The following is a 72,089-nucleotide window of genomic DNA, read 5'->3' on the forward strand; positions in this document are numbered from 1 at the left end:
AAGGAGTGACCATGGCTATCAGAGCAGCTATGATCATATACATGGGACCTACATAAGATCAGGTTTATTAATATCCTTCATTGAAGGAAAAAAGAGGATCATAGGCTCACAAAACTCAGAAGAATCATATTACCCTTATCACAGTTATATAAAAAAACCAACAACTCCTGGAATAGAGATTTTACAGTTGGATGCTGCTTGTAAATTTTTGAGCCACTGTCCATTTGATGGTGAGTTTTTTGGATGATACTGTAGCCATAGTCTGGTGTGCTCCTATAAACAAACCTTTAATCGATGCTCTTTTAAGGATCCTCCACCCATGTTCTTCTAAGGTACCATAGTAGATGCGTTGGTTCATTAACTTGATTGGTGTGAATCTTTCTTTTGGTCTGCCATTATTCTTTAAGTCTTGTGAAATATAGTCTCCCCAAGAAAAACAATGCGACAAATAGCTTCCCATAGACCTTCCTTGAAATTGGCCCATGGTTTTTCTGAAGATCATTCAGTCCTTGAAAGGGTAGGTCAGCCATTCTCCTGTCCACAGGAAGGTATTTCTGCCAAACAGTTTACTATTTTCTCTCTCCAGCTTATTCTTATATAAAGTTTGCTTTTAAGATATTGTAACAGCTTTTTCTTTTCTATTAAAAATCACCTTTACTTAAATCTATCAGGATCTTCCAGAATCCCATTGTGAACTTAGGACATAATAACTCCTGTCAATCCTCTTGCACAGTGGTTAGAATTCATTTATATCCATTCTCACACATACACAAAATGGGTTCCTAAATTTACATTGTACATTTATCATTGTTTTTATTGTTGCTCTCTCATATTCATTCCAGAAGAAAATTATTATGTTTGAATCTTTATTTTAGTTTCTGTTGTATATGACATAATATTTTACAAATAGAGATAATTAAATGCGAGACCAGTTAATGAAAGAAACAAATATCACTTCTGACTTCAGTGTGTGTGGAGAATGTGATGAGACCTTTTTTCCTCTGTTTTGTGAAATTCCATTTCTTGATGGTATCAGTGTTGAGAAAAATCTGATTATCTTACTTGGACATAATTATAGACTGTATAAAACAATAGCAAAATCTATCATGGTGTTTGAATAGTTATGGTTCCTGTGCACTTACGTATTGGGAGGCTTGTTCCATACACAGTAGCACTATTAGGAGACGTGGCCTTCTTGGAGGAAGCAAGTCACTGTGGGTGTGGGCTTTGAGGTTGCATATATCAAACTATACCCAGTGTGGCTGAGAGTCTTTCTTTGCTGCTTGTGAACTCAGATGTAAAACTCTCAGCATCTTTCCTTGCACCATGTCTGCCCTCATTATCCTCACCGTGAGGATAATGGACTAAACCTCTGAAACTGTAAGCCAGCCCCAGTGGAATGTTTTTCTGTATAAGAGTTGTCACGGTCATGGTGTCTCTTCACAGCAATAAAACCCTAATTAAGACACCTATTAATGGATATTTATAAAAATATGAACCAACATACTTGTACCAAAAAGAAGTTGTAGCATTCAAAATTGCTCTTATTAAAAATACAGTGAAGTTTTAGGTGAATCTATCAGTCTTTTAAACCTTTGTTACTTCTTACATGGGTTTGTTTTTGGTTTTGTTTTTTATTGTGGAGACAAGTTCAACCAATACATTTATTGATGTTAAAAATACATTTTAATTAAAATAAAACTATATCACTTTTTCCTTCACTTTCATCCTTCCACCCTTCCAACCCCTCTCATTCCACCCTCTCAAATGGAAAGATTCTTTTTTCCTTTGATTTTTATTGTTACACACACACACACACACACACACACACACTCACCACACACTATGTATGTATACATTTATATATGTATTTTTATGCATAAATATACAAATATGGCATGACAGATCCACTTTTATTCTTGTTATCTATATGATTTCAGGCTTGGCCACTTTGTATTGGGTAATCGATAAGAAGACGCTCCCCTTGGAAAGGTTAATTAAGTTTTTATGGAAAGTAACTATCCATATGGAAGCTTTGTTAATATTTTACCTTATATTTTCCATTTTAGCAATGAGAACACATGTATTCTTTTTGTCGAACAACAACATAATTGCCCTTGATTGATTCTAATATAGAACTGAGTATTTTTGCCAAGTAAAAAAATTTGACCAATTTGTGATACTATCATTTTTTCAAACTTTTAGATGATTTTATTTTATGTGTTTGCATGTTCTCCTCCATATATGTATGAGCGCCACATGCATGCCTCTCTGATGCTGGTGGAAGTCAGAAGATGGTATCAGATCCTCTGAGATTATAGTTCAAATGCTATCAAAAAACAGACCACCACTACTTCTTTAATTTGATATTTTATGGAAATTCAGATTTCAATTTATCTTAGGGCAAAAAATTTCTTATTGCAGAGGAACATGAACTACTTGCCATTCATCCAGGGAGCAATCAGTCTTCTAAATAGTTTTTATGAAATCTAATATTATAATTTTTAGAATTAAGATAAACAATAACAAATGATCAGACAGGCAGAAAGGAAGAAAATAACTGTTTTCTGAACCAAAGATGTTTGGAAATCTAGAGTTGTGCTATTCACTAAAAGTCACTTGGTTGCCTTTTTGGTATTGTCTTCAAAAGTAATGCCAAGGTTTGGCTGAAAGGATTTAAGGCAGTGGTTCTCAACTTGTGATTGAAAATATCCTGCTTATCAGATATTTACATTATGATTCAGAGCAGCAGAAAAAGTAGTTATGAAGTAGCAATGAAATAATTTTATGGTTGGGTGGTCACCACACCATGAGGAGGTATATTAAAGGTTGCAGCATTAGGAACATTGAGAAGTACTGGTCTTAATTCCTACTAGCTATCATTTTATGAACATATTTGAACCTTTTTCTAATATTTAAAGGAAATTCAATGTTCTTCTCCAACTTCTGTGCTCCTTCTCTGGGCTCTACTACATTCACAGAACTAAATTCTATGATCTCACTTCTTAGGCTGTCTCTGTGTTGATCTGTGAGTCACTGTTCATTTTGCACCGGTACACAAAGGTTAACACATTGGCAATGTACACTGAGCATACTGAAAGGCTTGGAAATGCCTGGTGTGACTTCAGCCAAGATCCCCTCATCTCTAGCACAGGACACAGTGCCACTCAACTTCCCTTCTCTCTAAAAGTTCACGATTCCAAAATAAGCCCTTTCCCGATTTGCTGTGAATACAAATGTCAGAACCTTTCAGGATGAAGCAGGCTCCTTCAGTGACTGTCTAAGGTGTATACTCTTGTGTCAACAGTGATGACTTATCTTAGGGGAGAAGACTATATACTTGATAGTGTGTTTTCATATCTTAGGATGAATGCAGTTTCTCGGCAAAGTGTTTGCCATGTATTTCAAACCTAGTCATCTTCCCTTCTAGATATGATGGCTTATTTCACAAACATAGTTGTCAAGATTGTTTTTATTTTCTTTGAGTTCTGCTGAATTGACTTTTTTTATCACCTCCATAAGTCTCTGCTGACCCTCTCTGAAACCCTCCTTCTCAGCATTGTTCCCCTATTCTTTTGTGTGTGTGACTCACTGGATTTAATTAGAGTTGTTTTCTTGAGAATGGGTGAGGGGTTATTCATTGGAGTCTGGGCAACTCCTCACTACACCACTGAAGAAAATGACTCCCTCTTAGGATGCAGGAAGGGTGGGGATGGGATGGGAGGGGCCATAAGACACCCCACCTACCCATCTTAATTTCCTTCTTGCTTTCTTTATACAGTTTTAAAAATCATCACCCACAGTGTGAAGCACAGCCTCTGGACTTAGGGACACTTGGTGGGTGCTGTGGTTGTTCTGTCTATTGTCATAAATCATTTGAGATGAAGGCACTTCTCCCTTTGGTTTGAGGTAGCAAATTAATAGACTCACATTCATGTAAATTAAGATGATGGAAAGGGACATAATCCTTAGAGGAGGAATTCTGGTTCTTTTTAACTCTAGACAAGCCATGTATCTACAGCAGTATCAGGAGAGGCCTGTGCATTTTCTGTGCACCTCAATGTGCCTCATCTCAGACTGGCACATGATTTGGTCCTGTGGTTCTGTATCCCCAGACTCAACCAATCAGGGATTGAAACTATTTTTAAAGTATGCACCTGGGTTGAGAATATGCAGAACTTCTTCATATCACCCATCCCTGAGCTATGCGAGCTAAGAAAGATGAACTGATAGAGTATTTGCTACAACTAGGTCTATAATGCAATGACTCTAGAGATAATGCATACTATAGGAGAAGGTGTGCTCAGGGTTCATGGAGAAGTGACACCATTTTACAAAAGAAACCTGGCACCTGCAGCCTCTTGTTTCAATGGTGAGGTCATGACCAGTCTCCAAGGACATGGAGAACACCCGAATTTCAAAGAACTTGAGGGAGAAAAATCAAACTATCAACCTATGCTGGGAATAATGTGGGATAAACTTCCTTCTGTTGAAGCTTCATGTTAACCACTTGCTAACAAGTAGCAGGTGATATAAGATGTTAATAAACTACAGATCGCATAAGCAATGGCCGATCCCTGTCCTCTACTAGCTGGTGACCTTGGCCTGAACTTTTTATTTTCTGATGTATGAAACTGAGCTGTTAGCAGTGCTTTCTTCTTTCTTGTTGCTTTTATGGATTCAGTAAAATACTTATAAAATCATTCATATAGTACTACACCAAAGAGAAGTAAAGCACACAGCTGGGGGCAACTGTTACTACTGTTTTAATTACTCTTACTTATAGTGGTTTGAAAGGATGCTGGGGATAAGTTGGGCTTTTTTGGTCCTAATGGGGATTGAATCTAGTTCTTTATAGAAGCTATGCAAGTGTGCACAAGTCAGTCAAAGCCAACAGTTCATATGATAATCGGTATTAGGCATATTCAGATACTTTCATCTTAGTTCTTTTTTTTTTTGATATTTTCTTCATTTACATTTCAAATTCTATCCCCTTTCCTATCCTTTCTGAAAATCCCCTATATCCTGTCCCCCTTCCCCTGAGCCCAAACCCATCCACTCTGCTTCCTGGCCCTGGCATTCCCCTATACTGGGGTATAGAATCTTTTCAAGACCAAGGGCCTCTCCTCCCACTGATGGCCGACTAGGCCATGCTCTGCTACATATGCAACTAGAGACATGAGTTCCACCATGTGTTTTCTTTGATTGGTGGATTAGTCCCAAGGAGCTCTGGGGGTTCCTGGTTAGTTCATATTGTTGTTCCTCCTATAGGGCTGCAGACCCCTTCGGCTCCTTGGGTACTTTCTCTAGCTCCTTCATTGGAGAAGACTGAGTTTTAAATCCATGCTCTTGAATGGTATCTATTGAGGATATGATATTACCAACATCATATAAGAGTCAATGAAGTATTCTATCTTGGAAACAGCTAGATAGACTTTGATTGGACAAGTATTTGTGTAGATTATTTCTAAGGCTGATAATGGTATTATTTTAAAAAGTTATTTTGAATTCTAGAAAGCAAAAAAAGTAATTTAAAGATTAAAATTGTAATCTTGATTAATCTGAAGTGATAAATGCAGTGTGAGAAATATTTTTAATATTTGGGAATTAAAATTAATTTCAAAATTAAATTAAATTAATGAAATATAAATTGATTTCAAATTAAATATAAGCAAATTTATTTTAAGTGATCTAAGAATTTTGGTTATTTCTTTCTTAGGGAAACCATATCATTGATATGTTTGCTGTAATCTATAAAAACAATGGTGTGGCCGATTCAACCTACACATTATAATTTCTTGCCAGTTTTCATATATAATTCTTCCTCTTTTCCTCTTCTTCTGTTTCCTTCTTTTTCTTCTCTCTTCTTTTCTCCCCCTCTCCCTTTCTCATATTCTCCTTCCTCTATTCCTCCCTCTCTCTCTCCCTCTCCACATCCTCCTCCTCCTCTCTCTCTCTCTCTCTCTCTCTCTCTCTCTCCCACCCCCTGCAGTCTCACTATGCAGCCCAGGCTGGTCTTAAGCTCACTCCCTTCTGCCCGAATCTGCTGAGCACTGGGATTATAAGAATGTTTTTCCTGCTGAATTGTTTAGTGCATTTTCTATGTAAATTTAGTTTTCTTTTTCAGCATTATGATTAAAAATTACTATTTTTATACATTATCTAGAAAGAGATAAAATTAGTTTTCATTCTAGAAAAAAGATATTGCTCTGACTTTTCTCTTTAATTCCCCTACATTTAGAGTCTTGTGAAGACAAGGCAGATGTTTCAACCACTGAGTCTCAGGATTCTACAAGTTAGCTCTTTTCCCAGACCAAAAGGCTGTATTTGAGCGTTATATTCAATGGGGAAGCCAGGAAGCTTACCACAGTGCAATTTCTAGAATATTAATTTTGGGTGAGCTCAGTCAGTGAAGGTGTCTTCCACCAAGCCTGATGATCTGAGGTAGATAGATCCCAGGAGAGAATTGATATTTGTCAGGTGTAGTCTGACCTACATATGAGCATGAGTACATACAAACACATACAAACACAAAATAACCATCTAGACCATGTAACCATGGTCTACAAACAGTTGGATTACATATCATTTAAATTGATCTACAACATGACTCAGCAGTCAGGAGTGCTTCCTGTTCTTCCAGAGGACTAGGACTTAGTTCCTAGCATTTGTACAAGGTGCTCACAACCACCTTTAACTCAGCTCTCAGGAATCTGACACCTTCTTATGGACTCCATGGCTACCTATATATGCATGCCTAAGTACAGAAACATGCATACACAAAAATAAAAAATAAATCTTTTTTAAAAAAATCAATGGTTATCATTTTAAAGATTTATGTATTTGATCTTACCTTTGGTCTTACACGTACCTTTGATTTTTTTCTCACTTATATTCTAACCAATTACAAATTATTTTAAAGCCTTCATGTCAGTTTACCCATTGTATACATAGTTTTATACTTAGGTCTCTTTAGCTGAACTTGTCTGGCTCTGTTGATGACAAACAAAAACTTTACCAGGATAGGCCCAGATAAATGTCAACAGCATTATCCTATTTTTGCAGCTGTTCATCTTTATCAGATTTGACTGTGACTATTCGTCTCTGTGTATAATGATCTTAAGTTAAAGGAAGAAGGATGCTCTTTAAAGAAGACAGCTCTCTAAACCCTCACTGTCAATTAGACGCTATTCAGAATCAGTCTGAATTGTTGAAACTCTGGGATGTTCAGTGTTCTTATGCTTGGTGTTCAGAGCACTGTATAATTATCCCAGAGGGTGCTTCACTGCTGCTGATCTCTGAAGAGATCCAGGACCCAAAGGACCCAAATCAGCACAGATGTGCAGCACTGGTTTTGTTCTCGGCCTCAGCATGCGAACAGCCACCCTTTAATTCCAGGCTTCTTGCTTTTCTGTGGTTGAGATGTTCAGCTAGACAGATCAAGTGGTTGCTTGGTAAATAACAATTTCTCCAGAGAGTTGGAAGGCCAGGGTGCTGTTGGAGTCTCAAAAGCAAAATTCCCTTAAGGGCAATTGACGTGTGTCTTCCTTACCTAGCAATGAAAATGTGTGGTTCTCTTGTATCGTTCCTCTTACTCAGTAAGAGAAAAGCACTTGCCATAATGCTTTGCCGTCTCATGATGCATTGTTTGGATTTTGTGATGTATCATAAGATAATGAGGAAAAACAAGACAGCAACAAAAATCAAATGACTGGGGAAAGAAGAAGGGAGTCCAGCTTTTCCACGTTACACCCCTCCCTGAAGAAGCAAACTTTTGCTTAAAGTGGTGCAAGGTTCCAATGGAAGAAAAGAAAATGAGTCAAAATGCTTTCCTTAGGTGGTATTTCTTCTGTACCGTCCTTACTTTGTTCTGGGAGACAGTGAAGATTCTGAGTATTCGTAAGGAAACCTTCACTTGAGTTTATAAACTCTTCTCTCTCCCCATCATTTTGGGGCCCTTAAATCAGTCTTTGTTCCTAATTATTCCAAATGGTGGTGCCTACGAAACCACAGGGACAAGGCCGAGAAGTCAGAGGCACCAGTGACTATGTGACAAGCCTCTTCATAATGGGGACCTGCCTAAATGACACATTAATCATAATGGCATCGCTAACTAAATGTCACTGCAGGTGATTCATTTCTAGCATAGTCAGAGGGACTCTGGTGAGTGAGCCAGTGAGAGACCCCAATGCTCATTTTTCATCATTTGGTTTGACACCTTCTGCTTTAAACATAATAGCAATTTGGGCCATATGGCATTGGTTATCCATCTCCAAAGGTTATTCTTTTAAATGCAGCCTAGATCAATAAGACCAAAAAAATCATGGACACTCAGACATGGTTAAAAGGGCCTTGTTAGAAATGAGGCTCATTCCACCCTGAGCACATTTCTGAGTTACTTGCTGGGAACTGGAGCTAATAGGACAGTTCTCCACGGGCTAAATGAGTCCGAGTTTGAAGCAGTAGCCTAGATGAGCCAGGCAAACTGCCCACTTCTGCCTGGAGTGTCAGGGAAATTGCTCTAATTGCCCACTTCCCTTTGATAGTAAAGGCCTAGTCAGTTTTCCTCACCATTTTATCCGGCGCTAAGCTCCTCTTCCTGTTCTTTGGCTGGGGTAAAGAGCTTCCATCGAACTAGGTGGGACTGAGACAATGATTTTGATGAACTCCTAGGAGCTTTACAGCATGTCTCGGGTGCCTGGTGTTGTTTATATGTGAAGAGCAGATACCAACACACTCATCTCTCTCGTGTTCCTCTAGTTCGCCATTTTACAGCGATATTTCCTTAGCACCAAGGTTAGGGTGGACATTAATCATTGCTTTTGGCTATCAGGCTCCAAAATTGATTTCATGTGTTAGAAATTTCCCAAATTGTCTGTTTCGTCATCCTCCTTAGGCAACCCACTTTTGTTCCATGTATTATCTTGCTTTTTCTTCTTGAGACTGGGTCTTGCTACATCCACTCCAGTAGTGACAAACGCGACAGGCCCCGAAAACCTGGGCGCTGTCTCGAGGTGAAAAGTTCACGGAAACTTAGTCTCCTGGTACCGTGGCATCCTGTATAAAGAATGCTCCAATGTCCTTGCTTTAGTTGGTAAACGGATCTGTGTGCTTTCCCTTAATATTGCTTTATTACAAGTGCTCCTGCTCCTAACGATTGATATTCTGATATATAGTTAAGTTAGATTCTAGGCAGTCCTTGATCCGACTTTGGGCATGGATAGCTAAGTCACTGCCCTACACAGAAATTTGCCATTATCTAGGACGAAGGAAGTTTGTGACCTAAAGAGGAACCAGAGTAGATACTTAGAACTATAGGTAGCTGAATTACACCCATACACAAACAAGTATTTACAATGCAGCTAAAGTAAACTATTCCTACATCTATCTGTAATGCATATTTTAAGATGTGGAATCATTTAAAGAGGAAAATGACCTATCCTGATTGTTGTGTGTGTTATTCTTATAGTCTACTTATTTTCAACCTATTCTAAGAGAAGTTAGTATTTTTCTTAATTTTTATTAGATATGTTCCTAATTTACATTACAAATGTCATCCCCTTGTCTGGTTTCCCCTCTGAAGACTCCCTATCTCCTCTCCTCACTCACCAACTCAGCCACTCCTAATTCCTGGCCCTGGCATTCCCCTATACTGAGGCATAGAGCCTTACCAAGGGCCTCTCCTCCCATTGATGTCCCACAGGGCCTTCCTCTGCTACATATGTGGCTGGACCCATAGGTCCCTCCATGTGTACTCTCTGGTTGGTGGTTTAATCCCTGGGAGCTCTGGGAGTACTGGTTGGTTCATATTGTTCTTCCTCCTAGGCGCCTTCAAATCCCTTCAGGTCCTTGGGTCCTTTCTGTATTTTCTCCATTGGGGACCATGTGCTTAGTCCAATGGTTGGCTGACAGCATCCATCTCTGAATTTGTCAGGCACTGGTAGAGCGCCTCACAAGATAGTTATATCAGGCTCCTGTCAGCAAGCACTTGTTGGCATCCACAATAGTGTCTGGGTTTGGTGACTGTGTATGGGATGGATCCCCAGGTGGGGTAGTCTCTGGATAGCCTTTCCTTCAGTCTCTGCTCTACACTTTGTCTCTATAACTCCTCTCATGGGTATTTTGTTCCCCTTTCTAAGAAGGACTGAAGTATCCACACTTTGTTCTTCTTACTTCTTGAGGTTCATGTGGTCTGTGAATTGTATCTTGTGTATTCTGAACTTCTGGGCTAATATCCATTTATCAGTGAGTACATACCATGTGTGTTCTTTTGTGACTAGGTTGCCTCACTCAGGATGATATTTTCTAATTCCATCCACTTACCTAAGACTTTCATGAAACCATTGTTTTTAATAGCTGAGTAGGACTCCATTGTGTAAATATACCACATTTTTCTGTATCCATTCCTCTGTTGAGGAGCATCTAGGTTCTTACCAGCTTCTGGCTATTATAAATAAGGCTGCTATGAACATAGTGGAGCATCTTCTGGTTATATGCCCAGGAGTGGTATTGCTGGGTCCAGTTTTCTGAGGAACCACCAAACTGATTTCCAGTTTTTGATCCCACCAGCAATGGAGGACTGTTCCTCTTTCTCCACATCCTTCCCAGCATCTGCTGTCACTTGAGTTTTTGATCTTAGCCATTCTCACTGGTTTGAGGTGGAATCTCAGGGTTGTTTTGATTTGCATTTCCCTGATGACTATAGATATCTTTTAAATCCATTTGGTTCAAAACTTCTGTTACTTTCACAGTATCTCTGTTTAGTTTGTGTTTCCCTGATATGTCCATTGATGACAGTGGGGCGTTGAAGTCCCTCATAATTATTGTGTGAGATGCAATGTATACTTTTAGCTTTAGTAAAGTTTCTTTTATGAATGGGGGTGCCCTTGCATTTGAAGCATAGATGTTCAGAATTAAGAGTTCTTGGTATATTTTTCCTTTGATGAGTATAAAGTGTCTTGATGACTTTTGGTTGAAAGTCAATTTTATCCAATAATAGAATGGCTACTCCAGCTTGTTTATTGGGACCATTTGCTTGGAAAATTGTTTTGTAGCCCCTTACTCTGAGGTAGAGTTTGTCTTTGAATCTAAGGTGCATTTCCTGTATGCAGCAAAACGCTGGGTCCTGTTTATGTGTCCAATCTGTTAGTCTATGTCTCTTTATTGGGGAATTGAGTCCATTGATGTTAAGAGATATTAAGGAATAGTGATTGTTGCTCCCTGTTATTATTGATGTTATTTTTATGTTTGTATGATTATCTTCTTTTGGGTTTGTTGAAAGACGATTACTTTCTTGCTTTTCCTAGGGTGTAGTTTCACTCCTTGTGTTGCAGACTATTATCCTTGTAGGGCTGGATTTGTGGAAAGATATTGTGTAAATTTTGTTTTATCATGGAATATCTTGGTTTCTCCATCTATGGTAATTGAGAGTTTTGCTGGGTATAGTAGTCTGAGTTGGCATTTGTTTTCTCATAGGGTCTGGATCTGCCCAGGATCTTCTAGTTTTCATAGTCTCTGGTGTAATTCTGATAGCTCTGCCTTTATATGTTACTTAACCTTTCCCCCTTACTGCTTATAATAGTATTTCTTTGTTTAGTGTTTTGATTATTATATGCTGTGAAGAGTTTCTTTTTTGGTCCAATGTACTTGAAATTCTGTAGGCTTCTTGTATGTTCATGGACATTTGTTTCTTTAGGTTGGGTAAGCTTTCTTCTATAATCTTGTTGAAGATAATTTTTGGCCCTTTAGGATGGAAAGCTTCACTTTTTTCTATACCTATTATCCATAGGTTTGGTCTTCTTATTGTGTCCTGGATTTCCTGGATGTTTTGTGTTAGGAGCTTTTTGCATTTTGTACTTTCTTTGACTGTCGTGTCAATGTTTTCTATGGTATCTTCTGCTCTTGAGAGTCTCTCTTCTATCTGCTGGTATTCTGCTGGTGATGCTTGCATCTATGACTTCTGCTCTCTTCCCTTTTCTATCTCTAGCATGGTCTCCCGTTGTGATTTCTTTATTGTTTCTATTTCCAGTTTTAGATCCTCAATGGTTTTGTTTCGTTCCTTCACCTGTTTGGTTGTGTTTTCCTGTAATTCTTTAAGGGATTTTTGAGTTTCTTCTTTAAGGTCTTCTACTTGTTTACCTGTGTTCTCTTGCATTTCTTTAAGGGAGTTATTCACATCCTTCTTAAATTCCTATATCATCATCATGAGATGTGTGATCTTTAAATCAGAGTCTTGCTTTTCTGTTGAGTTGGGGTAACCAGGGTTCACTGTGGTGTCAGAACTGGGTTCTGATGATGCCAAGTAGTCTTGTTTTCTGTTGGTAAGATTCTTGCATTTGCCTTTTGCCATCAGGTTATCTCTGGTGTTATCTGGTCTTGCTTTCTTTGACTTTGGCTTGTCCCTCCTACAAGCCTGTGTGTCAGTATTTCTGGGAGAGGAGTTCTCTCCAGGAGGAATTTGGGTATGGAGAGCTATGGTGCAGGGTTAGCTCTGGGTACTGACAGAGAACAGAAGGATCCTGTCTCCAGCTGATCCTTGATTCCTGTGTCCTGGTGGCTCTGTGAGGGTCCTTCTTGGGCCAGGAATTTAAGAGAAGTGGTGGTCTTACCTATGCTCGCAGGTGTGTCGGGATTTTTGGGAGACCAGCTCTATGTAGTATTTGTGTATGTAGTTCTGTGGCATAGGATCAGCTCTGGGCACAGATGGAGACTGGAAGACTCCTGTCCAGTTCAGTGCCTTAGTTCCTGTGTCCTGAGGGTTCAGAGCGAGTTCCTCTGAGCAGTGGTGGTGATCCTACCTGCACTCACAGGCCTGTTGGAACTCATTCGAGGGTCTCTCCCTTCTGGCACTAATTGGGATATGTAGCCCTGCGGCAGAATATCTGCTACTAGCAGAGACAAAAACCAGAAGCAAAGTTGTTTTTTTTTTTTTTTTTTTTTTTTTTATCACCTATGATGGAACAATTGTGTTTTAGTTTCATTGCATGTGACTTTTCTTGGACTGGGTTGGTTTTGAGTGCAGTTTGTCATCAAAGAGTAAAACAGAGATAAACCAAACAAAACTTAACCTTAAAGGGATGACTAGAGTACAACATCTGTCCTTCCAAATTCCCAGAGTTACAAGGTACTTTTCTGCAGACTCTTGAGCTCTGAATCTCTCCTACAAGAGAACCACCCTGATCAAAGAACCTGGTCTGACCAGTGAGGGCCTAGGTCTCTTTGAATAACTCCTCTCCTTTACTCCCAGTTTTTCTCCATTTTCTCTAGAGTTTTGGAACTTTGGTTCTGGTTTTCAGGTTAGCCAACCATCTGTGAATAGGTTAAGGTGGATGTACAAATCTCCTAGTGTTAGGGGAATTCATTTGATAAAAGATGAAGTTTTATACAACTCCTTTTCCTCATGAGAGCTGTTCATTCTCTGTGAAATGTCCATCTGGGTGGTAACTTATTTCCACAGCCACATGTGGTCTGCATGACAGAAGAAAAGTCTTTTCTACTGACCATGTAACAGAGCCTCTAATGCTTCTGTGTTGAGAGACATCTTTGTCAATGACTAATAATGATTGTTTCATACCCCCAGAATCCTCAGGCCCTGTAAGCTCTCCAGCGTTCCACTTTTATTGAGTCATATGGACTGTGAAATGTTTAAAGTCCTATGTCATTAATCTTTCATTTCAAATCCAGTTTAGCGCTTCCCTGTGGCAAATCTTTTTGCTTTAACTAAAGATTAATGATCGAAATGGCTTGGATTAGGAGAAGTTGTAGGATGTAGGGAAGAGCTTCCAGATACCTTAAAAAATGTGTTTATTTGTGCAATGGGAATCGGTTTCTTAGAGACCTAACTACCATAAGTCTCTCACTGAATGAAGAATTCTTTATAAAAAAGAAGATGTAGTTGATGAACTCAACTTGGTATCTATTAATTTATATGAAAGAATATATTTCCTTTTAACATTTAAAATACTTTTGTAAATGCATCTGCTGTATTTATATTTCATTCAGTCCTTAAAACTAAATACAATGGGAACTGAAACCCTATAGGTGGAACAACAATATGAACTAACCAGTACCCCGGAGCTCTTGTCTCTAGCTGCATATGTATCAAAAGATGGTCTAGTCGGCCATCACTGCAAAGAGAGGCCCATTGGACTTGCAAACTTTATATGCCCCAGTACAGGGGAACGCCAGGGCCAAAAAGGGGGAGTGGGTGGGTAGGGGATTGGGGGGTGGGTATGGGGGACCTTTGGGATAGCATTGAAAATGTAAACGAGGAAAATACCTAATTAAAAAAAAAACTAAATATATTGTGAGTTATTTCCTTGTACCTTTGACTTATTTCGCTCTGTGGCAAATGATATCTTACGGTCCAAATGTACATAAGATTTCTTTCTTCCATGTTTCAATGTAGTCTACTTTTTCTCTATTTATCCCAGAAGCAACTATAAAGAGAGTCACACAAGTAGTAGTATTTGAAGGGTAGTGATGGGTAACTCAAAATACTTTGTGAGTAGATCATTGAATGTTAAATGGATTGATTGAATGAATGAATGACTAGAATGAATGCTAGAACCAGGAAACTAAAAAAAGAAAAAAAAAAAAGAAAAGCTGTAAGGTTAGTCTCTGAAAGTCAGTATTCAATTGAGGTATTTACGAATCCACAAAAGAAAAACATCTTGTATTAAGAATATTACTTATTACTTTTGGGAGGCCAGGGAGGTGGCTCAGTGGATAAAACATCTTCCCAAAAGTGTGAGGCCTAGAAAGAGTCTGGAATTAGGATTTCCAACAGCTACATAAAAGATAGGAGGGTGTAATGCACAGTTTGTAATCCCAATCTTCAGGTAGCCTAGTCAGGGGATCACTGGGATAAATTGGTGATCTCTACTAGCAGAATCATTAGTGAGGAGGAAACCCAACGTCAACCTCTGGCCTCTTCATGCAGGCACGCACACCAATGTGCAAATGCTAAGACATGTACACTAACACAGTACCCCTAAACACGCAACCGTTTCTTGATGTGTCATTTTGTGATTAATGAAAGCAACAAGACCACTTTATTATATTAAGTTTATTTATGTGCATGTCTGTGTGGGTGGATGGAGGGCTACCTGTGGGAGCCTGTTCGATACATCTACCAGTCTGGGTCCCAGGGATTGGACTCATGTTGTCAGGCTTGTTTGCAAATGCTTTTACCTGGTGAGTCAGCTCATAGGCCTCTGTGTGATTCTTTAACACAAGAAATCTCATTGCTTGTAGGTGTATGTTCTAAAAGTAGGTTCTCACTGAGAATCATTTTGTATGGTAAAAGGAGTTTGATGTGGATCAGCAATAATCACCAGGCTAAACAAATTCACCCAGTTAAGACTAGCCTGGTGGTAAGAAGAGAAAAGGAATGGACAGAGAAAAGAAACTGCAAAGGTTTGTAACAGCCTGACCCTGAAGAAGATATCTTCATGTTTTTAGCAGAAATGGACTCTGTAACCATTTGGTAATAGCTCATGAACATTTTATATTATAGTCTGTGAAATAAACCCAACAGGCTCATGTAGTTGAACATGTGGTCCCCAGCCAGTGATGCTGTATGAGGAGGTTGAGGAATATTTAAGAAGTAGAGATTTGCATGAGGGAGTGGGTTTCTGAAATTGGATGAGTGGAAGTGTAAGGTTATATAACTTGGCCTACTTCTTATCTTCTGTCTGTTTCCTGATCTGTCCAGACTAGAGGAAATAGTCTCCTGCTCCTGTTATCATAGCCAAAGGCTACTCTCTCCACCACTCTTCCCAGGGACTGTCTCCTCAAACCATGATCCAGAATAAACACCTCCTCATCTTATTTCTTGGCATATATACAGTCACAGTAGTAAGGAACCTAATGATCTAGTCTCTAGACATAGGAATGGGATTTCTCATCTCAGTGACTCTTCCACATTCCCATCCACTTTGCATTATGGTTAAGGTGGGCTATGTGGTTAAGGTGTCATTCCAAAGAATAGGAAATGAAATTTAACATTATGCCTTTGGGGCGAGTATGAAATATTGAGTCTTGAATTAAGGTATGTATTTTTTTTTTTTTTTTTTTTTTTTAGTATTTGGGAATTACAAACAAAAGCAAAACCATCAAATGTCACACATATTTTGTTGACTGCTGTTATTTGAGTTCCCCAGATGTCTTCTGATTTAACAGAATCATCTGCTCTCTCAGACTGTCACTGCAAATCTTATCTGCTTGCCTATTTGCCCATGCAAACACACAACAGGAATTGGAAATTAGCTTTTAGTAAATGAATATCCATCTTTTTGTTATTCTAAATTTATTCTTTTTTACTTTAACTTGAGGAATTAATATGCTCACTCTTATTTCATCAAAATGTAGACCAAACACATGTCTCTTTCCCACCCTTTGAAGCTAATATATCTCTAGAATCCTTCATTTGATTTTGAATAAAGGATCCAGCTGCTGTTTTGAAAGAGTACTAATAATACAGACCCAACTTGTGCTGAACATCAAGTGGTAGAGTCACAGAGTGGATTCTAGCTTATAAAGTGGAAGATATTATGACATATTTTTCACTTTTAACAGCTAGGTCTCTGGGATTCATATTGAAAAAGTAGGATGATGAGCCAGCTATTTGTGTGTGCAGTCAGTCACATGACAGACAGAGATGGTTTCTATCATTTTTTTCTGTGTGGCTAGAAAGGAGAACAGATCCTTGGACAGTCAAAGCAATGGCTCATCACCTTTAGGCATACCCAAGTCTTTATAGTGCTACTCCCCACCCAACACTCCAGCTAAAACTGGCAACTCACAGGTCGATACATAAGAGCCACCTCTGATGCATATCAACAAGGCCATCCACTAGCATGGACCAGGGAGATCCAAGATTCAAACTCAGAAAGCAACTGGGCTCCTCCTCAGCAGAGCAGCTCCAGGGCTTGTTTTTACTAGCTGTGCCCTTGATCAAAGATGTTACAAATCTGTCAACAAATAAAAGAAAGCCTGCTTCAATTGCTCTGACCAGTTGCTTCCCACCTTTGCCTAGTGCTGGACACTGTGTGGAGGAAGCTTGCTTTTTCTCCACCCATGACAGTGAGAAACCATTTCCTCGGAAACTAAGAAAGTGAACCCGGATGTTTCTTTGGGAAGCCTTGCTTCCAGCATTTCTCAGGAAAGACATACAGACCATCTGTAGCAAGCAGGTTGCCCTTTAGCTCCAAATGCTGCTTGTATTTCCGAACAGACTCCATGTGCTCTTTAAAAATGTCCTCTTAGTAACTGATTATTCTGGAGTGGCAAAAAATTCAGGGATTTTTTTTCCTACATTTATTCTGAGTTATGATCTATCTGAGTGTTATGATCGAGAGTTTCTAAAATAGCTCTAATTTAATGCTCAACTATTAATAAATACTCTCAAAGTCTTAATTGATATTTTTGAAAGATTAACTGCACTTGTCTGAGATTGAGGGGTTGTTTGCCTAAAAGGGAGAATTTACTCACCCTTGTGTTTCATAAGAAATTTTATCAGTCATTCATAAAGATGATTTTTGTGTCTAGAAATTGTTCTTGTTTTTCACACAGAATTTGAGAAATTATCATTTTAAATAAAATACTTTGTTTTTATAAAATGGTATAAAATCATGTCAAATTTCCTATTAAGAGATTTGGTTAAGGAACCAAATAAAGAGTTGGGTTTTTTTTGTTTTGTTTTGTTTTGTCCAAACTTTGTATAACAAGGCAGCATTCAGGCTATTCTGTAAATCCTGTGCCACATGGCATTTTAGATTTATTTTCATCTCTGTTTAATAATGGGATTTAATAGGGAAAGCACTAGCCCATTTAAGATCTGAGTTTCAACCTGGAAACGTTCAATCAATATTGACAAGGGTCTTGAGGCGGTCTCTTCTAATTTTGGTTGGAAAACTTTGTTTGTTTTATTACTATTTCCTTTCTTTTTATTTAGTTATTGTTGTTGCTATGTGCTATAGGCTTCTTTCAAGCCAACAGAACTAATAGTAATCCTCCTGTCTCCATTTTTTGGCCTGAGATAAAGTTTGTACCAGCATGCCCCAAACAGGAAGTACAGTTTTCATAAGGGAAATAATTGCTGAATAAAACCTTACAAGACATCAAAACTGAGTGCCTGAAATTAGTCCTCATTCTCTTAGCTTTTATTACACAATTATAAAGGAAATTTATGTTTTGTATTTTAGAATTACATAGGAATAAGATTACTTTTCATGTAACTAATTTCTATAATTTTTGTTCAGCTTAACTTTGTCCAGTTTTTTTGATGATGGTCACACATTTTTGAAATACTTAATTCCTAATGGGAAAATGTCATTTTTTTAATTATAAAATTAAGCCTTTTCTCAAAATCAGCAAGTGTCAGAAATGATCTCTTTATGATTTACCTTAGGTGAAAAATCAAAACTTAAACATTGAAACTTAAAATCAAAACTTAAAAAACAGGCAATTCTAAGTTTCTGAGCTAATATCTACGTATCAGTGAGTGTATATCAAGTGAGTTCTTTTGTGATTGGGTTACATCACTAAGGATGATATCCTCCAGATCCATCCGTTTGCCCAAGAATTTCATAAATTCATTGTTTTTAATAGCTGAGTAGTACTCCATTGTGTAAATGTACCATATTTTCTGTATCCATTCCTCTGTTGAGGGACATCTGCGTTCTTTCCAGCTTCTGGCTATTATAAATAAGGCTGCTATGAACATAGTGGAGCATGTGTCCTTATTACCAGTTGGAACATATTCTGGGTATATGCCCAGGAGAGGTATTGGTGGATCTTCCGGTAGTACTATGTCCAATTTTCTGAGTAACTGCCAACAAAATACCATGGAAGGAGTTACAGAGACGAAGTTTGGAGCTAAGATGAAAGGATGGACCATCCAGAGACTACCCCACCCGGGGATCCATCCTATAATCAGCCACCAAACCCAGAAATTTTGCATATGCCAGCAAGATTTTGCTGAAAGGACCCTGATATAGCTGTCTCGTGTGAGGCTCTGCCAGTGCCTGGCAAATACAGAAGAGGATGCTCACAGTCATCTATAGGATGGAACACAGGGCACCCAATGTAGGAGCTAGAGAAAGTACCCAAGAACTGAAGGGGTCTGCAAACCTATAGGTGGAACAACAATATGAACTAACCAGTACCCCCTGAGCTTGTGTCTCTAGCTGCATATGTAGCAGAAGATGGCCTAGTTGGCTATCATTGGAAAGAGAGGCCCCTATCTTGCAAACTTTATATGCCTCAGTACAGGGGAGCACCAGGGCCAAGAAGTGGGAGTGGGTGGGTAGGGGAGCAGGCTGGGGGGAGGGTATAGGGGACTCTCAGGGTAGCATTTGAAATGTAAATGAAGAAAATATCTAAATAAATAAACAAACAAACAAACAAACAAATAAATAAATAAATAAATAAATGCAAGGTAAAATTGCTTAAGGATCTGTGACTCATCAACCAGGCAGAATATACTGGTGTGAGGCCTCCAACACATATACAGCAGAAGACTGGAGGGGAATAACAACTGGGTTGTAAAATAATAATAATAATAATAATAATAATAATAATAATAATAATAATAATAGCATCTGTGGCTCACATTATGGAATTCTCCAAGCTGGAGGTCTCTGGCACTTTTATGGCCAAAAATGATAAGTTCTTTTTACTTTAGGACTAGGCATATTTTTCTATGACTTTCTTGGTTGAATGAAGCTAGAGGCAGACTATACTTGTAGTATGGTAGAGGAACTATCTCAACCCTCATTCAGCCTGAGGCCCTTGGATTTTGCTTCATGACAGAAGGTTAGACTAGAAGAAGTGACAGAAGCAGAAAAGGAGGAAGAGGAGGAGGAAGAAGAAGAATAGGAAGAGGAGGAGGAAGAGGAAGAGGAAGAGGAGGAGGAAAAGGAAACACTATCCCTCTGCCCCATGCCTTAGTCTCTCCATCTGCCTTTTTAGTTACTTGATGACTTGTGACCAATTTTTAGAGGACAATTTATTTGATCTCCATTTTTTCTTCATGGTTTATATGACTAGAAGTCATGTGAGAGAGCAAAATTCTAAAGATGAAGTTAAAAATACAGTGGTCCATGCTACCAATGGGAACATTCACAAACACAGTTCTTCCTCTACTGAGAAAAGTTTAAACCGTTGGTAAAATGCGGGAACAATCTATCTTCTATGCAGGGTTATTGAACAACTGTATGCATCTCCCGAGCCCTTGATCCTTTCAAATGGTAGAAATATCAGCTCTTCAAATTTTGAGGAGAGGATTTTTTTTAAAGAATATTTAAATAGTTTTTATTATTTTATGTATACGAGCATTTGACTGTATGTATCTATGTACAGCACAAAACTGACTTCTGCCCCTGGAGTCCAGAACAGAGAGAAATATTCCCCAGGAACTGCACTTACAATTGTGAGCCACCCTGGGGATGGGAAACAAGCCTGGTCTTCCAGAAAAGCAGCCAGTTCTCTTAACTGCTGAGCTATTTCTTCAGCTCCCCAATCCCTAAGCATATTTCTCTTGTGCTTTAGTCAGTAGCCCTATCTGTTGTAAAATCCCCCTGGCCCAGATATTAATTTCTGAAACTGTAGATGATTGACTATTTTCCTATGTGTGATCATTACAAGCAATGAAGAAACAGTCTGTATTTTCTTACATTGATTAGCTTCTCTCTGAAAAGACAGCATTTTCAACAAATGGTGTTGGCACAACTGGCAGTTATCATGTAGAAGAATGAAAATTGATCCATTCTTATCTCCTTGTTCAAAGGTCAAGTCTAAGTGGATCAAGGAACTCCACATAAGACTAGAGACACTGAAACTTATAGAGGAGAAAGTGGGGAAAAGCCTCAAAGATATGGGCACAAGGGGAAAGTTCCTGAATACAACAGCAATGGCTTGTGCTGTAAGATTGAGAATCAACAAATGGGACCTCATAAAATTGCAAAGCTTCTGCAAGGCAAAAGACACCGTCAATAAGACAAAAAGGCCACCAACAGATTGGAAAATGATCTTTACCAACCCTAAATCAGATAGGGGACTAATATCCAATATATATAAAGAACTCAAGAAGATGGACTCCAGAAAACTAAATAACCCCATGAAAAAATAGGGCATAGAGGTAAACAAAGAATTCTCTTCTGAGGAATATTGAATGGCTGAGAAGCACCTGAAAAAATGTTCAACATCCTTAATCATCAGGGAAATGAAAATCAAAACAACCCTGAAATTCCACCTCACACCAGTCAGAATGGCTAAGATCAAAAATTCAGGTGACAGCAATGCTGGTGCGGATGTGGAGAAAGAGGAACACTCATCCATTGCTGGTGGGATTGCAAGCTTGTACAACCACTCTGGAAATCAGACTGGCAGTTCCTCAAAAAACTGGACATAGTACTACTGTAAGATCCAGCAAGACCACTCCTGGGAAGATGCCTAGAAGATCTTCCAACTTGTAATAAGGACTCATGTTCCACTATGTTCATAGCAGCCTTATTTATAGTAGCCAGAAGCTGGAAATAACCCAGCAGAGGAATGGATACAGAAAATGTGGTCCATTTTCACAATGGACTACTACTCAGTTATTAAAAACAATGAATTTATGAAATTCTTAGGCAAATGGATGGATCTGGAGGATATCATCTTGAGTGTGGTAACCCAATCACAAAAAAAACTCACATGATATGCACTCACTCATAAGCAGATATTAGCCCAGAAACTCAGAATACCCAAGATACAATGTGCAAAACACATGAAACTCAAGAAGAAGGAAGAGCAAAGTGTGTACACTTTGCCCCTTCTAGAATTGGGAACAAAACACCCATGGAAGGAGTTACATAGACAAAGTTTGGAGCTGAGACAAAGGGATAGACCACCCAGAGACTGCACCAGCCAGGGGTCCATCCCATAATCAGCCACCAATCGCAGACACTATTGCATATGCCAGCAAGATTTTACTGAAAGGACCCTGATATAGCTGTCTCTCACAGTCAGCTATTGGATGGAACACAGGGCCCCAATGGAGGAGCTAGAGAAAATACCCAAGGAGCTGAAGGGGTCTGCAACCGTATAGGTGGAACAACAATATGAACTAACCAGTACCCCCAGAGGTCGTGTCTCTAGCTGCATTTGTAGCAGAAGATGGCTTAATTGGCCATCATTGGGAAGAGAGGCCCCTTGGTCTTGCAAACTTTATATGCCCCAGTACAGGGGAAACACCTGGGACAAGAAGTGGGAGTGGGAGTGTAGGAGAGCAGGGAGGGGGCAGAGAGTATAGGGGACTTTCGGGATAGCATTTGAAAAGTAAATGAAGTAAATGCCTAATAAAAAATTGGAAAGTAAATAAGAGAGTTTAGTTTTATTCTATTCACAAATTTGTGTGTGTGTGTGTGTTCTCACACACGTGTGTACATGCACATATGTGTGCCGTGTGTGCATGTGCTTGTTGAGCTCTCAAATAGGATGTAGGATCCTAGAGCTGGAGTTCCAGGCATTTGTGAGCCATCTTCCATGGGTGCTGGGAGCTTAACTTAGGTTCTCTAGAGGAATAATAAGTGTTCTTCACTCTGAGCCATCTCTATAGGCCTGCCTATCTTGTACTTTCTAAAGAGACAGCTGTGCCCTGCAATATTGGTAAGGTAACTTCCCTAAATTATTTATCTATTTTGGTAGTTCTCAACCTTTCTAATGCTCCAACCTTTTAATATAGTTCCTCATGTTGTGACCTATAACCAAAACATTATTTCATTGCTACTTCTTTTTTTGTTTGTTTGTTTTGTTTTGTTTTGTTTTGTTTTGTTTTTTGTTTTGTTTTGTTTTGTTTTGTTTAGTATTGTTTTGGTTTTTTGAGACAGAGTTTCTTTGTGTAGCCTTGGCTGTCCTGGAACTAACTTTGTAGACCAGGCTGGCCTCGAATTCAGAAATCTGCCTGCCTCTGCCTCCCAAGTGCTGGGATGAAAAGCATGTATCACCACTGCCTGGCTTCATGGCTACTTCATAACTGTAAATTTGCTACTCTTATGAATTTTAATATAACCAGCTGTGCTTTCTGATGGTCTTATGCAACATCTGGGAAAGATTCATTCATTATTACAGGGGCTTCAACCACAAGCTGAAAAACACTCATCGATTTGCTTTCCCCTAGAAAAGTTCAAAATATAAACTTTAAAAATTTTTACACAAATCCATATATACACATCTTGTACATGTTATCTTTGCTCAGAATATTTTAATATTACAATATTCTTATATAAAGTTATATTTCAATCATTTTAGTTCTCATGTCTGAAGTTGTTTTATTCAATATGTATATGTATATGATGTATATATATGAGGTACATTATTTGTTAAACAAACACTTGTTCACTATATATATTTTTTTTTTCATTGTAGTACGGAAGTCTTTATTTTAGAAATTTCAACTAATTTAGGGACTACAACAATAGGAAGTCGTTGTGGGGATGTGGTTGTGTCCACTTCCGCATTTCACTAAGCCAAGGAGAAGAAGGGAGGTCAAAGAGTGGGATGAGTAAGGTGAGGCAGCTTCCGAACTAAGTGGAATGGCTTGTACCTGACTGCACAGCATCCTTACGGGGACCAGGGTGACATTTGCTGTTGTAGAAGGGTGAGAGATGAGGAACCTGGTAAGATAATAAGGATGGTCAGATTTGAAGAGTAAGGGAACATCTTTGCTCAGGTGGTTGTATACAGAAGTGCAGTGCAGATAGATCAGCATTCTCAGTAAGGTTGATGGAGCAAAGAAATCTTACACAGGTGGACTTACAATGAAATCATTACATTTCAAATTCTCCTCCTCCTCCTCCTCCTCCTCCTCCTCCTCCTCCTCCTCCTCCTCCTCCTCCTCCTCCTCTTCTTCTTCTTCTTCTTCTTCTTCTTCTTCTCTTCCTCCTCCTCAGCTCCTCCTCTTTTTGCTCCTCTTCCCTCTTTCTCCTTCTTCTTATTAATTTTATTGTATTCATGTAGATGTTTTGCACGCATGTATGCATGTGCACCATGTGCATGCCTGGTGCCTGTAGAGGCCAGAAGAAGGCATCGCATACCCTGGAACTGTAATCACAGATGACGGTGAACTGATACACGGGTGATGGAAACTGAACTGCAGTCCAGTAGAGTAGCAGCTGGTACGTTTAACTGCTGAACCATCTTTCCTGGTCCCTCTCATTGACTTGTAACTCTTTTTTTTATCTTTCTAATCATAAACAATACCACTACCATCATTGAGTTCTTCTTACATATATTTGAAGACAAAGGTTTCTACAACCAGAGTGTACACATCCTTGACTTTATTAATATTGTTCATTAATCCTCAAGAAATTTATACAAAGCTCCTCGCTTTAGAGCAGAGGATTTATCTTTGTTTCAAACTTAAAATCACATGTTTTAATTTTCAATACTGTGGGGGATAGTACATTGTGCCTCATTATTGTCGTTAGTGTCTGTTTGATTACTAGTAAGTTAAGCCTAACGTCATTTCTATTAACTAATAAATTTCTTTATTGGTGACCCAGGTTTACCAATTTTCTTTGTTGGGGTGATTATCTATTGATCAAAAATCCGGAGAAGAGATGGTATGTGCTGAATTTTAGTCCTCTGTCAATCATGGAAATTTGGGTACATAGTAAGTGTAAGTTTTCTTCTTTACTATCCTTAAACTGGGTGCAGTAAATAACAGGATATTTCTTTTTTTGGTCATCACTGATTATATTAACTGAAAAGAAAGTCATTTCTGAATGTGTTTTTATATATGCAGTTCTTTTTCTTCTATTTCCTTTTTTTAAAATTTTATTTATTTTATTTATTTTTGGTTTTTTGAGACAGGGTTTCTCTGTGTAGCCCTGGCTGTCCTGGAACTCACTCTGTAGACTAGGCTGACCTTGAATTCAGAAATCTGCCTGCCTCTGCCTCCCAAGTGTTGGGATTTAAGGCCTGTGCCACCACTGCCCTGTTTCTTCTATTTCCTAATCAAAGATGGGCAACTTTACTTTTCACAGCAAAGTTTAGTTCAACCTACATTGCTGCATTGTGCTTCTGTGTGGTCTGAAATTAGAAACACATTTAAATTTCTGAGCTGTTTGAACAGTTAGCAGAGCAGTACACAGCAGTTCCCCATTGCCTTCTTATTCACAACTGCCACATGTCCACATTTTCATACAATGAATAGGTGTGTGCTTTATTATTTTATTATTTTGTTCCATTTGCCTATGTTTTCTGTCCCTGCACTTAAACTATAATCTCATGCATTTTATGCATTAATCTTGTTAGCCAGCTACTGCCAAAATCATGTCCCAAGACACAATGTCGAGGCTGACATTTACTTTTTCCATTTCAAAAAAGGAGATTGATGCAAAATTTAACAGTATGTTAATTATTACTTACACAGGGCTTTGGTCAAGTGCAGGTATAATGTATGATTGATTTCTCCCCACTTCAGAGTGAGTGCCATTCTTTCGATGAAAGAATCTTTTTGCATTATGAAATTCTCAAACAATAAAAAAGAGGATTGTACTTGAAGTCAGTATACGTCCTTGAGTTTTTCAGCCAACCCTACTGTGAAGTGGGCAGTGAAGTCAGTACACCATTCAAGGGAGGGAGGAGACATTCTGGAAATATTTACTTTGATATTAATTTCTTTTCCTTAATTTTGGGGGCCTAAGTGTGGTTTTTGGACATGGACTTCTTAAAACCTTCAATTATGACATATATGGGCACACCCAGAAACATGTGTTTTATTACTTCTCTTTTCTGTCCACATGTCTGTCTATTCCCCCACATTCATGGAGGATAATGTTTATCCTGTCCTAATCGTATGGTGGCTGGAGACCTCAGAGTGGAATTGTAGTGGGAATGAGTGTATTGGCACAGTGGTTACACTAAAGGAAAAGGCCGTGTCGAGGCTGTGCACTGACATCTAGTAAAGTGTCTGAGACTTGCTGTGTGGGAAACATGCAGTGCTTTGAGAGTTATTCTTATTGAAGGGATCCTGCGCTGCCCTGGCTTGGCCAGAGGAAGCTGTTTCCACCCCCTCCCTCTTCTTCTCAGTTCTGACAAGAATCAATCTGACCCAGAGGTGAAGGCTTTGGGTTGTTATGCAACATTTCTGACAGTGTAGCAATACCTTACTTGGTAATTCCTTCCCCTGAACTGCTCACTTCTGTCCTCATTAACTATCTCACCTCTTCTGCAATATGACTTCTACTCTACTCTGAGTACATCGTGGGATGGAGATTATTAGGGTACTGCGCCTGAGTCTGTCTTGATTCCCTGTTCTAACCCCCAGAGACAGCTCTGTTTTATTTTAAAGAAACTATGCTTTTCAGTCTCCCTGGATTCCCATTGCTAATGAATAATAGTGCGGGCCACTGGCCTTGTTCAGCTTTGTCTGTGCTTTAGATTAACTAAACTAGAAGAAAAACGTGAAATGAGACTTTCCTCCTGGAAATGTGTTCAAAATTGTGATCTTCATTACAGCATACTTAGTGTTGAGTAATGGAAAGTCAGGACACCCTTCTAAAATGGCCCAATTATGTAAAGCAAAGAGAGTACAGCCATAGACTGCCCATTATAGCTTAGCATGTGCCACGTGATCCCAGTGCTGATTAGGTAAGTGCTTACAGAGAGACACTGTGAACCCTGAGCAGACAGGGTGGAGAATTTCATACCCACCAGTGAGGAAACACATAACAGGAAATAAGAAGCCCTGAGTTTCAAAACTTTTATTCCTTTTAAATTCCCATGTATAAAATAACGTTCTCCCTCCATCTAGCTTCAGCTTTCCCCAGTACTCTCCACACAAAATCAACATTCTCTCTCTCTGCATACACACATATTTGTTTATATATAATCTATATACTTAAAATTATATGTTCATAATATAGAATTATAGGTGTGTAAATACATCTATTGAGCAAGACGACTATCATGTAAAATATACAAAATAAATTTTGTGGCAGTAAGATAATAAAATTGGCATTAGTTAGTAAACCAAACAGCAACATTGCCCAGAGTTTTAATAATTTGGATGACAAGAGTGTACTTTGAGACAGTAAAATTCTTTCTTGCCTCATTTTTTTTTTGATGGTTCTGAATCATCTTCAGAGACATGGGAGACTGTACTAATTCTTTCCAGTTGTAAATGTTAGAACTGTTTTTTCTCAGTGATACTCCAAGGACAATGGCCACTCAGCTAACTGGCTTAATTCTTGCTCAGCAACAAGACAGCAAGTGCTAGCTTGCAGGAGGCATATGCATTAAAAAGGATAATCCTCCCATAAAACATTTAAAATCATCTTTCAGGAACTGGCAAAAGTATAAAGAGCTGTGATCTATGAGCATAGATCCAAGCAGAATAAATCAAAGGCTCTGTGAGAAAGATGGGAGTTGAAGGGTGAAGATGAGCACCCCAGAAAGCAATATCAGGGAACTGGTTTGGGATGAACAGAGGGTGCAAAGACACAAAAATGGGAAAAGCATTTATTCTGCTATACAAAGGGAAAGAAAACCACTGTGGCTTATTGAGGGAAGTGTTGCCAATATATGAGGCTTTGTGGTCAGTGTGGGGGTCTATCATGCAAGAAGAGACACATGGTGGGTTTTGAATATTTCCCAAGTATAACAAAGAATTACGAAAATTTCTGGTGATGTCATAACTGAAATGAAATTTTATACTAATAGTTTTCATTTCTCCATTGTTCATTGTAGATCAGTCCTTGGGGTGTTATCTACTGTGAGTTCATATTCACAACACTTTAGAATCATTTCCTGGACAGTGAAATAAAGTCTGAGGCTGTGTGCCATTTCAGAGACAATCACATTGCCAAAAGGTTAGCGAACTTGAAATGAGAACCCAAATTTCCCTTTCTTTTTTTATTTATAAGAAAACATACAGGTTTCATTGCGGCATTGTCAAACTTGGTGTCTCCAAAACTTATTCTTATTTCTCTCTCTCCCCCATAACTCTCTCCTAGCCTCCTTGCCCCAATCTTGCTAGTTTCCTTCTTCCTTTCAAATAATCCGCCTTTTTCTTTCATATCACATATTTTCTACCTCTCCCTGATTAAGATACTGTTTTCCCTTCCAATGCTTCCTCCTGTAAGTTTTGTATTTCTGTCTTAGTCAGGATTTCTATTCCTGCACAAACATCATGACCAAGAAGCACTTGGGGAGGAAAGGGTTTATTCAGCTTACACTTCCATACTGCTGTTCATCACCAAAGGAAGTCAGGACTGGAACTCAAGCAGGCCAGGAAGCAGGAGCTGATGCAGAGGCCATGGAGAGATGTTCTTTACTGGCTTGCTTCCCCTAGCTTGCTCAGCCTGATCTCTTATAGAAGCAAGACTACCAGCCCAGAGATGGTCCCACCCACAAGGGGCCTTTCCCCCTTGATCACTAATTGAGAAAATGCTTTACCGTTGTATCTCATGGAGGCATTTCCTCAACTGAAGTTCCTTTCTCTGTGATAACTCCAGCTGTGTCAAGTTGACACAAAACTAGCCAGTACAATTTCTGAAACTCACATTCTTAAATATTTAGCGAATTCACTTTCTAAAGTATTTAATTAGCCCACCAAGTTATAGACAGAGAAGTAGACGAAGCAGGCACTGTCTTCCTCGGTCCAAGAATTTTCAAGAACAGTGGATAGTAATTGTTAGTTGAGCAATCCTCCCTGGTAGTATTGAAAGACTGTGTAAAAGGGTCCCTCTGGATAGCCCCCACCTTCCAGCTTTGTCTGCCATTACAACTCCCTCCTTTCCTTGCCTAATGATCTGTAATTAAATGGCACCTCTAGGGCTACCCAGAAATGAGGCTGACCCATCTGGCTCTCAGCTGGATGGTTCTTTCTGAACTTCTTTCCTCACATCTATCAGTCCTCCCCACTTCTCGATTCAAAATTTGAAAATGAAATAGGTATTGTCCTGTTAATCTTGATGTTCATGCTTCATTTTCACCAGCATACTTTATTCACATCATCTATTTTTTCAGTACTTGTTCAAGAGGGTGACTTTTCAGATGGGAGAGGCAGTCCTCTGAGTAGAGAATCCATTTGCAAAATTATGTTGTATATGGTGTGCTCTGTTGATTGCTAGTTGTCTGAGATAATTACTACTAGGTTTATTCATATTATATACTGGGCTCTTTCATGCAATCCTGATCTGTCTACAGTGTGCTCAGGATCATTCACCTTCCCCCACCTCTATACCCCTTCTGTATCGTGGATTAATTATTGTTCTTTCTCTCTGTACTGGCTAGTTTTGTGTTTCAACTTGACACAGCTGGGGTTATCACAGAGAAAGGAGCTTCAGTTGAGGAAATGCCTCCATGAGATAAAACGGTAAGGCATTTTCTCAATTAGTGTTCAAGGGGGAAAGGCCCTTTGTGGGTGGGACCATCTCTGGGCTGGTAGTCTTGCTTCTATAAGAGAGCTGGCTGAGCAAGCCAGGGGAAGCAAGCCAGTAAAGAACATCTCTCCATGGCTTCGGCATCAGCTCCTGCTTTCTGACCTGCTTGAGTTCCAGTCCTGACATCCTTTGGTGATTAACAGCAATGTGGAAAATGTAAGCTGAATAAACCCTTTCCTCCCCAAGTGCTTCTTAGTCATGATGTTTGTGCAGGAATAGAAACCCTGACTAAGACACTCTCAAAAAGTATAAAGACCCAATTATCATTTCTTCATCTCAAACCATGAGCAAATGGCTCATACTTTTGTTCTTTAAATAGAAATATAAAAAAGATACCTATCGTTAACCTGTGTTCCCCAAACAGCCCTCATTCCCTCTTCCTTCTTTCATTCTTTTTCTCCCCTGGCCACATAGCCCCTATGCCCTTTCACTCCCCACTAGCTTTCTTTTTCAATTTTGGGATAGTCGGATCATATGCATCCTAGGATGATCCTAGCTCATGATAAAGCTGAAGATGATGTTCAACTTCTTGTTCTCTGTATTCCATCTCCTGAATGTTGAGGTGACAACCATGTGCCACATCACCCCCAGTTTGTGCAGTGCGGGAGATCATTCCCAAGCCTTAATGTATACTCTCTGCCAACTGGTCTTTGGCTTTGCCCAATAATCCAACGCGAATTTCTCCAAACAATGGTGTCTGTGTCCCAGTGTTCTCGTGTCTGAAATGAGCTGAGGCTAGACACTGACTCTCAGTGCTGATTTATGGGTGTATGTTACAGAATACGAAAATAACTGATTAATCTATGACAGTGGAATTATGCTGGTTAATTGATACTGGGATAGGCAGTATGGTGCTGCACATGCAGGGTGCATTCTGTCTATGTTGTTACATGACAGAAAGGTGAAAGGAGGAGAGAGCAAAGGCACTGCTCCCATCCAGGAAGGTGATAACTGCTGCCTACAAGTCCCTTGGCTCCATACTGTAACAATAGAATATGCCACATGGGTTTTTAGAAGGGGCACACATTCCAACCACAAACTCAGAATCCTTTCCATTCTTCGTATATACACATGATCTCCTCATCCCAGGGAATGAGACTGAACTCCTTGCACATCCTGCTGCTTGCTCAGTCTAATACGTGAATCACTCAAATGAAGGGATCTGTGATATGCCTTTGACAATTTTATTTTTACTGATTTTATTATTGTAGTCACACGTGTTGATGTGTGAATAAAGTGCATGTGAATGTAGAAGACCATGGAGGTCAGAGGCAATAAGTACATCGATCCTGTGAAGCTAGAGTTATAGGAGTTGTGAGCTGTCTGACATGGGTTCTGGGAACCAAACTCCAGTCCTCTGTAAGAATAGCATGTCCTAATGAAAGGTTGTGCTGTTTCTTCAGCCTGATCTCAAATTTAGATTAGCCTGATTCTGCCTCTGCCTCCCAAATGCTGGGATTCAAGGCATTGGCTGCCATGCTTGGCTACATAACTCTTAGTTAGAGAAACCAATGAACTCTGGGTCGTTAAACAGGGTGCAGTTAACAATTTCTCCATGATAGTTCCCATGAGGGCGATTCTCAGAGACAGAACTGTGTTCCAGTAAAAACAGAACACCAGTCAGTGGTTTCCAGAGGTGGTCCTCCTTCCTATCCTCTCTTCTGCTTTCCCTTTTCCTAAATTATATACTGTTGTTAATCAGCTCTCACACTACTCCTTTCCTGTGAGATACATTTTTCTTACTCTGTTTATATATTTTTCTATGTTTGATGGAATTTGACTGTGAGAATTTTTGCAGTTCAACTTGTGTTTCCCTTGGGTTGTGACCCTCATGATTTCTGCCACCATACAGACAATATTATTAATCACATCCTCCAAATATAATCTAGTTCTCATACTTGAGGCTATTTCCCTAGGAAGCTCTCAGTTTTTTAATTAAAAATATTAAACATCAAACTAGAAAATATATTGCAGTAGTACAATCCATATAATTAATATTTCTGGGGGAAAAGTGCTGTGAATTTTGTTGTGAATTATCTAATAAACATAGATAGCCATGAACTGTATTAATTCATGCAGTGAATATCTATGTGTTGGCAAAATGATGCCAATAGCATCATACTCCATAATCTGGGAGTAGAAAAACAGTAAAGAAAAGATAAATGTATCAGCAAGTACTATTTTCAGAGTGAGTGTTACATTGAGAGCCCAGAGGCCCATTTGGGTTATGATCCTAGTTTGGTGTATGGCATGGAAAATTAATCATCTTGAACATCTTTCTTTTTTTGGACAGCTTTCTTAGTTATAAAGGAAAATAACTTAATCTTGCCAATGTTCCTTGAAATTCTCTTTTTTTGAGATCTCATGTGTGTGTGTTTATGTGCATATATGTGACTGTGTGTGAGCTAAAGTATACTTATGTAGTTGTGTGCATGTGTGTTTTGTGTGAATATATGAACGTATATGTATGTGTGTAGATGTGCATATCTTTGCATGTGTGTTTAAATATATGTGCTGAGGTGTTTAGGTGTGCATGTATGTGAATGTAAATAGGTGTATGTGTAGGTATGTGTATGTGAATGTGTTAAATGTACATGTATGTGTAAATTATACGTATGTGCATATATGTGTAGGTGCGTGCATGTATTTGAATGTGTTTTACATCCCAAGGACAAGCCACTAAACAGTTTTAGCACTGTGTACTGGATGTGTCTGAAGCATTTAGCAAACCAGTATTTTAAAACCTTGTTACTTAGACAAAGGGTTTTAGGTAAATATTGAATCTGAGTAAAATAAGACCATATGTGAACACAAGTTTTTATGCACTTCCTTAACCACATAAAAATGATGGGAGCAGCCTGATATGATGGCTATACTATGACCAAATAAAGTAAGAAGTCCATGAGAAGGCCGATGTAGTAATGATGAAGTAAGCATAATAATGAAAAAAACAGTCATTCTATTTAATTGTTAGGGTATCTTGAAAGGCTGCCACCAGCCTCTTCCTGAGATCCATGAGAAAACTCACTTGTGTTTCTACCTATGAGCTTCCTACTACCTCTTGAGGAACTGTGAAGGACTAATGAAATTATGTGTCAAAAATCAGTAAAACCTTAAAAAAAAACTTTCTAAAACCTACAAACTTGTGCAGATAGATAAATCTTACATTGTCTGGAGTTTAGATATGTGCTCTGTTCTATAAGAGTCATCAGCCTAGGGCATCCAAGGATGAAGTTTTAATAAAAGCATCTACAGAGAAATGGACTGAGTTTTCAGAATTCTTCTTCATAGCATATCAAAGAGGCTCAACATGCATAAACATAGAGGGAAAATGAGTGACTAATCTAATAGTCTGTGTATTCTGTATTGAGGCAATGTCTACAGACTATGGGGATGTTTCTTTGTGTATATGTATTTTAGACTTGTTCTTCTACTTCTACAACTTTGTCTTAAGACCTATGAATTGATTTCATTTTTTCCTCACATCTTAAGAGTGGGTACATTTTGCATGTTGACATACATCCTTACATATAGTAAGCCCCACACCTCAATGCTTGAAGCACAGCTGTGATTAACTGTAGCCTTTCCTACCTTTAGCCACTATTGCGATTGAATTTTATGAATGTAAAGATATTAGAATGCAGATTGATTGTAGGTGTTTAAAAAGTTATTTTCATTATATAACAGAAGAGGAGAAAAGCTTCTATTTTCCCTCTTCACTTTCCACATGTTAATCCCTAAAGTATCCTGATTAGCAAGCTTCTCTGTCATGTTCTTTTTAGATGGCAAAAGATACACACACACACACACACACACACACATGTATATGTATATCTATATATCTATATCTCTATATCTCTATATCTCTATAATCTCTATATCTCTATCTCTCTATCTCTCTATCTCTCTATCTCTCTATCTCGCTATCTCTATATCTCTATATCTCTATATCTCTATATCATCTATATCTATATCTAGATAGATAGATAGATAGATAGATAGATAGATAGATAGATTTCCCTTAAAAATCTCAAGAAAGTGGAACAGCAGTATCCATATGTGTGACAGGAGAAACATGTTTTATAGTTAAGTGTGTTTGGGTGACATGTTAAGATATGAGATTTATTGGTCTTTAAGAGCTCTTAGAACCTTAATCTGATTAAACAGGGACTTTTTGTAACCCCAAATCAATCATTTGTAGAATGTGACTAGTATGTTTTCCAGGATGAATTTCCAGTTTATTAGAAACTTGTTGACTCTGACTAATTAAATGGACTTCCAGGTACTTCTGGTTATTTTGCAGGCAAGTGGTTCTGACTCAGGAGTCTGTGTACACACACAGGCAAGACCATTGCCTGAGCATCTCTGCTATTCTCACTTAAATATTTAGAGTCATGTGATTGAGTTTTCAAAATAAGATTGATCAATGGGACACAGAGTATATGTGACATTAAGGAGCCTTAGGGTGAGGTCAATCTCTCCAAACTAGATTTCCTAATTGGACATCAATCAGAGGATAGTAGACATTTTGACATATTTAAGCTCCTTTCTTGAACTGATCTAAAAATTCATGCTGAGTTGCATGCTAAAGCCAAGGCCATGTGGGAAAATGAGAGCAAAACTCAAAGCCAGGAATTCTCTAAATCAATGAGGATTCTCAATTGCTCTCCCAAGAATGATCAATGAGTCTATATATTAGGGGTCTGCTTATAAACCATGGAAGATCATAGTACCCTACATGGTGATTCAGGACTGAAGGCACAAAATGTGGAGAAGGTTTAGGTATGTGACTTGTGGATAAATCACCAATAATATTTGAAATAGTTTTCTTTGACCCATAATCCAGTTGTTAGTAGTGAAACTGTACAGCAACTATGGCTCTCCATTTAATTGGCTATCTTCTTTTACCCTACCCATTCCACTCCTTAGACATGAGAGAGGTTAGGCAGGGGAGACAGTTGTTATTGGTCAGAATTGCTCCACAGCTAGATAGCAGTTCGGAAAATTCTGGATTCAAATAAGTTAACAAATAGCAGAATAAACCCTGTGATTGTATTCATTCAATGAATCAATCAGTAGTTACACAGACATACATTATTCTAGATGATAGAGAAAAATTCAGTGGAAGAAGGCCATGATCTAACAGATTTTATATGAGTATGTATGATGACTGTGTATAAAAGGCCGGAGGTGGAACTTAGTTGAGAATCCTTGCCTAGCATGTATGAAAGCCTGGGGTCATTAGTCAGTATTATATAAAAATGAAGATGGCTGTGCTAACTTGTAATACCAACACTCAGAAGGTAGAGAGAGGAGAGAACAGAGTTACATATAACTCCATGAAATATAGCAAGTTTAAGACCAACATAGGACATATGAAACACTATCTCCAAAACACGCACACAAACAAACAAACAAACAAACAAACAAACAAAAAACAGCCAAAAACAAAAAGGGACATTCAATAAATGGATATGTAATCATGATTGATACATACAGATAAGATATATGTATACAATGTATACATATGTCTATTTTATATACAAATATCACATATATATGTATATGTATTTATATATATGCTGACTTATGTGTGTCTATCATTATTCTGTCTAGCTATCACTATCTATCATCTATTATTCTGTCTATATGTCTAACAATATGTAGTTTATCTCTATACATATGATATTAAATGATGCATTTTAATGAGAAAACCTTATTGGGTTAAAAGAATGGACAACAGAGCTGGGCATGGTGCCGTACGCCTTTAATCCCAGCACTTGGGAGGCAGAGGCAGGCGGATTTCTGAGTTCGAGGCTAGCCTGGTATACAGAGTGAGTTCCAGGATAGCCAGGACTACACAGAGAAACCCTTTCTCAAAGAGAGAGAGAGAGAGAGAGAGGGAGAGAGAGAGAGAGAGAGAGAGAGAGAGAGAGAGAGAGAGAGAGAGAAGCCCTAGGCTGAGTGAGGAAACTTTATTCAAGTCAGATTCTCAAAGGAGAAGCTTAATACCAGAGCAGAAATCATCACATTGTCTTGTGTTGAGGTCCAAAGGCAGATAGGAAGGCACAAAGTCTTTATCTGTAATAGGAGCTCCTTCATGAATGGTCTTCTCAGGTCCCATCGGTAAATACCTAGGCACATGTCCACCTTGAATCAATCCTAGATCAAGGCAACAGGATCTTGATTAATCATTGTTATCTTTTGAAGATGAGCTGACCTCACTCACCTTCACATAAGGCCTTTCTTGTAGCTTTGATATCTGAACTCAATTTGCAATCAACAATTATATAAGGACATTAAATAGGCAACTGACATGAATTTCCAAAGTATAAACCCAGGCCAACATTGTCTGAATATACCAAAGGGATGGTGCAGAGCATTAGCCCACTCCATAAAAGGAAAGGCTACAAACAATTTAATCCTCTTATTCATCCCCTCATCATTTTTTCAACATCAAGATTTTGTGGCTTTGCCTCCATGCTTTATCAAATATCTCTGACATCTCCTACTCTCGAAGTCTATTTATCTTTCCCATGCCATTTCTCAAGTCACTCACTTTACAGGGCTTTCCAAATATGGAAATGTAATGTTTGTTTATTTACTTAACTTCAGGCATTTTGTTGTTTGACTATTCCTGGGCTGATTCTAAATTGGACAAAGAGATACTTTGAGCTCATGGTTTCTTCCTTTTTTGGGAATGAACTGGAATTGTAAGAAAGCTCATTCTAACAGCAGAAAACAAGCAGGCTCCTCCAAGAATCATTGCCCTGGAAATATAGGACATCTTGCTAAGAATCATATATTATAATCTCCAGAGATGAACTCTGAAAACTCATGTCAGTTCCCACCCACATGTCCACTTCTTGGCCCCTCCAGTTTGGCATTCCACTGATTCCTTAGGAGTTCTTTCCTCCTACACTCACAACAGCATGGTACTATTTTCATTTCATCTTTCCTTAGTCTTTCAAAGTTTCAATGCATAATTTCATAAATGAGAATTGCCACATGTAAATTCAAAGAAATATCCAATTAGTTGTCTTTCCCCTAGGCATACTCGCAACATATTGAGGCAGAGAGGCTTCCATCAAAAGCACACTTCTCTAAGTCATTGAACTTTCAGTGTCAAGGAGCATTTGAGCATATGCTTAGATATCTGATGTGAACTGAAATCACCAGCTTGCTAGTGTGTGTCATTTTATCTGTAAGCCCAGACTGGTTGTCTCTTTTACCTAGATTTGATGTATTATGTAAGTCTCTGAGAAACTAAAATATAAGCACTCATTGTCCTTAAACACATGTATGTGAGGAAGATGATGTAATAGAGTTGGTAAACATAAGTGCTTGACTTTAGATCCCTAGCATCCATATAAAATTTGCATGCCTGTGTTGCCTGTCTGTTCTCTGAGTACAGGGGAAGCAGAGACAGGCAAGTTCCTGAAACTCATTAGCTATCATGCCTAGCTGAGCTCCAGGTTGAATAAAGAACCCTATCTCAAAAAATAATGTGGAAAGCCACCAAATAAGACACATGATTGTCACACTTTTGCTTCTTCATGCATCTAGATGACATATATACATATCTACATTAATATGTACATGTGGCACATATAAATCCCCCCAAATCTGCATATTGTGAGGTCAGGATGGAGAAAGGAAAGGACTATTACAAGAGTTTATTCAAAGTACAATGTAAGTTTATAGAAAAAGAATCTCCTTACATAACTCAGTAGCATGTACTGAAAATACAGTAATAAAATTATATATATATATATATATATATATATATATATATATATATAATTTTTATTTATTTTGCATACCCCTGGTCACACCAATAAATCCAAATATAAAGTGCATTTATATGAGGAGATACATATTAATATTCAACAGCTTATGAGTATATTCTCAATGTTTTACCTTCTTCATGATCTTAGGATTTTATGTGATGTTTGGTGCTCTGCATGCTTCCTACATCATTAGAAAAAGAACTAAAAATAAGAACAGCAGCAAAGATAGTAAATATTCCTCAGCAGATATAAGGTTAAATAAAGCATCACATCTTCTTAAAAGATAATAACACAAAGTATGCGTACTGTAGTTATATCAGTTAACCACATTAGAAAGCACAGAATTACAGAACTGAGAAGGTATTGACTAAGATAGAAAGAATAGTGCTATAAAGCGGCTCCTTTTCTGGAAAGTGTAAGATGTAAGATAACCTTGAAAGGACTCAGAATTACCTCCCTCATTCTTCATATGAGGGAGCTAGATTGATAATCTCAAATGTCCTAATTATTTTTATCCTTCACTTATGTTTTCTGAAGAGTCAACACTGTGATCAGAACAATGGAGGGGAAAGGAAGGAGACAAAGAAGGGAGAAAGAGGAGGGGTAAACAGAAAAGGGTTTTAAATATACAAATTAGCACATTACTGACAATCTGCAAGCACTGAGAAGACACAGTTAGGGAACACTACAAAACAGTGTGTGGTCTTCACTGGATTGCACAGCAACTGAAGCTTCCGGAGTAGCATGCTGTGAACAAGAGGCTGTGTAGAGGACACAGGGCCCATGCTGGAGGGAACATAGGGAAAGGATACAGGATGAAGGGCAGAAAGAGGATGCTGAGGCACCAGGAGGCAACAGTTTTCCTGTGTGTTCACATCACAGGCAGAGCTGAAGGTGAGCAGAAACAGGGAAGTGGTTTGAAAGGAGGCTTGCAGGTGGCAAATAGTTTTGTGGAGCAGGGATACTTTAGAATGGGTTACAAAATCCCTGATTATGAATTTCCTCATGGGTAACAAATTTAAAATGGAATCATATGAACTCGTTTGAATATTCTTTAGAACAAAAGGAAGAATAATTAATCCAAAGCAGGAGGCACAGCTGGTATTGACATGTAAACTGGACTTACATTCTTATAAAGTATACGCTTCCTTTATAAATATGGAGACCGCTGAACCACAGATAGAAAGTGCAGTCTGGATTTAGAGTAGAAGCCACACCCATTTGGATATGGTGATTTTTAAATTGTGGTTCTTTTCCAGTCAGCTCTCCACAGACACAAACTTATGATCCATTATGCAGCTGACATTTCCTTTGTGGGATTGCTAATTATGCCGAAGGGAACAAAGAAACTCCCTGGAAGCAGAAACATGATGCAAGTCCTGCAAGTGATAAACTTCCAAGCTAGACCAAGCATAGAGAAGAAATATGAGAGAAATAAAGGACTATAAACAAGTCTAAAAATTACCTGAGAGTATACCCTGGCATTGCCAGATGGATCTCCTAGGTCTAACTTTCTTTTTGACATTTATGTACACAGTTACTTCCTGTGAAATCTCTGCATTCTGTCCCTGGTGAAGGATGGACAGAAATGTACAAGGATGCTGATTTCAGCTTGTTCTATGATCACACCGCAAAAGATGCTTTTCTCTGTGCAGAACAAGCTCTGAAAGATTGATAATCAGATAACCACAATTTTTTTTAAATCACCACCTACTTTGTAAGCATCAGATACAGAGTTGGTGAGCAAGTTTCACATGGTCTAGTTGTCATGGTGATTTTCTTTTAGTCAGGAAGAAACATGACCACATATGTGATCTGCTGAAGAAGACATTCTGAACACCAGAGCAGCATAAATTTTGGTGCTCAAACCATAAACTGGAGCACATCCTATCAAGTAAATTAACACAGTGATTTACATAACTGTCATTTATTGAGAGCCTCTAACAGATGAACACTGAAGAAATCCTAATACATGTTAACACCTTAAATGCTTTGTGTGTAGCTTCAGTAATATCCTTCCTAACTTACAGATGAAAAGTACCTAGTACATGGTCCATCCTTTCATCTCAGCTCCAAACTCCGTCTCTGTAACTCCTTCCATGGGTGTTTTGTTCCCAAATCTAAGGAGGGGCATAGTGTCCACACTTCGGGATCCACCCCATAATCAGCATCCAAACGCTGACACCATTGCATACACTAGCAAGATTTTATTGAAAGGACGCAGATGTAGCTGTCTCTTGTGAGACTATGCCGGGGCCCAGCAAACACAGAAGTGGATGCCCACAGTCAGCTAATGGATGGATCATAGGGCTCCCAATGGAGGAGCTAGAGAAAGTAGCCAAGGAGCTAAAGGGATCTGCAATCCTATAGGTGGAACAACATTATGAGCTAACCAGTACCCCGGAGCTCTTGACTCTAGCTGCATATATATCAAAAGATGGCCTAGTCGGCCATCACTGGAAAGAGAGGCCCATTGGACTTGCAAACTTTATATGCCCCAGTACAGGGGAATACCAGGGCCAAAAAGGGGGAGTGGGTGGGCAGGGGAGTGGGGGTGGGTGGATATGGGGGACTTTTGGTATAGCATTGGAAATGTAAATGAGTTAAATACCTAATAAAAAATGGAAAAAAAAAAAAAAAAAAAAAAAAAAGAAAAGTACCTAGTAGACAACTGGTAGATGGCAGAGCTGATATTCAAATGTTAACAATTACACACAAAGCCTTCGTGCTTTCAATAGTTGCATTGTATCAATTTCCTGGGTATCAGTCTCTTCTTGTGGGGAAGGGACGTGGATATCTGTCTGACTTGCTTGCACTATGAGTCTCACAGTATGTTGTGTTCAGGTGATGTATGTTGTTGGTGTCCTTATGATGAGATTAGAATAACTCCATGTGTGTGTTCTGGAACTAAACTACATCCAGAGCATTTACAGCATTGCCTCATATACCTGACAAAACATTCCCATTTTTCCAAAAATAACCCTATAGTTTTGTTCCTATAAACTTTCCCTCCACCCATTACCATTATGATGGTGGTCTCATTTTTTAAATTACTTTTTATCGTGTGTGTGTGTGTGTGTGTGTGTGTGTGTGTGTGTGTGTTTGTGTGTGTATGTGTGTGTGTGTCTGGCACAGTTCATGAGAGGAAGCTAGAGGACAGAATACAGGAGTCAGTTTGCTCCTTTACTATGTGGATTCTGAGAATTTAACTCAAGTGGTCAGACTTGGTGGTGTATTTACTTTCTGAGTTACCAAGATCTCTTGAGTTTTCAACAATAATAACAGCAACTATACTACTTTACAGTACATCAACTACTGACTGTATGTTCTGCTTGTTTCTGATTACTGTGTAGTTTACCTGAGGTTAACTATATGATGCATCTTTTAATTTACATTTCAAAGAAAAGAAAACTAGGACTTAGGGCCTAAAGATGGACAAACACAAAAAAGCATGGGTTTTCCTGGCTCCATAGCAGGTAAATAGAACTGTAGTACAATCCAGATCTCAGTCCCTTCATGACTGCTCGTGATAATTTCTGTTGCCGTAAGGGTGAAGGAGTTCACAGTCTCACAGCTGCCCACTGAGACTAATCATCAATGTAAAATGCTACTCAGTGTTAGACAATGTTGACAGGATGGAGAGGCATTCCCATGTATTATGTTTTTCTATATAGGCCCCAAGAAATGTAAATAATTTCCCAACATCACATTTAAAAGTCCAAAATCCAGTAGAATGCTTTATAATACTCCATATTTCTGCAAATCAATCTGTTATATATTAGGTATGTGTGAATATTAAGTATGTGTGATCTGTGGCCAGTCCAACCAAGGAAACATATTTCTATGCATTTTATTTTAATTAACTAATTTTTAAAATTTGCATGTATCTTACAGTTTTTTTATTTGAAAGGATGATTACATGTGAGAAAAATTATTAGACACAAATTACTTTAATTCAATATCATGAATGTCATGGAAATGTGAGAGAAATTGGAGTGAGTGATAGTGTCACAAAGGCAATGGTGTAGGAGTAAAGACTTATCAGGTTGGAAAAGGGCTATCAAATGTCTAAACTATGCTTAAAGGCAGAGGGGAGAAGAGATGGCCCACAGTGTTGTAAGCACAGGGTCCTTGTAAGAAGTGAGACAGTATGGTAGACATGTATGGTAAACTTGGTTACTATGCTGGAGAATATAGCTTTGCCTGTCAGGGTAAGATGGAGGGGGCTTTATGGTCATAGTTATCTTTAAAAGGCAGATTTTCTTTCAACATAATGAAGCATGATTTGAAGCATGGGTGAGAAGCTCAGACAGGGCTTTCTGTTACAGCACCCATCAGATACGGTCTTTGTGTGCCACAGGTAAGTCATCTAGATTTCAGAGCTAAGGAAAAATCTTTTTATTTTCTGAGACATTGTTGCTTATTTTTGAGCAGTGTAAACTAGTACCTATACTATGAACGAAAAAAGAAAAAGGATAAACTATTACCCATCTTCTTTCTACCCCAAATGACTGAGGGATGATAGAGCTTTCCACTGTAGGTCTTTTGATTTTGGTGACACAGGTATTTCTTAATAATTTTTATTAATGCATCAACATTCATAGAAATTCCCACTCTTAGGCTCTGCTTTGAACCACAACAATCTGCTGTATAACTATAGGGATCCCTATTAATCCAAAAATAAAAGAAAGAAAAAGAAAAACCATAATTGGCATTGTGTGCTTACCAGAGATAATTCATGGCTGACCCAATATAATTTCAAATAAGTTTCTTTACAAGAAGGGCAGTACAGTGCTGTGGTTTTTTTCCTGTTTCTTTGTTTGTTTGTTTTTGTTTGTTTGTTTGTTTTTTATGCCTGGCAAAATGAGGACTTAGTATCCAGGAAAATTCCTTGTGTAATGAAAGTAGATGGTCTTCAGGCATAACCTGTGACAGGCCTGCCTTGCGGAAACTTTTTATTTCAGGAACAGATTAAAATTTCAAAGCTGTTTTCTGGTTGCATTTTATTAATAAACCTATATTTGATTCAGAGTCTTTAAAAATCCATGAGCTACTCATAGGCAGAACATGCTGTGTTAGAGGATACCTGGAGCCTGAGAGCTCAAACATGTTGAGTTTGTTAACTGTCAACTGTTTGGGTGACTTGATTATCTGAGATCAGTTTTTATTCGCCATTAAATAAGTAAAGAATAGGTACTGTTTTCCAATTGTACACAAGAAGAAAAAATGTCCTTTTAAATTTTAGACAGAATAGATATTAGAATGCATTAAGGACTGACCACTTGTCATTGGATAATTAACTAGGAGGGTTATCCCTAGGGAATACTAATTCTTCCTTTCTCAGAGTCATTACTAGCCTGTAGTTTTTGTTTATAGGTGGGCCCATGAGATTTCTCCCACCCACTTTAGCACATCTCTTGGTATTATCATTGTTCAGCAACAGCAATGTGAGATCAACGGTATAGCTTCTCTGTAATTTCTAGGTAGCACAATCTTGCAGTAGAATTCCTGGTTCTCTGGATCTCCACTCCTCTTTCCATGATTGTTTTCTGAGTCTTAGACATGAAAGTTGTATTGTAGATGTTTCTCGTGGGGCTGGGCCCCTAGTGGTCAGTTGTCTTCTGCATTTTGACTGGTTATAATTTTCTGTAATAATCTCTGTTTCAAAGCGAAACTTCTTTGATGAGATGTGAAAGTCACATTTATCAATGGGCCTATGAAAACATGTTTAGAATGCAGTTGGGAATTATTCTGGTTCAATATAATGGCAACCTTAAGTCCCCTTCTAAGATCTGTGACCCCACTAGTGCTGAGTAGTTGGCTAGTATCCTAGTACCAGTCATGATTTCCTTCTTCCTGATCAAGGCTTAAGTTCAATTAGGCTGCTGTTGGTTGCCACCAAGACATGAGCACCATTAGTGATTGCTTTCCTCCCTTGGCAGCTAGCATAGCACCTTCTGGTACTAAGAACATTGGAGCTTAGAGAGGAGATTTGCAGGCCAGATCCAACTCTTAATCTTCTGAGTCCTTTATCCAAAGTACATTGTGTCTTCAGCAACAGGGATTGACCTTCAACCTCTGGGAAGTAACTCAGGACCATCACAATAACTTTTATTATTTTGAGAGTCTGTTTGGCTCCTCCAATTAACAACCCATAAGGAGATTTCTTGTTTCAGGCACTGGGCTTTTTGTTAGATAGTCACAGCTCTTGTGAGGAGCATTGTCAGCCCAAGTGGAGTAACTTCATTGTGTGTGTTAGTGTGTACGCATATATTTTTACATGTAACAAGAAGATAATATGATTCCTTAAGGCTTTTTCAAATATCCTTCATGTTACTTATCCCTTTGCCCTTTGTCTTAGTTCAGTTCTATGGCTGTGAAGAGATACTATGATCATGGCAACTCTTATAGAGGGCAACATTCAACTGTGGGCTTGGCCACAGTTTCAGAGGCTTAGCCCATTATTGTCATGGTGAGAAACATTGCAGCATGCAGGCAGACATGGTACAGGAGAGGAGCTGAGACTTCTCCATCCAGATCTGAAGGCAGCAGGAAGGGATTGGATACTGAGCCCGGCTTGAATGTTTGAAAAACTGAAGCCCACTCCTCGTGCCACACATCTTCCAAAAAGGCCATATTAACTCCAACAAGACTGCACTAATGACCAAGCATCACTTCTATAATGAGTTGATGGTGGCCATTCCTACTCAAACCACCATACTGTTCCTTCCCTGTTCTTCTGTCTTGACTTCTTTCTCTACTCAGTTAGGAAATAATCAGGAGAAGGTGCTAGAGATGAGTGCCTCATAGGTATCACCCAATTTAGTCATAGAAACAACTTTTGGTTGACGGTACTGCCTGTAGCTATCCTTTTGTGGATAAAGAAATAAATTTTCACTTCACCTGATAACAGCATTAAAGATAAGGAATAATGGCATTGTGATTCTGAAAGCAGAGCCCAGATATGGAAGTTATACTGTTTGCAGCAGCTGCTCTAAGGTCAGAAAATGGATCCTGTAAATTTAGGTTCCAGATGGACAAAAGACTTAGTACACAGAATTTAAGCACACCCTCAGTAGCAGAGGTGATACCATAACACAGCAGAGAGGAGTCAGGCTTTTTGTGCTCTACAACACAGTGTTATTCTCTGATAGGTACAATACTTTGGTAGGGTATAGGAAGAGAAGTAGAGAGGCTTTTTCTAGTATAAGAGAGTTTGGATGTGGAGTACAGAGAAATGTAGATGCTTTTCTTGTGTAAGAGGTTTGGACATTCAGCACAGAGCAGCACACCGGTCTCTTCCTCTGTGTCAGTTTAGACAATGGGAAGAAGCTATCAATTAACTGATAATGAGGAGCAGCTGAGTACTAAGCCTATCTGTGCATTTCCGTTCAGGAATGTTCTATTCTGTCCTCTCATTACCGCTAAACTCAAAGGCAATTTGTATCAAATTGATAGCACATAGGCATTTCAGGTCCTGTTGGTCAATTTTCTCTCCTGCCTCAAGAATTCACATAGAAAGGAGGAGCCAAAGTCTCTTATCCATCTGGCTGAGGTGACCTCACCATATAAAGGCAAGAATCCTCCTTGAGTTTTGCTCATCCTCCTACTGTCAGGGGAGGACTCTAATTGACAGGGCATCTTTCAGAATAGGTGCCCTTTTGCCATTCCATAAACATTTCATTCTCTAGAGAGACGGTCAGAAATACTCTCCCTTGTGCTAGTAGGTGTGAGCTGACAGCTCCTGATGCCAGTGGAGACCTCTTAAATTAGTTTCCGCCAAGCTCTGCATATCTCAAAACAGCACAAGGTAGAGGCTGTAGAGGCATGCTCTGAGCAAACGACCGCAGCCACTGCCAGACACCATCCTGGGTCCTCCCTCACTGCAGGGTCAGCCTTTCCAAATGGTTTGCTTTTATTCAAGCTCCGTTGTTCTTCCCTTATCATGTTAGTAAGGTCACTGTGCCAAATAATGGGTGCATGAGAGTTTACTGCTCATTTTAAATTCTAACAGCTTGTTTTCTACCCCACATTCTGCAGACTTTAAAAATAGAGTTTAAATGCCATGATTTTTATTTATTTATTTATTTATTTATTTATATATATATTTTTTTGTGCATGTGTGTGACAATGATTCATGATCCCTGTTTTGAGTAGCATATAAAAAGTACAGTTAGGGAAGCTATAAATTGCCACCAATTTTCTGAAAGTAGTCACAATTAACAATGATTTGGGAGAGGGAGAGTGCTTAGCTACCTGAGTAGATGGACACATGAATATAAGAATAACATTAAATGAAGAAATGACACTACATGTGTTAAAAATTGTATATTTATATTTTTCTCTTTCTTTTGGTATAATATTAGGGAATTAAGTCCAGAACGTATACAATATTTGCTGCAAAAAAATGATGACCCATTTTTAAAAACAGTTATATTTTATATCTTTAATTGTGTGTATATATGTGCATTAATATGCATATGAGTAGAGGTATCCAATGAGGCCAGAAATTCATCTGGACCTCGAGTTCTTGGTGGTTGTGAACTCTCTAATATAGGTGCTGGGAATTGAATCCAGTCCCTCTGCAAAACCGGTATCTGATATTAACTCCCAAGACAGCCATCTCTCTAGCCTTTATATCCAGACAATAATATCTATCATTAATATCTATCAATAATATCTATCATTAATATCTATATCTACATATCTCTCTCTCTATCTATCTCTCTATCTCTCTATCTCTATCTCTATCTCTATCTCTATCTCTATCTCTATCTCTATCTCTATCTCTATCTCTATCTCTATCTCTATCTATCTATATATGTATTAGTAAGGGTTCAATTAATTTGCCAGGCCAGGCTTAAACTCATTTTATGGCCTAGACTGGCCTGAAGGTTATTCTACAGCCCATGTAGGCCTCCATCTTGTGGTCTTCCTGCATCAGCTTTTAGAGAAGTTTGGATTAAAGGCCAACACCATGAGATCTGTCTTGGCTTTTGTTTCTGTTTGAGATGGTGTCTTGGTATGTATCCAAGGCTTGCCTACTACTTGCTATGTAACCTATTTTGCTTTCAAGCTTGAAAAATATCCCCTGACTCTACCTTGATATTAAAGTCTCTGCCACTACACTGCCTAATTTACTTAAGCAAGAAAACCAAAGTTATAATAAAGTGAACCATTCTCAGTTTCTTTTCCTGCTATTTTGCTAAAATACGCCAGGGCCAAGAAGTGGGAGTAGGTGGGTAGGGAAGTGGGGGTGGGGAGGGTCTGGGGAACTTTTGGGATAGCATTGGAAATGTAAATGAAGAAAATATCTAATAAAAAATTTAAAAAAAAATAAGAGCTTTACATTGGCTCACAGTCCATCTTGTCCTGAAAGTCCCGGTGACAGGAGCACTGCATTCCAGGTCAGGACTTACCTAGATTTCTCCTTTGTGTACCACCTGCGAGCCAAACCCAGGGAGTGGTGGCATCCACTTCTAACCTCAATTAAAGTTATCGGTGTAATCCTGGTCCCCAAGGAGTTTCTAGATTTTGTCAGATTGACAATACTAACCATCACAAATGGAATAACAAATCAAAGAGTTCTTGAATCCATTTTATTGCTAAAATAACTATTATTTTAGCTAGAAATGCTATGAGTTCCAGGACAGTCTGGGCTATGTCGTAGGATCATGATCCACACAGCTCTAAATAGGGTGTCTTGATCAAATCCTCCTCTCAGAGATGAGGGAATACCACAGAAGAAGCAGCAGAAAGAGTGTAAAAACAAGAGAGGATGGAGAATACCAAAAGAAAATAATCCCCTAAAACAATGCTCATCTGAACTCACAGAGAGTGAAACAGCAAACACAGGGTCTACACTGGTCTCTACCAGATCCTCTGAGTATATACTATAGCTTACAGTTTAGCATTTTTATGGGACTTCTGAGTGTGTGAAGGAGTAGGTCTCTGGTTCTTTTGCTTTCTCTTGGACTCTTTTCTTCTGTTGGGTTGCATTGTCTAACTTTGTTGTGAAAGTTTTTATTTCATATTAGTATGTTTTATTGTGTTATGCTTGATTGTTAGCATTTGGAAGCTTTTTCTTTTCTAATGGGTGACAGAAAGGGAGTGGCTCCAGTTGGGATGGGAAGTGGGGAGGGACTGGGGTGAGAAGACAAAGGGGAAACAGTAATCAGAATATATTGTATAAGAAAAGAATCTATTTCAATAAAAGGAAAAACACAAACAAAACCCACAAAAAATAAACAAAAACAATAAAATAAATAAAATAAAACCACATTCCTGACAATCAAAGACAATACCAAACCAATTAAAAATCATAAAATTATTTTTATAAAGTCTTTCTAATACAGTAAAGTATCATAAAACTTAGAAAATTAAAATCACATTGTTTTTATAAATTCTGTTGTACAATTTTATTTAGTGGAAATCAGAGCATATTAAATGATGGATATTTCAATTCTCTTGTATACAGTGTTTTAAATGTGCATAAATTTACATCCTATTCAAAAGCCACTATCCCTGTACTTGCTCTATATAGATGGTCTACCCCAGCTCTCAGGGCCTAGTCTTGTCTTGTCTTGTCTTGTCTTGTCTTGTCTTTCTTTCTTTCTTTCTTTCTTTCTTTCTTTCTTTCTTTCTTTCTTTTTTGGTTTTTCAAGACAAGGCTTCTCTGTATAGCCCTAGCTGCCCTGGAACTCACTTTGTAGACCAGGCTGGCCTCGAACTCAGAAATCCGCCTGCCTCTGCCTCCCAAGTGCTGGGATTAAAGGCGTGCACCACCACTGCCCAGCTCTTCAATTTTTTTTTATTAGATATTTTCTTCATTTACATTTCAAATGCTATCCTGAAAGTCCCCTATACCCTCCCCCCACCTTGCTCCCCTACCCACCCACTCCCACATCTTGGTCCTGGCATTCCCCTGTACTGGGGCATATAAAGTTTGCAAGACCAAGGGGCCTCTCTTCCCAGTGATGGCTGACTAGGCCATCTTCTGCTACATATGCAGCTAGAGACATGAGCTCTGTGGGTACTGGTTAGTTCATAATGTTGTTCCACCAATAGAGTTGCAGACCCCTTCAGCTCCTTGGGTACTTTCTCTAGCTCCTCCATTGGGAGTGCCTAGTCTTCCTGCATTGTTTAAGCAATCTTCAGTCCTGTTCTCTGTAATGTCTATAACTGGAGTTTCTAGAACAATCCCCTCAATGTTTGATTTGACCTTTCAAGGTGGTTTTATTTCATTGGTTCATGGTTTTTTTCGACAACTTATTTTTATTCTATTTGTTCAGGGATCTCCGTGTTCTATATGAGAAGGTTTCTTCAGCCATCTGGGAATTCTTAGCTCAGCAATTCATGGTCAAGTGACATATGAGCGAGAGTGGTTTAAAGGGATGAGGGGTGCAATATGGAGGATGGTTTTGGCGTATTAGTGCTTTACTATGAAGTGTACCTTTAGAATATTCTTTGATGGAATTGATGTTACAATCTTTCTATCTTTTATTAGACTTGATTTCATAAATCATAAGTATTCTTCTTCCATCTCCTGCCTGGGTTTTCCCACATGAGAAGATTGGGCTATGGCTTCAGTATATGTGCTCTGACTCTTGAAATGACCATACCAATTCAAATGTTTATGTGAACATTTGTCCCATACTCATAATCCAGCAGGTCTTAATATTTACACTTCTCTTGTCATTCTTCTTAGGTTTTTATGTAAATGAAAGCTTCCTTATCATTGTAGTGAATGCTGGGATGGAGTAAATGGATTCCAGTATGCTTAATCTACAAACCTTAAAGACTATCACATTCACTTACAAATTTTCTGATTTTCTCAGATCTCCTGCAATGACACTTTTACACAATTTTACTGAATTGAATCTCAACTGAAGTCACTTGTTTCTGCATTCTTTGTATTTAATATATATAATTAATTGTATATAATATATTTAACAAAAGTCTTATTAACTAATATGACAAACCAATGCAAAAGAAGGCATTTGTGGTCTTATTCTAGACAAGGACATAGGCAAGTAGAGACTGTGGGACTTCCTCTGGGTCACAAAAGTTAGGAACAGTTTCTTGGAATGGAGGAGGACTTAGTCCTACTGGATCTAATGATTGTTCTACCATTCTAGCTCTGTGGTGTTCCTTTAGGATTTGTCTCTTTGAATTCTCCATTATGGGGTCAGTGGGCAAACATACTCGACACATAAGCATGCAACTGGACTTGGATCACTGGAAGCCACATAAACCTGGAAAGAGAGAACTGACTCCTTAAAGGTGTCCTCTGACCTCCACAGGCACTCTATGGCACACATGTCCACACAGGTGTTAGGCACGGATGCAGACAGAGTATTAATAATAATAGATATAAAACAACAACAACAAGAACAACAGCAACAACAGCAACAAGAACAACCATCCTTTCCTGCAGCTGTGTCATTCCACTGTTGCAATTTACCTTTGCTGAATTTTGACTCTTCAGAAATTCATCTGGCATATGAGACACCACTGGGGACTTTTTTTTCTGATCCTCTCTTTGATTTATTCTCAGATTGTGTTCTTTCATCTTTGTAGTGTGTAGTGCTATTTTAATCATTCTTGTATTGATTGTAACTACTTGAATTGAGAACTTTTAACAATCACCGTGACTTTTCTCCCAGTATTCTCTGCTTCATGTGAGCAGAGTTAATTGCTCTGGTATTACATGGCTGACCCTTATTCAGGTCAATTGGTCCTGCACTGAAATGCTTTTTCCTTTCCTTTGAGTTGTGGTTCCGGGGAAAGCAACAGTTTTCTTTCAGCTGCCTTTGGTCTGGACAAGGATTCCTTGATTGTCTTGGGTGCCTTGAAGGGTTTTCTAAATTCAGTCGGTTCCTGAATAGTGTCACTGTACACTACTGTGTTTGCAATTCAATTTTCTTCCTAGCTAGCACCATCTTCATAAGTTCTCTGGAGCCTTTGTCCTGGCAAAAGCTCTGAGATGACTTCTAATGTGAACTGTTTTGTCTGAATTTTCTTGGGAAGATGTGAAAAGATTATTCATTGAAGATAAGGCAAACAGAAGTAGATTCCACCCAAATCCTACTTGGTAAAACAATGAGTTTATTGTAGTTACTTACAAGAGCATGGATGACCCACAGGCAGCAGAGGATTACCGAAAAGCCTATCCCAGTATGGTTAATGGCTCACAAATTACATCCCTGTAGTGCCCTGCCCAACCTGCAGACAGCCTGCTTTCTCTTTGTAGACTGATCCTGAACTCCCAGGAAATTCCTTTTCTTCATTTCTTATGCAGGTGTAGGTGAGCTATCGCAAGTTGAACAGTGACATATTTATCTATTAGGATGTATTTTCTACCTTTGACAATAGCATTAGAATTTAGAGCTTAGGACTATATGTACTTTTCTCATTAAGAAAGCTTTTTACATTCCTTGGAAAGACTTTTTTCTTTTAATATTTCCAACTACTTAATTAAACTCCGCAAGCAATGTATTCTGCAGTCCATTTTTTGTTTAAAAATATGTATTTTTTATTATTTTTAATTATATGAAGTTGTGCATTGTCTGCATGTGAGGGTAGGTGGCTGTACAGACCAGAGGCACTTGAATATCCTGGAGCTGCCTCACTTGGGTGATAAAAGGCCAACTCATGGCTTCCGGAAGAGCAACAAGTGCTCTTAACTGCTGAGCTATATCTCTAGTCCTGTACAGCCCCGGTTCTTTGCATTGCTTTTACCACTCATTTTAAAAAATGAAACAGAGATTAGAAAGCCAAACTGAGAAGAGATTTTGCTTACTATGACTAGGTAGGGTTACTGGTATTTTCTGCTCAGGGACACTGTCAAAAGTTATATTCATGCTTTTAGTTTATCAAGAGACTGAGAGTCACAGAGATGACCTTCTTACCATTTCAGCTTTATCAGTTCAAAAGCTATTCCTCTCTAAACTGCATACAATTGTGTGTATGTTCTTATCCAAACACACTATAAATATCTCCACACAAGAAATAATATCTAATAAGCAACCAGGGTGGTATTTCTCATTCATTGGGAAATAATGTTTTTAAAATAGACAAAAATTCAAAACATCTATTTCTTCACAAGAATTTATTTTTCAATTATGTTCTACCCACTCACAATATGTAATCTTCACAATATGTGTCTTTATTACTTTTCTTGTTGCTGACAAGAAATGAAAAATCCAATTCAAGGAGGGAAAGGCTTTATTAGGCTCATGTTTTATGTGGATAGAGTCCATCACAGAAGAGCTATGGCAGAACCATCATATTGTGTCTGCTATCCAGAAGCTGATCGAGGACACCCAAGCACTTGTCCCAACCACAGTGGCCCAGAGAGGCCGGAAGGAAGACACTCACACACCTGCCACAGGCACTACTGCCCTCGATGAATGAGTGATAGAGACATGGAAAGATGGAGTACACAGAGATGGAAGAGCAAGTGAAGCTGAGGGGTTCATATACTACAGAGAAAGGTGGAACTGAAGACTCAGTGTCAGCGAGGAACAGGCAGATATGAGGAAGCCTGGGATGCTGCCAAGAACCATGTCTGGGTCTGTGTTCCTGCTGCAGCTGGGGAGTCAGTGCCAATGTTGGCCTGAGTTACTATCAAAGGCAAAGCTGCAGTCGGGGGTCTGGGTTGCCAAGGGAGACCATGTGGATCTCTGAGGGCTGTGCTGTTGCAGGGAGACACTCTGATCTGAGCGATCTGGGCTCACACCTGAGGCCATGGGAACATTTTGGCCCATGCCACTGCTGGGGGCCAAGTCTGGGTCTATGGTTCAATCGCAGCTAGGATCTGTGTTGCTGTCCCAAGGCCTTTGTTACCACCAAAAGCCATGGAGGTATCCCTGGTCTATACTGAAGTCTGAGGCACTGAGCTTAGGTATGCTTGCATGGCATGGATAAGAGAGAGATGCCCTCTTCTCTCCACAACTAACCACCTGTAGCAAGTGGCTTAGCTAGCCCTGCCCTTCACTGGCTGTAGTACTTTGGAGAGTAGGACTTGAACCTCACCTTGGCAGCCCACTAGAACTTCCTCTGTTGGCTAAACCACCCCAGGATGTGAGAGCAGGAGAGCTGATCCAGCCCCAAGCCATCTGCTGCATTGGGTAAGCAGGCCAGAGCAGTGCTGGAGAGCTTGCCCTGCTATTGTGGGCACAAAAGAGCTGATGAGCTGACCAACTCAGCTACATTCCACACCCAGATCCAGAACTTTGAGTTGGTCCACACTGACATCTATCCCATCTACAATCTGGTGAAGCACATGGAAGGGCTGGTCCTGCAGATCCAAAGTTACAGGATCTCCATGGGACAGAACAGCAACAGGATATCTGAGAGAAGTCCCCAAGATGATGACCCAGTATAGATACTGTGTCAGTGATGGGCAGTGCTAGCCAGAGGCATTAGAACAGACTCATAGCAGCCTTATTTGTAATAGCCAGAAGCTGTAAAGAACCCAGATGCCCCTCAACAGAGGAATGGATACAGGAAATAAGGTACATTTACACAATGGAGTACTACTCAGCTATTAAAAACGAGTTTATGAAATTCTTAGACAGATGGATGGATCTGGAGGATATCATCCTAAGTGAGGTAACCCAATCACAAAAGAACACATATGATATGCACTCACTGATAAGTGGATATTAGCCAAGAAGCTTAGAATCCTTCTTAGAAGGGGAAACAAAATACCCATGGAAGGAGTTACAGAGACAAAGTTTGGAGCAGAGATTGAAGGAACGACCATCCAGAGACTATCCCACTTGGGTATCCATCCCATAAACAACCACCAAACCCAGATACTATGGCAGATGCCAACAAGAGCCTGCTGACAGGAGCCTGATATAGCTGTCTCCTGAGGGCCTTTGCCAGTTCCTGGCAAATATAGAAATGGATGCACACAATCATCCATTGGACAGACCACAAGGTCCCCAATGAAGGAGCTAGAGAAAGTACACAAGGAGCTGAAGGGGTCTGAAGCCCCATAGGAGGATCATCAATATTAAATAAGCAGTACCCCCAGAGCTCCTTGGAACTAAACCACCAATCAAAGAAAACACATGGTGGGACATGTGGCTCTACTTGTATATGTAGCTGAGGATGGCTCAGGCGGTTATCAATGGGAGGAGAGGCCTTAGGTCCTGTGAAGGATCTATGCTTCAGTATAGGGGAATGCCAGGACCGGGAACAGGAGTGGGTGGGTTGGGGAGCAGGGGGAGGTGGAGTGGATTGGGGGTTTTCGTGGGGGAAACTAGAGAAGGGGATAGCATTTGAAATGTAAATAAAGAAAATATCTAATTAAAAAAACAGACTCATTGTAATAAACATTTGCAAAGAAAAATGTGTGATCAAAAGGGTTCTCTGTGTGACACACTGTGACACACTACAGCTTCCATGACAAGATTTTTTTTAAATTCCATCTTGGTTTATTTTCCTTAGGGATGGTTGCTAGGGCAGAAACAAAGGGAAGGGGAGATGAATGGCATTAAAATGGATGCCTGATATGAAGTTCACAAAGAATCAATGGAAAGTTAATTAAACAAAAGAAGAGTGAAGGATGAATACTGGTGTTCAACTTGTTTTCTCCTATCTCCCCCTTTAATTCATCTCAGAACCTTCAGCAAATAAAAGAGTGCTATGTACATTCATGTTGAGTCTTCAGTCTTCGTTACGTATCTTTGGATGCACAGAAACCAATTGTTCTTGTGTGCATCTCCTAGGACAAAGAAGATTACACCTTATTGTGTGATAACTTGATACCTTGCTTATTCAATAAAGGCAAACTCATTTGTTATCCCTATTGGTTAGCTCGGTCACTCCGTATATATCCCTTTGTCTACTTAAAAACTACAACTTTCATCACAGAGGGAATAAGAGAGTTTATTCTGTGGCTTTTTTGAGTGACCATGGCCCAGGAACACAGACATAGGTTACTCCAAATTTCCTGATCTAAACTGAAAACCCCTTCATGAGGTTTTTATTGTTTCGCATAACAAAGAAAGTTATAAATCAAGGCAAGTTTAAATATATATTGGTGGGTCAGAAATTCAGGTACAGCCAGATGTAGGGAAACTTATTCTGTTGGCCCATAATGCTCTAGGAGCTTTTGGGTTGGTGGAAGCATGTAGTCTGCCTTGTTAATAGATCCCAAAAGGGTTTTTTCTTTCTAATTTTGATTTTTTTTTATTAGATATTTTCTTTATTTACATTTCAAATGCTATCCCGAAAGTTCCCTCTACCCTCCCCCCAGCCTTCTTCCCTACCCACTCACTTCTACTTCTTGGCCCTGGCATTCCCCTGTACTGGGGTATATAAAGTTTGCAAGACCAATGGGCCTCTCTTTCCAATGATGGCCGGCTAGGTCATCTTCTGATACATATGCAGCTAGAGACACGAGCTCTAGGGTCCAGGTTAGTTCATATTGTTGTTCCACCTATAGGGTTGCAGACCCCTTCAGCTCCTTGGGTACTTTCTCTAGCTTCTCCATTGGGGGCCCTATGATCCATCCAATAGCTAACTGTGAGCATCCACTTCTGTATTTGCCAGGCACTGGCAGAGTCTCATAAGAGACAGCTATATCAGGGTCCCTACAGCAAAATCTTGCTGGCATATGCATTAGTGTCTGGGTTTGGTGGCTGATTATGGGATGGATCCCAGGGTGGGGTAGTCTCTGGATAGTCCATCCTTTTGTCTTAGCTCCAAACTTTGTCTCTGTAACTCCTTTCATGGGTATTTTGTTCCCTATTCTAAGGAGTAACGAAGTTCCACACATTGGTCTTCCCTCTTCTTGATTTTCTTGTGTTTTGTAAATTGTATCTTGGGTATTCTGAGTTTCTGGGCTAATATTCACTTATCAGTGAGTGCAGATGTCCCTCAACAGAGGAATGGATACAGAAAATGTGGTACATTTACACAATGGAGTACTACTACTACTCAGCTATTAAAAACAATTAATTTATGAAATTCTTGGGCAAATGGATGTATCTGGAGGATATCATCCTTAGTGAGGTAACCCAATCACAAAAGAAGTCATTAGATAAGTGATAAGTGAGTTTTATTTCTTAATCACAGGTTGTTAATTCAGACATGGAGCTGGGGTAAAAAAAAGAAATGGTTCTGCTGAAGGGCTAGAACTAGCTCAAGATAAGGTAGGCAACCTCTGGACCTACAACATTCCAAGCTCTCCACAGTACTGAAATTTTGATCAGCTTATCTGTCTCTCCTGACACAACTTTTTCTTTTCAGATTTTGTTCATATCTTGTATTTAGGTTTTCCTGGAATTAAAATATATGACCAATGTCACTCTCTGCATGATTCTGAAATATTCAGATTTTAGTTTCTAGATACGTCTATGGATGATTATAAAAGTTGTTATCGAGGATGTGGAGAAAGAGGAACACTCCTCCATTGTTGGTGGAATTGCAAGCTTGTACAACCACTCTGGAAATCAGTCTGGTGGTTCCTCAGAAAATTGGACATAGTACTACTGGAGGATCCTGCAATACCTCTCCTGGGCTTATATCCAGAAGATGTCCCAACCAGTAAGAAGAACACATGCTCCACTATGTTCATAGCAGCCTTATTTGTAATAGCCAGAAGCTGGAAAGAACCCAGATGCCCCTCAACAGAGGAATGGATACAGAAAATGTGGTACATTTACACAATGGAGCACTACTCAGCTATTAAAAGGAATGAATTTATGAAATTCCTAGGCAAATGGATGGACCTGGAGACCTTCATTCTGAGTGAGGCAACCCAATCACAAAAAATCTCACATGGTATGTACTCACTGATAAGTGAATATTAGCCCAGAAACTTAGAATACCCAAGATATAAGATACAATTTGCAAAACACATGAAACTCAAGAAGAACGAAGACCAAAGTGTGGACACTTTGCCCCTTCTTAGAATTGGGAACAAAACACCCATGGAAGGAGTTACAAAGACAAAATTTGGAGCTGAGATGAAAGGATGGACCATCTAGAGACTGCCATACCTGGGGATCCACCCTATGATCAGCCTCCAAACGCTGACACCATTGCATACACTAGCAAGATTTTGCTGAAAGGACCCAGATATAGCTGTCTCTTATGAGACTATGCTGAGTCCTAGCAAACACAGAAGTGGATGCTCACAGTCAGCTATTGGATGAATCACAGGGCCCCCAATGGAGGAACTAGAGAAAGTACCCAAGGAGCTAAAGGGGTCTGCAACCCTATAGGTGGAACAACAGTATGTAGTAACCAGTACCCTCTGGAACTCGTGTCTCTAGCTGCATATGTAGCAGAAGATGGCCTAGTCAGCCATCAGTGGAAAGAGAGGAGCATTGGTCTTGCAAACTTTATATGCCCCAGTACAGGGGAATGCCAGGGCCAAGAAGTGGGAGTGGGTGGGTAGGGAAGGTGGGGGGGTATGGGGGACTTTTGGGATAGCACTGGAAATGTAAATGAAGAAAATACTTAATTAAAATAAAATAAAAAAGAAAGTCAAAAACAAAAGTTGTTATCATGACTATTTAAAGAAGTATGTAACTTTAAAAATGTAGCTTGAAAACTCTCAATATCAGATACAAGCTTCTTTTGTTACCATTTCATATTTGGAGAAGCTAAATTTTGTGTGTAAATTCTTTTTGGTTATTGAAGAGTTGAGTGGAATTGGAAGGCAGTTATGTTTTTCCCCCAAGATGTCATCTATAACCCTTCTATTATATTATAATAGGAAAAGCATATCACTATGAGAAACACCTCTGTAAGAATATTGAAGTTTGTCATCATTTACTCTTAGGTGCTCTGTGTATCTTTTGAATGGCATTAACAAAAGAAATGAAAGACGTGATAACATAATAGCTTTTGAGCTTTTCACTCAATATAAAAGACTGAATTTGAATGTCTGTTGTGTGAAATATCTTAGTATATTGAATTCTTTAGTATGTAGTCCTTTTCACCCAGGTTCACTCTCCTATGGAGCTTGTAATACCCAAACTGAATTGTTTTCATTTATTTTGAAACCAACTGCTTTGTTAACTGGATTTTAATGTGTCTGTCTAAACAGACATATTTGAAATATCATAAGTACTATATCTGCTGTCTGCTAATAATACCTACTTGCATTCTTTCAATTTTGTTAGCTTCTTTAAAAATATACTTCTGACGAAATACCATCACAGCATTTTCTCTGCTAACCATTCTCTAGCACTGGGGAACTACTTGTGCATCATTCTGTAGAATTCTTCATCTTGGAAAACTCACAGTCTATACCTTCAGAAAGGAACATTTATCCCCCCTGCTCCTCCCTAGTTCTGCCAGCTCTTCTGTGTCCTTTCTGCCTGGCTTTGCTTTACACAGCATGCACCATCTGTCATTATGTAATGACTTATTTTACTTACAGCAATGTCCTTAACATTGACCTATGTTTTACCACAAGTACAACCTACTCCTGACATTGTACAGGGTTGAAAACTTGGCAATATGGTGACATGAATGTAATGTCATCATTTGGTGGCTAGGACTAAAATGAAAGGCAGACCTTAGTCACAGAATACCTAAGAACATGTACTTCTACCACAAGCAAGATCATCAACTCTACTACTACTACTATAATAGAAACAACATTGGTAATTTTTCATCAAATCAATAGTCTTTAGTTATAACAATAGGACATTGTACTGAATGCAAATACTAACAATAAAACTTTCTCTTAGAATATAGTCTTGTATTAATTTATCTAAGAAATTTTTATTTATAGTTCTTATTTTGGAAACATTCATTCCAATACAAGAAAAAATTAAATTCTAAAATATGACAAGGGAAGTAAGTTTTTTCTTTTATAGTTTCTTTTTATTAGATATTTTTTTCATTTACATTTCAAATGCTATCCCCTTTTCCTCTCTGAAAATCCCCTATACCCAAAGTGCAAATCAAAACAGCCCTGAGATTCCACCTCAAACCAGAATGACTAAGATAAAAAATTCAGGTGAAAGCAGATGATGGTGAGGATGTGGAGAAAGAGGAACACTCCTCCATTGCTGGTGGGATTGCAGGCTGGTACAACCACTGTGGAAATCAGTTTGGCAGTTCCTCAGGAAACTGGACATAGTACTACTGGAAGATCCAGCAATACCTCTCCTGGGCATATACCCAGAAGATGTTCTGAATTGTAATAAAGGAGGTATATTTTAATATTAAGAATTATTCACTTTTACTTCATTTTATTTTTGTAGCATTTTTCTTCCTGTGTTCACACACATTATTAGATTTATAATATGAACACATGGTTCTCTGCTGTTATGCGCACCTAATATTATTTTTGAGAATGTTTTATGTCTTATCCATCTGGTTGAATATTCATGGGAACATCCTTTTCAGAATATGTGTACACTTTCAATCAGTGTAAGATAAACAAACTTTCCCATACAGTTTCACATTTAGTTTTAAAATTTGTACTGTCATCTTCAATAATGCAAGGTTATCACTTAAAAAAAAAACTATACTTGTCCTATTTTTTTTCTTTTTGTGATAAAACACTGACTAGAAGAGAAAGCCAGGGTTTATTTAACTCTTGTAGGTTACTGTCCATCATGAAGGAAAACCATGGAATGAACTCAAGGCAGGAACCTTGGGGCAGGAACAAAAGAAGAGGTTATGGAGAGTGCTGTTTACTGGCTCACTCCAAGGCCCACAATCAGCTACCCTTCTTATACAACCCAGGCCCACATGCTAAGGGGTGGCACTACCCAGAAGGCAAGGCCTTTCCATATCAATTAGCAATCAAGTACATGCCCATAGGCATGTCCACAGGCCAGCAGCATGATCGAGGAAATTCCTCAATTGAGTTTTCCTCTTCCAAAGTGGGGGACAGTAACTTTGACAATTCTAGCCATCAAAATGCCTCCATAAATTATCTTAAGAAGTTAAATCAGTTATATTGCTGAGTGTTAACTAATCGTAGAATGTTTCAAATGTACTAGTTGTAATAATCAAATGAAAAATTTCAAGACTCTTATTCACATAATTCATATATAGCTTTCTTTTATTTTTACACTGCATCAAAAACTTCATAAATAGTGAATGGTTGGTTCAATGATTTAGACCACACCTGCTCTTGCAAAGGACCCATGTTTAGTTTTCATCTATTATCAGGCTGCTCACTCCAGCTGTATCTATAGCTTCAGGGGAATCCGCTGCTCTGGCCTCTGAGGACACTGCATTCTTGTATATACACATATGTACATGTGCACACACACAGAGACACAGAGGCAGAGATACAGAGACAGAGAGAGGCTTCTGTAGTAGCAGATTGTGTATATTGTAAAATCTAGGAACAACGTATGAGTGAAAATATATAATATTTATCCTTCTAATTCTGATTAAATTTATATTGATTTTATGACCTCAACTTTCATCTATTTTTCATTATGGCTGAATAATTCTCTACTGTTTTGTGCCACATTTTCCTAATCCATTTATATGTTTATGGACACCTAGGGTTCTCTGAACCAAAATCAACTCAAAATGGACCAGAGACCTGAAAGTAAGGGTGATCATTCTGAAACTTTTAAGGGAGAACCTATAGGAAACAAAAGATACAGGCATAAAAAACAAAACAACAACAACAACAAAAAAAAACCTTCTTGGATGGAGCTCAGGAGCTCAGGAAATAAAAACATGCATTGATAAACAGTATGATATCAAATTGAAGAGCTTTGACTTGTAAAGGGGAATAGTTATTTCTTTGAAGCAACAGCCCCCCCCCCCAAATGAATGAAAATATGCTCTCTGACATCTGGCGGGCATATCATAGTCTTTTAGGGATGTCATAGATGATTATTTTATAAGCAGTTGACTGCACAACTGTCTTTCCTCTACCTAGTAAAGCCAATCCCAACGAAGGTGACAACCCTGAGAGGCAAATGTGAGTCAGAGATGAGAGCTTGGAAAGTGGATAGGTCAAGACTTAATGATAGCCAAAAGAGAAATGGGCATGTTTAGCATTGCTATTTTAAGTACTGGTATGTACTGAACACATGATATTATCATATATATACCTAGATTAGAACTGAGTTATGAACATAAGGCTTCCATGCTCCCCTTCCCTCTGATAAAATTTTACCATGGGGTAAAATTATGTCCAGGATATAACTCTAGAGTCACTTTGAACAGGTTTTGTGCATTCACTCAAAGACTTTAAGTCCATGTACACAATGTCTCTATTCTATCTGGAAAACACTATCTCATCCCAGCCACCTACTCTCTGGAATCTTCTGCAAACATTCCGGAGTCTTCAGAGGATAAGAATGCCCATGTTCCCGTTCTTAGTCCACAGTGAGGCACATACTGACAGCCTATGTAGGCTAATGAAATAGGAACATATGGAGTAGGGAGTGGAAAGTGGTGGTGGGGGGATGGAAGAGGAGTGGAAGGGGGGATTTGGAATAGGGGTAGATTTGACCAATGCATTACATGCATGTATGAAATTCTAATACAACAAAAAGTAAAGTATATAGCTCTAAATGCATGTGTATTCCTCAGAGTATCTACTCAAATGCACTAAATGTGTACCCTGTAGAAATATATTTAGAAACAGTTTTTCTTTACTGTAATATGATGATTAGAGAAAGAAAAACATATGTGAACCAAATCATAGACACAACAAGTAAATGTGTCAGGAAACATGGAATCAAATTTGACAGACTTAGTAAAATCATACCAATTTATAGTTAAAGATATAACTTAACAAAACAGCCAACTATCTTCATTTTAAACATGGAATAATTTGCAAGAGTTAACTCTTCCCAGGACATCCAAGCTCATGTGTCTTGGCCTTTCCTGAGGAGCAGGACACATGGCTGTTCAATCATTTTCCACTGTTTTCTTTGTAGTCTATTTGCCTTCATGTTAAACAGCTGATGTTCCCCCTGATTATATATAAAATAGGTTAGCCCTCACTTAACATTTCACTTGGCAGGACACAAAGTGGCTTCTATTTCAGGTTTGTACAAATGGCCATGGCAGCATCATGCTTATATGATCATAGTTAATGCAGATAAAAGACAGAATTCTTTCCATGATGTTGCCGCTTGATGGTGGAGGGGCAGGTTGAAAATCTTGCAAGGCACTAGAGTAGACTGAAAACTGACTTTAGTGTCTGTCCCCATTTCTCACAAAACACAAACACACATACAGTAAGAGAATTAGATCTTATCATGCTATATAAGCTAAAAGAGTTAATGATTTTTATCTCAGAGATCATACATTTTTTAAGAAGTTAAAATATCTAACCAATCATAACCATCAATTGTTCATTTTGTGATAAGCCTATATTACAGCCAAAGCACTCTGAGAAACTTTGTTTCAGGTTTGTTTACTTTTTTCTTCCTTTTTCCATATTTCAAAACTCTCTCAGCTCTTAGGTGCTCTCTGTGCCTTTGTTTGGCAGAAAGTCATTATTGATTACAGAAACCCATTCAATCTGCCATGTGGAACAAAACCTGATCATAGCCACAGAGGGAATGACTATATCTGTTAGAGAGAAGAGAATTACTTTAAAGCTTGATTTTAATTGGTGATTTATTATTTATTGATTCCTTCAAATAATGACAGCTTTTAGAGAACTCTGACACTACTAGGTTGTATAAACATTCTGCCTTCAGATGTGTTTCCTCATCAAGCATGAAAGGATAAAGCAGGAAGGAGGGAAGGAGAGATAGATAAATATGGAGAGAGAGAGAGAGAGAGAGAGAGAGAAACAGAGAGAATGAGGATGAATAAAGGAGTTGAGAGACCTAAGTGGGGGTCCAGAAACATAAGTTTAAACAAACAAACAAACAAACACAGGTTCCAGGGTGAAATGTATCCAGCAAGCTGCAGCTGCTGGAGCTCACCAGTCCCAATGCATTCTTTTCTGCACTCAGGAGATAGCAATCCTAGCAATGGCCCTTGGGAGTCATGTAGCACTGTTCCTGGAAATACCACAGAGGGTGCTAATAGCTCTTCTTCTATAGAAGCTGTTAATTAATGACCAATTGTTCTCCAGATGGCACGGGGCCAGAGCTGTTTGCTACCTTGGCGCCTAAAACAATCATTTTAAAGTCAACTTCCCCATTAACCTCTTACCAAATCATGTAATGCCAAGGCTTGAAAACCTTACTTGTAGTTTTTTCCTTTAAAAAACACTTTCCCCTAGACCATGAGGTTGCGCTTTTATCCTGTTGCATTAAGGTTTGTGGCCCAAGCTTAAGATTGAATAAAGAAGCTCATTTGCTTACATAGGAGTTGTGATTCTTGGTGGTCTTTGGGGAATCACTATCTGGACATAACAGAGGTAATGAAAGAAGAGAGAAGGAAGTCAGTAGAAACAACGAACAAAGAGGAAGTAGGAAGCAGATTTTCACTCCCCTGAGCTTGAGGTGCTAGACAGGGGACTCAGGTCAACTTTTCTAACTCTCCTACACTTCATGTTCTTCCTCAATTAAGTCTCATGACTGTTATACACTGTAAAGGGAGGATATGGTAAGGGTGTCTGGCAAACACACTGGTGCTCTGAAGACCATTCACCATATTCTCCTACCTTCTTGCTGCTGTTCACTGACGTAGTACATACTCTTGAGTTTTCCTTTTCTTCTAAGCAAAATCCAGCCATGTCTCCCATTGGCCAAAAATTTACCAACACTTCTTAGCCTGCCAAATGTTCAGGCACCAATTTAAGCATTCTCAAATTTGGAAATTTCAATGCACATATCCAGCCTTATGTCTTATCATGATGCATGTACATCTAATCAACAGGGTGAGCTACTGATGCTGAGAAAAGCTGGGTCCAAGACACAACTTACATTTAAGAACTCTTTGAGTGTCTTCTTGTTACTGAGTCCTTCACCACAGGGTTAGTCAAATAATCCAGGAACTCAGCTCCAGGAAATCAATGCCACCCCTGCTCTCTCTAGGTGGAAGCCCTTTTTGAGGAGGACAGTTATTTTCATTCTAGCCTTTCTAAAATTATGTTTCATATAAAGAACTCAACTCTAATCGATGTGGTTTAAGTCAGTTCAAGTCACCTCAGTATCATTTTAGCCATTTCAATTGCCATCTGCCAGACACATGCTACTTGGCACAGTAGCATACTTGGAAGAAAAATAGATTATGAATAAAAATTAATTAATTAATAGGCTAACAGAGGTGACCCTTTTGAGAAATACAGATAGCTGAGTACTGACATGCAAGTGAGCAAGGCCTTTACAGAATAAGATAGGTGGATTCTATTTGGTTTTGGGAGCAAAGTTTAGAAGACTTAGAGATACTGATTTTAGAGATGAACCAGTCAACAGAGTAGAATTTTGTCAAAAATGTATAGATTGGGGTTAGCCACAGCAATTTTCAGAATTACTTTCTGCTGAGATGAACACAGGCTACTTATTAGTTAGTGGGCTATAAGTGGAGCTCCTGAAGACCTTAGTTTTCCCTGAAGACTTCTGAGGTTATCAACAGGGCAGCATCTAAAAAAAATATAGTTAAAGAAATGTTTGAAGACTGAACATGGCTGGTAGACTCGCTACTTTACATTTCAAAATGATCTCCCGAATCTCAAAATTCAAAGCCCTGGTTGATCTTCACCCCAGCGAAGAGTCCCCCTTTCTCTGAACTTGCACTGCTATGAATTCTCTTCACACTGATGTTTTCCTTATTGCTTCTTCCAGCATTTGTCTTTCTCTCAGAGACCTGGCCCAGTCATCCCTTTATTGCCTAGTTCATACACTCAGCTTCAGACACTGTTATTGTTCTCCATCAGCTCGTGCTCTCTCGACCAATTGAACTCCAAATGAGTGAAGAAATTACCTTCTCTGAGTTAAGGTTGCAGACAATGCTTTTAACACATGCCAGCATTTACATGGCCAGATTCTGGATATATACACATACACATACATATAACATATAACACAACATATAACATATACATATACATATATCAGTGTGTGTGTGTGCATGTGCTTGTGCATGTGTGTAATAATTTGTGGGAATTCAAGTTTCAGATATCCAATTTTAAAGAATATATATATATATATATATATATATATCACTAACAATTATTATTATTTTTAATTTTAGCTTTTAAAAATACATTCCTAGGGACTGAAGATATTATGGTTCATTGGTTAAGAATGTATACTGCTCTTGCAGAAGACCAGAGTTTGGTTGTCAGCACCTACAGTAAGTGGCGTACCTGTGTAATTCTAGATCCCAGGATTCAGCCCTCCTGGCTTCTATGGGTGCCTACACAGGTACATATCCAGACACACAAATTAAATCTTTAAGAAGACAACAAAAATAAAATTGCTTTCTCTACTATTTCCATCTCCTGTTTCAATTAGGACATCAGTAAATTGCTTCACCTGTATATTATGTGTCTTTAGGTATTTCTAATCGCTTTAAAACTCATTTTGCTTTAAGCAGTTTGAAAATAACATGCTTAGCCATATTTCTTAATTTTCTTTATCTCATTTGATAACCAATGGGCTCTTTAAATGTCTGTTTCTATGTTTGGAAGTTTGAATCAATTGAAAATACAAACTTTTTTCTCTACCCAAATTTTCCTCTTGGTCTCTGTCTCTGCTGTGTGTGTGTGTGTGTGTGTGTGTGTGTGTGTGTGTGTCTGTTTGTGTGTATGTGTGTGTGTATGCCATATGCACATGTAACTGAGGTTGCAAATGTGTGTTTATGCTCATGAGCACAAAAGCTAGAGGTTGATATCAGGTGTCTTCTTCAATTATTTTCTCTCTCTCTTTTTTTTTAAAGAAGGAGTCCATTACTGAACCTATCCTCACAGCCTATCGAACTCCAAGTGTGCACTTCTCACCTGTCTCCATCTCACCACAGCTAGGAGTGCAGTTGCTCCTGAGTTTCTACACAGGCGCTTAGGACCTGAAGCTAGGCCATCATGCTTGGGTGACAAACACTTTAGCAGCTGAGTCATTTACCCTTATTCCCTCTCTTTCTCTATACAGTAATTATTAATCAATTCATATTTATTGCTTTTACACAGGTCCCTAAATCAATTCATTTTTATTTCCATTTTGGTAAACTTTTTTTTTTTTCTGAATTAGGTGCTTCAGATTTCTTCTTCTTGTGCTATACCACTGGTGAGATCCAGGAAAAAAACAAAACAACAACAACAACATGCTTAATAAAGGTGGTAAGATTAGGGAATCCGTGTTCCCAAAGTTAGGAATAAGCAAAGTAATTTATTATTAAATATAATTGAGGATTTTCATAGATTCTCTCATTAGTTTGAGATTGTTCTGTGAGTACCCGTACACACAGAAGTCAGAGAAATTGGATTGCCTGGGGCTGACTTCTAGGAAGATTTTAGCCATCTGACTTGGGAGCTGGGAAATAAAATTAGATCCCTACAAGAGCAGTCTGAACCCTTAACTTCTTAAGCCAAACTCTTAGGTTCCTAGAGTAATTTTTTAAGGGTTCAAACCTAAAAGGGAAATTAGTAAAATACTAGATGTCTCTCTGGACATTAGCCACAATTTGATTATCATCTTACCACCCACCTCATCCACTCATTTTAACCGTCCTCATGATAGTCTCTAAGTCTCCTGTGGCATCATTAGGGATCAGCCTGCTAGCTCATGCAGTCAATTTACTTATTTGAAAAACATTTTGAAATTCTACAGCAATGTACATTTTAATGGATAAATAGTGAAGTATGCTCTTGGATTGATGCATCAGAAATTTTCTTCCAAGGATCACACAAGCATTGGTAAAGAAATAAATTGTGTTGTCAGGAAGAACACAGAGGTTGTTTTCCTTGGTTTATAAGAATGATTTTTTTTCTTTTTTTGAGATAGGGTTTCTCTGTGTAGTCCTGGCTGTAATGAATTCTGTGTTTAAAAATAACAGCACAGTCTGCCTGAGCATCATTTTTCCTCATCTTTTCTCCTCAGATGTGGACCTTTCCGAGGTTTGTTACTCTAGTAGTTTTCCCTTTTCAAATATCCATGCCTGTGATATTTTTCAGATAAATCCCCCAAAACACAATGTGTGTTGGACTTTAATTAAGGCGGATAACAAAATATTCCTTTTAAATCGATGCTTCAGAAAAGTGCATATCCTGAAAATGTATGTGTATTTATATACCCTTGAAGAACTTCCAACATGTACTCTGTAGGAGACAATCATAGCAATGGGAAGAAAAAGAACATTTACAAATGAGATTTCTTTAAAAACTTCCATGCTATTCTAGTTTCTTTTTCTGTTGTGAAATAATATTCTGAGCCAATGTCACTTAGGGAAGAAAGACTTTATTTTTCTTATACTTTCAGGTTATAATCTATCATTTAAGAAAGTCAGTGTAGAAATAAAGGCAGAAATCATGGGGGAGCTACTTGCTGGCCCACTCTGTCATATGCTCTCTTGCTCCCTCACAAACTCATGCTTACCTAGCATTTCTATCAAGACCAGGACCACCTGCCAAGGGAATGGCACTGCCCACAGTGGGCTGGGTCTTTTACATCAATGAACAGTCAAGACAACAACCCCTCATTGGCATGGCCACAGATACACCTCTTTCTGCAATCCTTCAAGTGAGGCTTCTCCCTTCAAATGATTCTACGCTCTATTAACCAAACCATGGAAGATCACCAGGATATAAGATGTAAGATGAGCACATTTTTTTTTTGACAAGTGGTTTTCTGAACTCACACTTGAAGTAACCAGTAGACATGTTCCCATTTGCAATATGACTTTATGTTAAACTGAAGTCAACATCCTGGCCGCCTCATCCTGTTTGACTGAACAACCACAGTAGTTTTCTCTATTTATGTTCATATATTAGTAAATACTGCCTTGGGGTGGGTTTAAGAACAATGGATTTATAATAGAAAGGTCTTCTATCCATAATTTTTAGGTTTGCCACTTTGCATTGCTACATGGCAGAACCTTCTTACTCCAGGACTCAAAGTCATGTCTGATGATGTAGAGGAAAACCAGCAGGTAAAATTTTACCAGTGATAGTGATGGTGGCAGGCACAGTTGTAAAAGAACTTTAAGCTTTATTTCAGTCAAGTTTTATAAGAAATTGGTATGACATTGTAATAGTACTACTAAAAATAATACAGTCTTATATAAAAATTTTGAAAATATGTAAAAGTCTCCAAAATTAAAACTCCATAGGCATCAAGAACATTCAAAGTTTGGTGAGTTTTACCATGTGTTCTTCCAAGTCTCTGCAGATACTCACAAATCAGCAGGTTACCTGTAGATTACTAAAGGTCACCTTTGCTAGTCCTGGAATGAGACCAGATCTTCCATTCCACAAAGTAGTTTCTAAAACTCTTTTTTCCTTATCCAAAATGGGGATCTTCTATAAAAATAAATATAAGCAAGCAATAATAATTAATGAAAAATATAAGGGGTCCTGAATTTGAAGGAGTGCCAGGAGACATGGATGACAAAGTTTGGAGAGAAGGACAGGAAGAGATAAATGTAATTATATTAAAATCTCAAAAATAAAATGATAAAAAAGAATTCTCCTTGATATGAAAGTGAGTAAAAAACTTACTTTTTAGCAGAAAATTGAGGGAAACTGGATTCAGGGTATCCTCCTCAAGAAATGATCGCTTTAGCCTATGTCATCATTAACTGCCATTTGTCCTAGACTTTATCTGAGGATTTTCTATAAAATTGTCAGGTGGTTGTGGATATAGAGGATATGCAGTGCTGAAGGTAAAGTAGGGTTGAGTCCTCTTTTACTTCACAACATGTGTTTCCTGCTTTCTCAGAAATACAGGGAAACTGAGGTATCAAGTTTATTGATTTATGTATTAGGATAAAAAGGGAGGTGATAATATCTGGGATGCATAAACATTGGTCTATATAACAAGCATCTCTTCTGTCCTTTGGAAGCCTACTGTTGCTTTTAGACAATTGGGAGTGACGTCTGAAGACTTCTTGTCAACTATTCAGTATAGTGTGATCTAGTAGCACTCCATACTGATACCACTGCTCACCAGTGGAGGCAATTATTATTCAACTGCTGTGTGTGACCTCTTGGCTATTAGCCCCTTAATTACTCTCCCCAAATAAGAACACATGAACACACACACACACACACACACACACATGCAAACACTGTTCTACATCATTACAAGGGTCTTAGGGTCTTAGAGTCACAGTGTCTGTGGTAGCCCTGGTGCTCTGTGAGGATAGGATGGCATGCTTTTAACTCTCTGTGATACAGGATATCAAGTTCATTTCATTCTGCAGTGTCACAAGCCAACCATATGAAAATTGTTGCCACCTCCTTTCCTCTGACCGAATCTTCTGGCTACAGGATAGACAGGCCTCCTATCACGCTAATGAGGAAGGTTTGTTTTGGGCTGATTTCATACTCGTTCTCTCAAAGTTCCCTTGATGCTAAGTCCTACTTAACAGTTTACTTTTTCTTCTTTCTAAAAAAAAAAAATGATAGTGCTTTTCCTGCATAGACATGGGTGAGAATATTTAAAATTTTACGGTTTCCTTTTCGTAAAACTACAAACTGTCTTTCTTGACTCATTTTCTCTGTGAATATGTATGTGGTGCCAAAAATTATATTTAAGCGACTTGCTTATTGAAGTAGTACTGCAATTTTCATGCTTTTAACTCGAAGGCGTTTTGAGTTGGTGTAAAGGGCTTAAAAGCCCTGGCAATGCTTTCTCCTCCACAGTCTTGCTCTCAGTTGCTGCCTCAGATTTTGAAATTCACCTTCCTTCTGATGTGGAGAGGAAAAGAGGCTGGGTCCACTGCCTCTGACTTATGCTTGAATTGAGAAAGGAGGTGGGATAATTTGTGCCTTTTCTTCTCTCTTAAAGATAACTGCTATTTTCACTACAGAAAGGGGGAAAGGTTTTACTGAACATTTTTATGTTGAAGCAAAAGAGTTTAGCCTCCTTTCTCAATTGAAAGGTCTAATTAGATTCTCCTTTATTGCAAAATCTAGGCTTCACGGTGTATACCCATCAAAGCAGGGACGGCGTTTAAAGGGGAAGCCGCTCACTGTTTAAATAGAAGAGTCTTAACTATCTAGCCAGGAAATGAAAATCCAAGGAACATGTAAGCTAGGAATTTTCTAATCAGTTTGCAAAGCAACCATCACACTTGTCCCCACTCAATAAAAATCTCCATTCTGGTGGAGGAAATGGTGATAAAGAGAGACAAACTATGCAGAAAAGATCTCACAGAAATCTTTGAATTTCAAACGGAAGCAAGCCAGAAGCAGAAAGAATCTCACACATTTTCCCTCATATGGAATGTATGAATATATATGTATATATATATATATATATATATATATATATATATACATATATATATATACATATGTGAGCATATATATATATATAATATATATAATCTCATATATGCATGCTTTTAGTCTATCAAACTGAAAAGATAATATGAGATGGGAGAAAATGGTCAGGAGGGAGGGGAAGGGCAAACTTATCAGATGAGGATAATTGAACACTTGTGTCATGAATACTGAAAGTGGAAATATTTGGGAGGATTTAAGAGATCAATGAAAGGTGAAAGAGGTGGGGGAAGGAAGTATAGTTCAGTGAATAAGGAAAATGATATGCAGGAGGAGCTATTTGAGGGGGTGCTGGGAGGAGGGGAGCCGCAATTTGGATGTAAGGTGAATACATAAATTAATACAAATGCAAATCAAAAGTATAAAAATATGCTTGTGCATGTGAAAATGAAATCCATTATTGATGTTATGACCAAAAATTGACTTTAAAAATCTCTCTAAAAAAACTCACAGTTTATTACCAGATGTAAATATTGGAAGGTCATGTTTCTCTCTCTCTCTCTCTCTCTCTCTCTCTCTCTCTCTCTCTCTCTCTCTCTCTCTCTCTCTCTCTCTCTCTCTCTCTCTCTCTGATGTGTGTTTGTGCATGTTCACCTGAGTGGCCGTGTGCTTGCACATGTGTATGTGTGGTAATGTCAGAGATCAAGACTAGGTGTCTCTCTTGATGGCTTTCTACCTTACATGCTGAGATAAAGTCTCCTAGTGGACCCAGAACTCCTGTACTTGTTTCTTCCCACTCAGTGTAAGGATTATGGGCTCTCGCTGATGTGCCTGAGCTTCTGTGGGTGCCTGAGGCAGGAGCTCAGGTTTTCTTGCTTGAATGATTTACTAACTGCACTGCCTGCAACACCAGACTTCAAAGCCTTGAGCCTCTTGTCACCTGGGACTTTGTTGATACAGGTGACAGCCCTATCCTCACTTCATTCATTTCAATTCCATGAGTTAACATAGTCGCCTGTCAGCAGGTCAAACTCCAGGGAAAAATAATTTCTCGGTTATGAGGTCTCGAATCTGGAAGGGCTGTTTACTTGAGCATCAGTTTCCCTACGGAGATCTTGAATCCTTCAAGTTAGAAAGTTTGAAAATTCACTTTTCATGTTGTTTTTGGTCTCACATTTTACAGTCTTATGCTTTTTATTGTGATGATAATGAATCCAAAGGACAGACTGTATGAGAAAACATGTCTTCTTCTTCTGAAGTTTCCCTATGAGCCAACCCAAAGGATGCTTTCAGTGAGAAGAGTGGTGAGAAGTTTCTGTTTTGTTGGTGCTTAGAACTTCTTATGTTAAAATAGTAATTTCACCTGGGAATTTGAAAACATTCTTCTAATATTCAATAAATATGTATTAACCATTCATAAGCCTAGAAAGGGTTAAGGTTAATCTAAAGTAAACACAGATGGCTATGCTGTTAACAATTTTAAAATTTCCTAGAATAATCGAGAGGGATGATTGTGATACCTTCTAAGCAGCACGTGGATTGAGTCAAGCTGTTTTTATTTTAAACAGCAGTACAAGATTTTAACCTTGCTGTATGCACAGTAGCAAGTTCTGTAGTCCAGCCTGTTGGAGATCATTCTCAGTACAACATTATAACTGGCATCTGCGCCAATGCCATATTATGAAAATATCTCTTAAATGCTGGGATACTGGAACTTTTTCTGGACCTCACAGCCAGAGTTAATAAGACACTTGAAGTCTTTTAAGATGTAAGGCTGCTATCCTACTGTGTATTCAGACTGTTTGTTTAACCTGCCTTTAAGAGAACAATGTGACAACCCATTTAATTTGCCTTGGACTCCCCATGTAATCAACTTCTACAATCTAAGCTAATGCATAGCTGCAATCATAAAATTATGTACTCTTTCATGGCCCTGACCCGGATAATGCACAGGTATCATTTGTTGAGAGCATCAAATACAGAAGTTGAAAGCAACTTTCTAAAATCTATCATAATAGTTGAAAGCACCTTTTATGGATATTGGTTGATAAACAGTCATGTTTGCTTTCTGGCTCAGTTGGAGCCAGTGACTTAATCCCGTGTAAAACTCTGTCAAGGATTTCTGTAAAGCATCCCACTCCTTCCCTATGAGATGTTTTCAGTGCTAGTCAATAAAGGAAGAGCAAAGTTCTTTGATGGGGAAAGAAATAGGCAGACACATAGACAACACAAAGCAGGGACAGACTCACAAGACAGCCATCAGATATAGATTCAGACTCATCCAACAAACAGGACAGAAGACACAGGGCATGAAATACACAATTCAAATATGGAATTGCTCTTGGCTAAATGACACCAAGGAGAAGTGCTTTTATTTCATTCTTTAATAGGACACCAATGTTGTATTGGTAATTTAGGGTTAATGAATTATGTATATGTCTACATAAACATCCACAGTTTATTCAATTGCAACTCTTTTTCCTACAGTGCCCTTTTTTCTTTTCCAGTCTACCTCTCACATTGAGACATCCTATTTCCTCAGGATCTTCCAGGGTA

Source organism: Mus musculus, chromosome 13, assembly GCF_000001635.26.
Source record: "Mus musculus strain C57BL/6J chromosome 13, GRCm38.p6 C57BL/6J".
NCBI lineage: Eukaryota > Metazoa > Chordata > Mammalia > Rodentia > Muridae > Mus > Mus musculus.